The sequence below is a fragment of the Juglans regia genome, chromosome 4, assembly GCF_001411555.2.
Source record: "Juglans regia cultivar Chandler chromosome 4, Walnut 2.0, whole genome shotgun sequence".
NCBI classification, from domain to species: domain Eukaryota; kingdom Viridiplantae; phylum Streptophyta; class Magnoliopsida; order Fagales; family Juglandaceae; genus Juglans; species Juglans regia.
Genome location: NC_049904.1, coordinates 10,343,951 through 10,416,039, shown reverse-complemented (window position 1 = coordinate 10,416,039; position 72,089 = coordinate 10,343,951). Strand labels below are relative to the sequence as shown.

The following is a 72,089-nucleotide window of genomic DNA, read 5'->3' as shown; positions in this document are numbered from 1 at the left end:
ACGATCACATTATTTTTCACTCATTGTGTACAATCTCTCTAACATATTAATCAGTTTACTTGGCTCCCTCTCCAGCTAAATAAGCTAATAGTGGATACGTGTTGGAAATTATGTAGCAATTTGTACAGCCATGTACAGACTCTTGAGAAAAAAGATAAAACTAAATATAGCTTTTCACCATTGCATTCACAATAAAATTCGTAACATCTTATCGAAAGGTTGACCCATGATCAGTCTAGGTTTATGTTTGAGGAACATTAAACCGTACACATGACCATTAGAAATTTTTGCATTAACTAAAGCTCTAAGCTCAAGATAAGAACACAAAGACTACACAATGATTTATTGAAGGGGAAAACACAGCTTGTACTTTCTAACCAATACATGTTCTGTAGCAAGCACCATAAAGCATCAAAATCAGTACATTGTATCATAATGTGACACAATATGTTAGGAACCTAACGGGGTAGAGTTCGCAGATATGCAACGACTGAAATGAGCAGTTGAAGTGAATTGTTGAATATGAAATGATGTTGTGCAGGATTGAAGGAGTACCGCTCATTGGCAGGCTGGAGGACAACATTGTGCATATTTGAATCGGCAAAGTCTTGTTGTGTTTTTTAAGTAACTGTGTCTTAAATGCAGTGTTTTAGCATTTGCATTTTTATTGTATCTTTAGGGTCAATTTAGTAATATGTTTGTTTGTTTGTTAGTGTTAGAAAGGGGAATATGTTCTGGGGTGGGGGAAGACACAGAATTCTGAAAATTATTACAAATGTATTGACTGTTTGGGAGGATTTGGATTTTGCCTCGAACAATCCAGTGACTATCAATTTCAATTACTGTTTAAATTCTTTTCATCATCATCTTGTTAATTCATCATTCTCCATTTATCCATCGCCATCCATACAATCCGCAGCAAGGTGCTTAACAATTGGTATCGAGAGCCACCAATTCTTCATGGACGGGTAAGATTCAACAAATAGCAAATAAATTTACAGGAAAAGATTTTGGACAAGTTGCTGGGGATGAGAGAAATACTCGACCGAATGCAGGTAAATTGTAAGAGAATGCAGCAAAATTGCATGGGGATGCAGCAGACTCTCTTGGAGTGGCAAGACGAACAAGACTGGGCTCCTACGGATTCAACTGAAGAAAAACCAAATTCGGTATTGCACAAAGAAAAAAAATGATGTCCAATTGAAGGGGAAAATGTTCCATTTCTCTCTATTTGCAGTAGCCTTGAAGCCACGAGAAGATTCCGCCGCGGTCAACCTAGTAGAGAAATCGCAAAACCAGAACCGATTTCTGACTTTGTGGAAGAGTCTTCAAGATCAATCCTCGAGCGACATCACCTACGAAATAAACCATCGTGGTCTTCCACAGGTCTATCTTCGTAAAGGATCCCAGTCTCAATTCAAAAGCGGAACCTGGGATGGTGTTCAATTCGATGGGGATGCTCTGCTTCAAGAAAAACCGGTCGTCGAACACACCTTCGTTCAGTTGCAAGATTGAGTAAGTGGGAAGCAGAAGAGAGTAAGAGATGGTGATGAATTGTTCTCTAGGTGCGCGTTGGCATGCACAGGAGAGAGGGAATTTGATCCCAATGGTGGCAAATTTCAGGATCTCTGTCCCTCACCATCCTCGTTTGCCCCTGACCGCCAACTACTCTACAATCCTCTATCATTCTCCAAAAAATCCATTTTCCGAAATCGATTTCCCCATCCATTCTCAGAAGTTGTCGAATATTTTTTTTCATTCCTTCAACTCTCAAGCATAGAAGAAGACCACAAAAATCCATGGCCACGACGCCACTAACTCGGTGTTTCAAGTGGGTCTTCCTCTTGCCTTCCTTGATCTTAGCCATCCCAACACACCCGGCAACATACCAGGTCGAGGATCCTCGTTTCCCTGGGATTTTTGAGTCCGATCGATGTTACATAGATAAAAATCTCGTTGTCCTCTGTGCTATGTGTGGTCTCAGATATGGGTAGTTTGGAGGCCCTCAGTGTAAAGCAATGCAAGATTTTCGAGGACATTTCTTTGGTCCTCCATTTGAACTGAATCTAGAATATTTTGGGCTTGAGTGATTTTTCTGTAAGGAGGGTTGGGTCCCTCGATGAACCCGTAGCAAAATACTTGTCGCTCATTTGAGCTTTTCTTCAAACATCTGCTATGCTTTCCTTTTAATTCCTCATCGTAGCTTCCTCTCAACTATTGCAATTCTTGAATACAAACATTCAACACAACAGCTTCTACATTCCTTGCATTTCCTTATTACAACCATTAATACAATAGAGTTCTAACAAGTGGTATCTGAATCTGGAATTTGAAGAGGCCGACGATGTTGTCTTCTCAGGTTGTGGTCTTTGGAGCGTCTTCCTCACTCGTTACTATATGCGTGGGGGCCAGCATCATTCAGAACCCTATGGGAAAGATATGGCTGACACAGAAACAGAGAGGTCTGGTGATGAAGATGATTTTGAAGATAGTTTTATTGACACTCAGATAAAAACAGAAATCTATAAGCAGGGATTTCGAAAGACTACAAGAGCTAGGATTGAGAAGGCAGATGGAGAATGCTTGACATTTGACCAGCTGGGTCTCAGAGCTCCTCTCGAGCAGAGCACGGCATCACAATCGACGAGTACAAAGCGTGCGACCATGGTGTTGCCGTATCAGACCCCAAGGTTGAGAGAACATTACCTTATTGGGAAGAAGCTGGGCCAAGGTCAATTTGGGACCACCTACCTCTGTACCCACAAGTCCACGGATGGCCTGTGAGTCTGTCCCCAAGAGAAAACTCCAATGCAAGGAAGACTACGACGATGTTTGCAGGGAGATTCAGATCATGCACCACCTCTCTAAGCACCCACATGTGGTACGGATCGAAGGACTTATGAGGACTCGGTGTTCGTTCACTTGGTTATGGAGTTGTGCGCTTGGGGGAGTTGTTCGATAGGATTGTGCAGAAAGGGCATTACAGTGAGAGAGAGAGATGGTGAAGCTCATTCCCCAACAATCCAGCAGGCTCATTCCCCATAATTTGGTCTTATGTGCAGACTACAAGCCCTTGAAGGCTCTTGGACATCCTTACCAGATTCAAGATTTAAGGAGCTGTGAGTATGAAGAGTATGAAATTCTTGTATATACACTTGATAGGCTGCTGGAACTTGTTAAGTTTAAGGCCATTAGTATAGCTAGTGTTTCTTTGTTGGTAGTTGAGTGGCAGAAATCTCTTTTAAATGTTGGTGGATAAAATGGATGACGGGGAGAACAAGGCACCTCAATTGTTTGATATATTGTCACTTAAGGCTGTTTTTTAGTGGTATGGGATAAAACTACTAAAATCCGGTGGCTATCAATTGATAAAAGGACGTTGCTTGTGGCCCTTTGATAGAGGAAGGGAAAAAGAAATTGTGGAAATGTGGAATGCCATGTTCACTTTTGTCCTTCTCAACAATTGAGACAAAAGTTTTATTGCTGTAGGTGATGTTATTGGTATTAAAAGAAAGAGGAGTTGCGGGCTCATATTGTTGTTGCATAGAACTTGCCCGAAGATCACTCTCATCAAAACCTTGAGAAAATACTTGCTGTGTTTGAAAATACTTGAGAAAATAATTAGGGTAAGAAAAGGCATGGCAAGCTTCTTGAAGTTGTTGCTGTCGTGGAAAATATCAATGGAAATAGTATGGAAGCTGTTCAACAATTGCATCCTTGCTCTGAACCTCGAGAACAAGATTCTTAAGGGGAGGATAATGTTAGGAACCTAACGGGGTGGAGTTCGAAGATAGGCAGAGGCTGAAATGAGCAGTTGAAGTGAACTGCTGAAGATGAAATGGTGTCGTGCAGGATTGAAGGAATACGCCGTATTGGCAGGTTGGAGGATGACGTTGTGCAGATCTGAAACGACAAAGTCTAGTTGTATTTTTTTAAGTATCTGTGTCTTAAATGCAGTGTTTTAGCATTTGCATTTCTATTGTATCTGTAGGGCCAGTATGTTTGTTAGTTTGTTGATGTCAGAAAAGGGAATATGTACTGGGGTGGGGAAAGACGTGGAGCATTCTGGAAATTATTACAAATGTATTGACTGTTTGAGAGGATTTGGGTTTTGCCTCGAATGACCTAGTGACTATCAATTTCAATTACAGTTTAAATTCCTTTCATCATCTTCCTGTTAAATTCATCATTCTCCATTTATCCATCGTCATCCATACACTCTGCAACAAGGTGCTTAACACAATCTTAACCGTCAAACCTTAAAGGAGAGTAGTATTTAATAGGTGGCAATAGATATGAATTGAAAATGCAAGTTTTGACTAGAGGGTGAAGTGTAATTTATTCTTCGTCAAACCAATGCATGAAGCCAATTGAAATGTCAGGTTTCGTCATATTTTTAGAGAAGCTAATATGGTCGCATATTTTCTAGCAAAGCAAGGGACTCAAGGACATAATGATGAATTTTGTGGCGTGAATTCTGTACAAGGAACTATTCTGGGAATTATTTGTATCGACAAACTTGAGATTCCTTATCTTAGACAATAATGGCTTTGGGTTGTTGGTGGGGGTGTCTGGTCTGGTTCAGGGTTTTTTGGCACCTGAGTTTTATTGGTTCTTTTATTTTTTTATTGTAACTACTCAGGTGCTCTTTGTCATTGTTTTATTTATACGGTATTCTTCTGCCATAAGTGAGAGTTTTTGAATAAAATTAGGAAGGGATCACTCTCGAACATGTGATCTCGACTCTTCATTCAAAAAAGCTCGCTAATTATTCGTGTAGTAGAAAGAAATAAACCATTAGGATCAAGTCTGGTGCATTTTACATATTTTATATTCGTACCAATTACATTTTCATCTTCTGTAAGCGGTATAGTGTTCCATACTATCTTTTGCAACAAGCCAGCATACCAACGAATCACTGAAAAGAACAATATTCTTTAAATATCTTTTGCAGTAAAACAGTTGCAGGAACTCACTCACTCATTAGCTTTTATGCTACCTTTCTGATTCTTTCAGTAAGAAATTCAAGGCCAGCAAAGCTGCCCCAATGGCAGGCTCTACCTGATGGGTCAAATTATTTGTGTTAAAGAAAATCTTGGAAGAAAAAGAAACAGCATGCAACAATTACCTAGTTTTAGGCATCCACAAGGTCCACAAGATAAAAATGCGTCTATTGTACAGTTTTACTTTTTTGTGAAAACTACTACAGACTAGTAAGATCATAAATCTACTCCAGATTTGCAGTGCCAACAACAAACTAGCAGTTTATTCTGTTCTAAAACTCCTCAAACTTTATTGAGAAATTACAAAATTAGATAGTGAAATGCTCCCTCATACCCCTTTTAAAAAAATTGTCCTCCCATCAAGCTTGGGTTCAAAATTTAACCAATACACTGGTGTGAGATACCACCAAAACAACGATAGACTCATAGCAAGGAATGATGACGATGATATTGAAAAACAGTAGGGTGGAGGGAACCCCTCCCCCATCCTAGGGTATTAGAATAGGAAATTTTTAAATTTCAAAACATAAAATTGTAATACTTCTAAGGAGGATATTTTAGTCCTGGCTTATGTCATCTTTCGTGGTCGAAGGGTTGTCCAACCACCCTCGTGATATTTTTTAAAAGGAAGGTATCCCTAATTTTATTAAAAATTCTTATTTATGGATGAGGAAAACCGTAGTTAAGAAAAAAACTTTGGGGCACAAAAATCCCAAAACCAATCTTTAAAATGTAATAAGAGAAATATCCAACATACACCAACTAAAAGTTCTATAACTATACAGAAAACTGTAAGTACTAATTAAAGCAATGAATTCAACCAAAACTAACGAAATAGAAATATCAAGAAACTAGCTTATCAAATCAGTGTCTAGACCAAAATTATGGCGCCCACAGATTCCGCTTGGGATTGGACGGACATCTGAAGCGTCGGGACATGCAACACAAGGTTACCTGGCCCCGTTCATAACATATAAGATGCAATGTTCCTAACATGCATCTAGTATTATACAATATTCGCAGCGGATACTTTTTTTTTAAGCAATATTATGCACCAAACTTATGATATCCCAAATACTTACAACATACTTCATACATAAAGACATATTAAATAACTGAGATCACAACACTAATCCAAAATGGTTGTGAACAAAAGAGTGTTGGAGATTGAACTCCACAAAATACAAGTAGTAACCTAAGGCAACTACATCTAAATCACACCTTCGCTTAGTAGATCGTTTCCAGTTGGTTGTTTCCCCGTTCTCCTTCAGATCCTGTAACACGATCTACCATTCGAGGGGAATGGTAGTTGAGACTACCACAGTGAGATTTGATTACAAATCTCAACAAGTTAACAAAAAAACCTTCACACAGGTTAATGATGCATGCATGACAATAAATGCATGAATGCACAATTAAAGTTAATAGTAAACATAACATAACCTAACATAACATGGCATGAAATAATAGGCATCACACGACTTGACATAACATGACATGAAATAATAAGCATAACGTGACTTGACATAACATGGCATGAGCTGACATAACTTGAACTAAAACTGAAACTTAGCTTGACGTGACATAAACTTGAAACTTGACATGAACGTAAACTTGAACATAACATAACGTGAAACATGACTTGAACGTGAAATTCATGAACTTGAAATCTTTTTTAGTAGACTTAATTAAAAAGTGACCATACTAGTGCTACACGGGTCCCCTTGAGCCCTGTGTCCCTACCGATTACTGCATCACAACACAGGTGTCTATACCAGCTATGAGTGTGTTAATACGTACTCCACAATTATTGTGGCTCCACGAATTCTATGTGTCACAATTATTGTGTCTCACGTAGTGTATGCTCCACAATTGTTGTGGCTCCATGACTTATTTGTTTGTGTCACACTTGCTGTGGACACATGTAACATAAAGTGTGGCTCAATCGGCGTTAGTGCCTGGTGCGCTCAGGTGACCAGTTAGTTAGGCTCCGTTCGCAACCTGTTGATTGTACTTCGTCAACCCAGAGAATTTCACACCTATTTAGACACTCCAGTATGAACAAATGAGTTCCACTAGAATATTACTCCATCCTAGCGCTTAGGGTTGTGATTGACATGAATAACTTAACAAGACTATTCTCGAGGTACACAAATTGTATCGAGATGGGATGACATGAATACGAAAAGACAGAAGTCCTGACATAGCGTAACGTAGCATGAACGTAAGATGACAACATGACATATGTCGAGACATAAATGAAACAGACAACATTTCATAACATGACATGCATGTAATAGACAAAATTTCGTAACATGGAAGAACATGTAATAGACAATATTTCATAACATGGCATAACATGTGACATTGAATATTACGTGACATGACATACATGTAATAAATGGCATACGTAATGTGACATACTTGCAACAGATAGTAACATGAGATAGAATATATTATGTAATTTCGTGACAGAATAATTCGTGTGAGAGATAAACATGGGATGACATAGCATGGCATGGCATATAAAACAACATACAAACATAAATTGTAGTTCTCTTACCCAATACACATACATAGTAACCTGATAGTAAGTTAAGAGCTAACTTACCTCGATAGTCGCGTTCTACGAGAATAAGCACGAAACACGAGGAACTGTAATAAGGTATTCTAAAAGTCAGAAATTAAATACTAACAATTAGAAATGTGAAAAGAGGCAACTTAGAGCAAAATTACCATTTTACCCTCTACATGTGGGAAAATGACCATTTTACCCATGACTTAAGAATTTCACATCCTAACTCTAAAAATTACCAAAATTTACATTCCTCATAAAAATTTTGTCCTAAACTCAAATATCAACTCAGAAAAAATTAGAACCATTCACAACTATGGAAAACTCACTATGGTCGAAACCTACATAGGCCATTTCTTTTGAAATGGTTCAATTCTTTCAAAATTCAAAACTTATGATTAAACCAAAATTTTGTAACAAAAATCTTCCTATCCTAAGTTTAAAAACACACTTAAAAAATCCATTAAAAAAAATCTAATCATCAACACCAAACTTTTTGTAAAAAGACCCAAATTTTTTAACAAAAGTAAACCTTTAAATCATAAGTTTTGACCTTAATAAAAACATATCCAAGAATTCCAAAAAAAATCAAATCTTACTTCTAACATATTCATAACATCATCCTAAGAACAACCATGCTTTAAATCATCAAACAAAGTCACCAAAAATCACAAAATAACACTTGGAGTTCTTGGTTTTTAAACTTAGTCCAAAACAAAAACTTTCTCTCAACTAACTTTGATCAATCTCTTGATCCATGGCTTAAAGACATGTGATCTTCAAAATAAAATATCACATGGTTTAAAAATGTGTCCTAAAGAAGATCCAACCATCAAACTTAAAATCACATGGCTAAAATTCAACAAACCATGGATCTAACTCAAAAACATCAAATGTTAGGCCAAACCGAAATCCTCTTGCATAGAAAATCATATCTTTAAAACTAATACTAAATATCTTCAAAATAACATCCTAACATGTATATAAGAGGCTTAGGATCATCATATACAAATATCAAAGCCTTTCGAATAAGATCAAACCACGAAATATTCCAACTTTCACAAAACAAAAACTGTTTTTCCAGTTCCAGTTTTCAAGTTTCTAAATCTAAGGAAAACTATCATCAAAAGCTTTATCCATGCAACAAGACCTCAATGAACATTCATAAACACATGCTAACAACACTCCATAAAATGTTCGGACCAAGATATGTCCATTAGCTTGGTCAAAACTTCCAAAACATAACATACTCTCCAGTTTCATGCCTAGAATGACCTTTCCATGGTTAAAAATATTTTTGACCGAACAAATAGGCATTGAATGAGACTAATAAGATATCCACGGAAATGAAACTCAAAGACGAACAACGTATGTGAAGGAAACATCGTGCGAAAATACTTACAAAGGGTCGAAAATGGCCACGCAAAAAGACCCAGAAATCTGCCTGAGAGAGCTCTTTTGGGTTTTGTCTCTAAGAACGGGTGAAGAAGTGATAAAATGTAATGAAATGTGCCTTGCACGACTTTAGACTCCGGGAGGGGGAAGATTTGGGCTTGAATGACCCTTGATTGGAGTTGCCTATATGACATAAAGTGGAGAATAGTGAGAAGAATGGACTGCCTGCAGCAGCTGTGAGAGATGGAGGTTGATGGAGTGGATTTCTCATTCACATCAATGCACTATTGGGTGCAGCCAATGGCAGTGGATGGTCTGCCATGTGGGGGAGGAAACTTCTCCAAGAATCTTTGCCAAGGTGGCCAATTTCGTGGGCCTTGGTGGGCCCCAACCAAGTGGGCTTCAATTTAGGGTTTAAAGGGGGTTTGGTTAAGGTTTGAAATGCTATCAAGCCCAAAATCAATTTTTATTGGCCCAATCAAATTTCCAAGGTTTAAAAGGTTGGATTATGATGTCATAACAAGGATTTGATTAATTAATAGCATGTGGAAGTAATTTAATCAAGTGATTAAACACAATGCTAGAAATCGGGTTAGAAAGGGTTTGAAGGCCAACTTTAGGGTTTGGGAAACCGTTTAGGGTTTTGGTTTCAATCAAGCATTTGGGGTTTCAATTGGGTTCCAACCATTTAGGGTTATTCTAGGATTGAAACCTATTTTGGTCTGGCACAATTTGGTTGAACAGATGAAACAAAGTTTTGCTAAGGTGGCATGATCTCACACCTTGATTTCCTTCACAAATCTATCTAATGGTTCCTTTTTGTGTCAAGTGTCTAATACCATTCACTATGTGTGGCTAAGATCTTATCAAGTGTCCAAATAAAACTTCTCTAACCTAATTTGGACATTCCATACTGTAATTTTAAAAACACTGCACTAGGTGCGCAAAATGAAGTTACTATTCACTCCAAAAAATGCATAAGAAATTTAGTACTGAAAAATTCTAAATATTCATATTAACCTATAGTGAAAATCGTTTACCGAAATTCAACCCCGAAGTGCTCCTAAAAATAATTTCACAATTTCCAACAGACGTTTTGTCCGGAATTATGAAAATAGGCTATTGTGCCATAAAATCCTAAATAATCCACTGAATCTAATGGCGTAGACCATAATGCATTCTAACACTTCTAACTACCTCAAATAATTAAACTCATAACTATAGCACCATATTGAGTGATAATACTGATTATGATGACAGACTAAAACCAAAACGATTGGTCGATTCGTAAAAACTTATGGGGTTTTCACGAGGTTTCTAAGGTCAATAGAAATTCTACTAGTGAATTTATAGTAGGCTATTACATAAATAAACTCGTGTAGCCCAACCTATATCCGCAAGGCCTTTTTAGGAAGATGAGAGACAAAAAAATATGTAACAGAAACACTATAAGCCCCTACTTTAGTTAGACAATCAGCCACAAAGGTACTTTCCCAGTAAGAATATTGAAGAGAAAATTATAGAACTTTTTGAAAAGAAATTACGACTTCATCCCACATTTTGAATTCAAAAACTAGTGGACAAGTATAGTTGAATCTCATTCAAATATTACTCTCAAAGACTCTCAATTGTAAACAATAGAGCAGAGCTTCCCTTCTCTACATATCTATTAGTGTAATCTCCCAAATAAAGTGAGAAAGCAAAAAATGATGTCACACGAGTAAGATATTGTAACAGCCCGCTAGAAATTCATTAGTGGAATTTCTATTGACTTTAGGAATCTCGTGAAAACTCCATAAGTTTTTACAAATCGACCAATTGCATAGATTTTAGTCTGTCAGCATAGTCAGTGTTATCACTCACTATGATTCTAGAAATATGAGTTTTATTTATTTGAGGTGGTTAGAAGTGTCAGATGCATTATGGTCTACGCTACCAGACTCAGTGGATTATTTAGGATTTTATGGTGCAATAGCCTATTTTCATAACTCCAGACGAAACGTCTGTTGGAAATTGTGAAATTATTTTTAGGGGCACTTCGAAGTTGAATTTTGGTAAAATATTTTCACTGTAGGTTAATATGAATATTTAGGAATTTTTAGTGTTAAGTTTATGATTCACTTTTTCGGAGTGAATAGTAATCTCGGTAAGCGCACCAATTGCAGTGTTTCAAAATCACAGTGTGAAATGTCCAAATTAGATTAGAGAAATTTTATTTGGACACTTGGCAAGATCTTAGCCACACTTAGTGAATAATATTATACACTTGCCACCATGAGGAGCGTTTGATGGATTTGAAGGAATCAAGCTGTAAAATCATGCCACCTAAGCAAAACTTTGTGTCATCTGCTCAACCAAATTGTGCTAGACCAAAGAGGGTTTCCATCCTTGTAAAATCCTAAATGGTGGGAGTCCAATTGAAAGCCCAAAAGCATGGTTGAAATCGGAACTCTAAACGGTTTTTCCCAAACCGTTTTCCTCAAACGCTAAAGTTGGCTTCTAAACCCTTTCTAATATGATTTCTAGTATTGTGTTTAATCATTTGATTAAATCACTTCCACATGCTATTAATCCTTCAAATTTGTGTTAGAATATCATTATCCAACCTTGTTAACCTTAAAAAATTGATTGGGCCAAGTGATATTGGATTTGGGCTTGATAGCAACTCAAACCCTCTTTAAACCCCAAAATTTAGGCACATTCGGTTTAGGCACACTAAGGCTCACGAAATTGACCACATTAGCATTGCTTCATGGCTAAGTTTTGTACCCCCACTTGGCTGGCTAGATCTTTACAAGAAGGGCCTTGAAGGTTCTTGAAATACAAAGCTAAAGGGCCACCTCACTCTTTCACTCTTACACTCCACCTTGAGAAAAGATCTTGGACTGATTTTTATGAGAAGAAAAGGCCAACCCTCAACCTTTCCTTCAGTCCTATCACTATCCATAACTTGTGTAAGAGGCTCTCCAGTCCACTTTCCACGAAAAGCAACTCTACTTTACACTTTTCCTCCATAGAACACAAAAGACACTCTCGGACAGTTTTTTGTACCTCTTTTGAATGCCTGTTTTGAAGCTTTTTTAAGTGTTTCCTCACAACGTTTCCTCATGAAAGTTGTTTCTTTTCAAGTCTAGTTTATGTGGATAGCTTATTCGTTCCATTTGGAGATCATTTGACTGGTCCAAAGTTGTTTAGACCCCAGAAAGGTCATTCTGGGCGATAAACTGGAGAGTGTGTTATATTTTGGAGTTTTTGACCAAGCTAATGAATAGATCTTGGTCCGAAATTTTTATAGAGTATTGTTAACATTTGTATATGATTATTGGTTGATGATTTGTTGCATGATTAAAAGTTTTGGAGAAATATTTTATTAGATCTAGAAACTTAGAAACTGGAAGAGGAAAAACAGTTTCTGTTTTGAGAAAGTTTAAATCTTTTTTGGTTTAATCTTATTCCAATGACTTTGATATTTTTATTGGAAGATCCTAAGCCTCTTATATACATGTTAGAATGTTATTTTGAAGATATTTGATGTTAGTTTCGAAGATATGAAATTTTATGCATTGAGATATTTGGTTAGGCCAAAGTGATGATGTTCTTGGCTAAATTTATGTTTTGGGTGATGATTAACCATGTGATCTTGAGTTTGAAAATTTGAATCTGTTTTAGGACACCTTTTTAAACCATGTGATGTTTTGGTTTGAATATCACTTCTTTAAAAGTCATGGATCAAGAGGTTGATCAAAACAAGTTAGAAACAAAAATCTGTTTTGAACTTAGAAGAGAAACCAAAAAGTTCAAGTATGGTTTTAGTGATTTTGATGACTTTTGTTCATAATTCAAAACATGATTATTCTTAAGAATATGTTATGAATATAGTAGAAGAAAAATTTTGGTTTAATCATGAGTTTTGAAATTTGAAAGAATTACAATAAAATCAAGGGAAATAGCCTTGTAAGTTTCCGCCCTATAGAGTTTTAATGTTTGTGTTTAGTTTTAATTTTTTCTGAATTGATATTTGAGTTTAGCACAAAATTTACATAAGATATGTAAATTTTGGTGATTTTTGGAGTTAGGATACAAAATCCTTAAGTTAGGGGTAAAATGGTAATTTTACTCTAAGTTGATATTTCTCCATATTCTTAATTGTTAGTGATTGAGTTCTAATTTTTAGAAGTCACTACTTTCAGTTTCTCATGATCGCACTTGAGTTTTGTCTCGAAGCGCGAAGATCGAGGTAAGTTAGGTTTTAACTTACTTTCAGTTTAATGTGTATGAGTGATAAGTAAGGGAACTAAAGTGTATGTATGCATGTTATCATATGTGTAATGCCAAGTCATTACATATTTATCTGTTACACAGAATTTATTCTGTCATGAATTATTCATCTTTTACACAAGATATTATGTCACGTATTGCTATACATTGCTATACATTGCAAGTATGTCATGTTAAGTTAAGTATGCCATCTGTTACATGTATTTCATATCACGTAATATTCACTGTCATATGTTACGCCATGTTAAGAAATGTTGTTTGTTATATGGTATGCCATGTTACGAAATGTTGCATGTTACATGTATGCCATGTTATGAAATGTTCTCTGTTACAATTATGTCTCGAAGTATGTCATGTCTGTCGTTTTACGTTCATGTCACGTTATTCTACGTCAAGACTTCTGTCTTTTATGTCACGTTCATGTTACATCACGTTACGAAATGTCATGTATGCCAGTTAAGTCATTCATGTCAATCACGACCCTAAGCGCTAGGATGTGGTAATATCCTAGTGGAACTCTTTTGTTCATGCTGGAGTGTCTAAATAGGTGTGAAATTCCCTGGGTTGACGAAGTACAGTAACAGGTTGCGAATGAGGCCTAATTAGCTGGTCACCGGAGCGCGCCAGACACTAACGCCGATGGTGCCACACATTATGTTACGTGTGTCCACAGCAAGTATGGCACAAACAAATAAGTCATGGGGCCACAACAACTGTGGAGCATACACTACGTGAGACACAGCAATTGTGACACGTAGAATACGTGGGGCCACAACAACTGTGGAGTACGTATTAACGCACTCACAGCTGGTATAGAAACCTGTGATGTGATGCGGTAATCGGCAAGGACACACAGCTCAAGGGGACCTGTGTAGCACCCATATGGTCACTTTAATGATTAAGTCTATTGAATAAGATTCTAAGTTCATGCATTTCACGTTCAAGTCATGTTTCACATTATGTTATGTTTAAGTTTACGTTCACGCAATCATGGTAATCCCATGAGACAAGAATATGTTTCAAGTTCATGTTATGTTATGTTCACGTTTACATTATGTTCAAAGTTCACATTTATGTTATGTTATGTTCAAGTCCATGTTATGTTCCAAATTCACGTTCATGCTATGTTTCAAGTCCATGTTATGTTTCAAATCATGTTCATGCTAAGCTTCAGTTTCAGTTTAAGTTATGCCAGTTATGTTATGTTGTATGTCAAGTTATACTATGATTACTTATGATTTGATTATGCATTCATGCTTTTACTGCCATGCATGCATCATTAACCTGTGTGGAAGTTTCCTGTTAACTTGCTGAAATTTGTAATCAAATCTCACTGTGGTAGTCCCAACTACCATTCCCCCCGAATGGTAGATTTTGTTATAGGATCTGAAGGAGAATAGAGAATCGACCAACTGGAAATGATCAAATAAACAATGGTGTGACGTAGATGGTAGTACAGTAGTTACCTCATTACTACTTGTATTTGTGGTGTTCAATCTCCAACAATCTTTTGATCACAACCATTTTGGACTAGTGTTGTGATCTCAGTTGTTTAATACGTCATTATGTATGAAGTATGTTTTAAGTATTTGAGATATTTCGGTTTGGTACATAACCGCTGCGAATATTGCATAATGCTAGATGCATGTTAGGAATATTGCATCTTATATGTCATGAACGGGAGTAGGTAACCTTGTGTTGCATGTCTCGACGCTTCAAATGTTCGTCCGATCCCAAGCGGAATTTCGGGGTGTCACAGATATCATGTTTCCTGCTACCATGTTCAAAGTTTTTCTTACGAACCCTCATTCCACGAACCAATCTTGCTCATATAATGAGGATAAATTGTGGCTATCATTAAACTATTATAAGGTTTTATTATTTATATATGCAGTACTGAGTTAAGGACTCATTTGCAATGTGCATTTTACATTTCGACTTAACATCAACATCAAGAAATTAGTGGCATGAAATGAAGTGGATATTAGAAACTAATCTCAATCAATTTGGATTAGATTTGTGTTAGCCAAAGTACCATTAGTTTGTTAATTTTGACATTTCTTTAGGCGTGGAGCAAAATTTTCCTCCAATCATTTGGGTTGGAAGACCTTTCTCCAACCCAATAGATAATGCATTTGACTTGTCAAAATGAATATTTTCCGCATTGAGAAAGAATCTACTTCTGATGACATTAGCCAATTAGTTGTAAAGTAGATGATTTTCGTGGACAGGAGTTGTCATTGGAGCTGGGTGGCAAAGCACAGTAGCATATGTTAACATAACTAATATGAACTCGTGGGAAAGGAATCTCTTGAACTCAATCAATTTGAACACTCATTCAAGAAAGTCAAAAATCAAGTCAAATGATGGAGAATCTAGACCCGTTGAGAACTCTCGTTTCAAGAACGTAGATTATATTAAAATCTAGACCCATTGAAGAACCTGTTTCAAGAATGCAGATTACAGTGAGGAACACCACAAAGGTTGTGATTTACCTCTGATAAGTTCAAAAGTTCAATCAAGAATAAGAGGAGTAAACTCAACGCACAATGAAAATTCAATAGTCTAAAGAGCACTTGTGTTGGACCGCTACAAGGTATTTAAATACCTAAACCCCAATTAACCCTAGGCCAAAACAAAGCCTCTTTTACCCAAAATGCCCCTAGATGAATAGTGTCACGGCCACAGTTACGCGGCTACAGTAACTCTTGAAACCCTAGTTCAACAAAATAAAACATATGTGGGCCAAACATCCTCAAGACCGATTATTCTAGACTAACTCCTATAACTAATAAAATAAATCATTTAAATGATTTAAACAAATTGAAAGCCTTCAATAACAATAGGCTCAAACAAAAGTCATGTCTTCCACAGCTTGTATCAAGTGGATCAAAACTGGTGGTGTTCCGTTTGGCTCTACAACCGCGAAAGTATAACCTCTGCAAACACAAGTCCAGACGTAACAAAACACCCATTAGCCTTAAAAAATGAACTCTTCGCAGCATCCTGATTAGAACCAGCACCACCACCTTGCCCTGCCATCCCAGACGAAGGCCTAGCCACAGGCCGGCGGCCAGCACCATCAACATAACCCTAATCACCTCTCCAAACTAGAGAGAAAATAATATCCCCTCCACATCAGCACTTTTTACACAATGAAGTTAAGATTGTTAACTAGTTGCTCTTCTATACTTTCTTGTTTTGCTGTAAAGATGGTGAATTTTATTGCTCTTATTAATAATGGTAACAAGGTTATGGTTTATGAAACCAACGAGAACTCCCTTTCAAGAGGCAACATTACCAAAGATTTGTCACTATTTTTCATCATTATGGCAAGATTGATCGAATATATTCGACCTTATTGTTTTCAGATGAAACCCCATAAGTGTACGAGAGATCATTCGAATGGAATTGAATGAGATATATATTTTTTTTTTCTTTGTTACAGTTCTTATCTTTGTTATGTAGACAACGTCTAAGCAAAGAAATCATGAAATTGAAACTAGTCATGTAGCCCTATATATATTTCTGATCAACTCGAGTAATGCCAAGGACAAACACCAAAAGTAGAAGTCTTGCGTAAGCCTTTTATAAAAAAATGGAGGATCCCACAAAAAATAAAATTTTCATACTTTTTCATAGGGGTCCTTTTTTTTTATATAAAAGGTTTGCACAAAGTTTATAAATTTGAAGCTTGTATATATCATTCATTATTCTTTCTCTGCTCTCTCTCTCTTTTGCAGTGACTCTCCCTCTCTTTCTGTAATGATTGCAGGGCTCTCCGCACCTCATTATATATATATATATATCCCCTTATATCTTAAAAGTGGCTATAAGATCTACAGTAATGAACAGTGGTTCAATGGATTCAACGGCATCGTCCTCTTCTATCGTTCATTTCCTTTCATTTCAGTCACATTTTTACATCTCAATTGAATGTTAAACGTCTGGTTATCTTCGACAGTCCAAAATATCTAGCCTTCATAAAAGAGATGGAATGCAAGATACTTTCTGTTTTTTTTTTTTTTTTTGGCCACAAAATAGCCACAAAATGACCACAAATTCACGACACAAAATCCAGCAAAATCACCACACAAGATGTATAAAAATACAACAAAAAATAAAAAATAAAAATAAAAATAAATAAGAACAGCCTACGGGTTTCGGCCTGTTGCGTGGTGAGAGAGAGAGGTCTGTGGGGGAGGAGATCTGCGTGGGGAAGGTCGCCGGTGACTGGGCTTGGTGGTGGCTAAGTAACGGTGGCCGGCGGCGCTGAGAGGAGCCGAGAAGAAGAGAGATCGAGAGAGAGAGAGGGGCGTCACTCGAGCTTCAGTCGTACGAAGCTGTGGCTGCAACTTCAGATGAAAGCTCGCAGTCGCATGCGCCCCTCTCGCTCTAACAAACACGAGGCTCAAGCCGAGAGAAAGTTGGAAACTTTGAAGGAAGTGAGCGCCAGAAGTGAGAGAGAGAGTCGGGTGCAAATATATTGGGAAGTTTTAACTGCGATTTAACCACGGTTACAAAATTTGGTTGACTGGGACCTTAAACAATTGTGTGTGGGGTCCACTCTCACTTTTGGAGTTTTTAATTTTTAATTGCTAATTCATTTAATATGGTGTTTATTACTTATTAGAGTAAATAGGGATCCTCTTCCCCAAATGGCAATACACGACTACATTAGTAACGGTTGTTGCTGGCCATTCAATTTCCAGAAAAATAGTATAATTACTTTTTGAGTATTTTTAATATTAAACTGTTTAATATTGAAATAATTTATACAATTTTAAATGAACAAACTTTGAAGGTTACTCTTATATTTACAAATAAATTATATAAAAATAATTTTATAAATTGATATAATTTTATCTGATCCGTTAAATTTATTTTATAATAAAAATAATTTTATAAAATTACGTTAATTTATAAGATTATTTTAAATTTATTTTATAATAAAAATAATTTTAAAAAATTATGTTAATTTATAAGATTATTTTTATATTATACTTTTATGGTTAGAATATTTTTTGTATCTAAAACATTACTCAACAAGATCACAGTGACCTTATCTTGTAACTGAACACCCATACCTTCATGCAGGCTGCTGACATTGATGAAGAAGAGCATCTCTGTGTATATGATATATACAGTGTCAGAAGAAGTTGTGCTTAGTTCCACGTCTCTGCTTCCTACTTCCCTTCCCCTTTGGAGGGTCAAAAAGTAGAAAGATGGAAAAAAAAAAAAAAAACTGTGAAAATTAAAGATTAAGGTAGTCCTACGCAGACAACAGGAGTAACGTACAAGTAATGACCCCTGCCCAGCCCAATCTTTTTTGACTCATATCTGCCAATGTCAGAAAAAGGTAAATGAATTAAGATGTACGTATTCATTTATTCAATGATAAATTATCTCGACTATATATAACAATAATAAACAGTATCACAATAATAAATAAGTTTTACTATACAACTTCTATCACATTTCACTTCTATATTTTTTTAAATATTTTAAATTTTTAATATTTTTTTTAAATTTTTTTTGAGTTTATTCTTTTTAAATTATTTCAAATTTTCTATTCATTATTCATATAATAAATATTTAATAAAAGAAAAAATAATAAAAATTAAAAATAATATGAAGTGTAGAGTGTTAAGAGGTTGTAAAAATTTTTTTATAATAAATACTACTAACCAGTATAAACAGTAATTAACAGTGCTACAGTATGTGATACAGTAATAAATAGTACTAAACATTACTCGTGAACAATAATAAACAATTACAGTAATAAACAATTCTAAACAGTAAAATAAATGATAGAATTTTATTAAATATTTTAAAAAAATTAAAATCATGTAAATAATTAGAGTTTTTAATATAATTTAAATCTCATAATATTTTTAATTAACTAAAATCATTTTATCTAAATGATTTTCTACCATTATAATATCTTTAGAATTTTCAAAATAGAAGAGATTTACTTTAATAATGAAAAATGTGAGAATAATATAGAAATAAAATATTCTGAATTTTTTCAGTGCTCCTTGGGTCATTGAATATTATGGTTGAATTTTACACAATTCATATATTTTGCTAAGAAAATTATTGTTAAAATATATAAAATCTTTTAATTTTCATATTATTCAAATTACTGTAACGCTTTGTTATCATTATAATACTTGTTAAAATTTATTTTTCTTTTCCTATGCATTAAATTATTAACTAATTAATTTTTTTTTAAAAATATATTATTTTTTCACATCATATTATTTTTTAAATACATTATTTTTAATTAAACAAATGGGCAAACGTGCTAGCACGTCATATACTGCTAGTATATATATATATATATATATATACCTTGGTTGAATTCCAATAAAGATAATGATAAAGTTACTACTAATTGTTAACTTGTATAAAACTATGTAAAAAAATCTTATAATATATTTGACTACAAAAAGAAAAACTCGATTGAGATGGCTTAGATGCATATATGGCATATCTATTTGATAGAAAAGCGATGAGGAGAGAGCTTTTTGAAGACTCTCACACACAATCTCTCCCTTTAATATATATAGAATCTATGTTCTCCGGCCCATTCTCTCTCTCTCTCTCTCTCTCTCTCTCTCTCTCTCTCTGAGCTTGGTGCGTGAAGTGGGAAGCCATTGTTGGAGCAGAAGAACACCTAAGTTGACCCATTGGTCCAAGCTCTCAGAGAAGTATTATACATATATAAGACCAAGTAAGTAAAGTTTATCCATACTTTAAACTCAACCATTCCTATTTAGATTTGGTGTTATGTGGGAATTCAACTATCCACCATACATGTTTTTGCTCAATATATGTGACACATAATATTATACGCCATTAGAAAGAAAATTAATTAGTAATGTTGCAGTCTACAGGTCTTGTCATATCCCCAAAAAAAATCCCAACACCTCATCAGCCTTGCTTTTCTTGACAAAAGACAAAACCCAAAATACGTACATAGCGCCCAAACACAGTGATAATTTTAAGAAGATGATGATCGACGTTACCTTTTCATTCTAATTAATAATTAAGGCCAAATAGTGTCACAAAAACTTGACAGTACCTGAAGATGATGCATGCTATACACGATATATAGGACATGATTGGAGTTTATATATCATGTCTCGGTATTTTCTTGTTAATTTTTTAGATTATTGACAAGCTTCGTCACTTCAATATATGAGTAGAATGAGAGTATAATATATAACATTTTTTGGAAAAATACCCCTGCTTGCATTCTGTTTTGTCTTCCATCTCATAAAAAAGAAAAAGAAAAAACTACTGGTTCCTGGAACATGGTAGCTAGTTCTGTAAACACAAGGTGATTATGCATAGGACTTGGGATATAGTATAGAAACTTTAGTATGCATATGAATACAAGGATGTACATCTTTATTATTATGGTTGTTTATTCTTATCTGCGCGCTATGAATGTAGAATATTTCAGTTGAGTTTATTCCCAACTATCCTGTCAAGGGTCTCGATCCAGTCATCTGCAGTCCTAAAACATGAAAATATTATATGTTGGAACAAAGGGGCTGCAAAACAGACAATAGTGAGAGAAAGTTTGCTTCAAGGCGCGTTACAATGTCGCTTTCCTTAAGACAATATTCGCCCCCACCAATAACGGTATGCACACGGGTTACAAGCAAATTTGCCTCCAAGATACAATGAAGCCCAGAACAAGTCTGTTTGTCTAACTGCATTATGCACACACGAAATTAGACCCCGAATACCCTCAGATTTTGCTATTCAACCAAGAAAATTAGAAATCTGTTTTCTCGAGAACAAACAGATTCTAACAAGTTCTAATAATATGAAGAAGTGAAGAACTTGGGAGAGAGAGAGAGAGAGAATTCGAAATTCTATTCTGTTTTTCTCAAATGGCAGGCCAAATGGTCTATTTATAGATGACCAAAGGTTGTGAACGAAAAGTTATAACTCTTCGTATTTCTGAAAACTGTTCAGAACCAGTACATATATTATGTCTGTTGCCAAATGACACAACAGTTGGACTTAGTCCAATGGTTGCCTTGCTTCCACTTGAACTGGATGGCACCAGTTCGAATCATGAGACGCACACTTTCGGAGTTTTATTTTCATTTTCCCAAGCATTGCAGCACCTCGCTGCATGTGCCTCGCGCGCGCCCCTTGAACCCCAAACATTGCAGTGCTTCACGCATGCACCCCTTGGTGCTGACAGCACGCCTCTTGGAGAGGCTTCTAAATAAATCCACAAAAACCCTTCCTTTGGAAGAGGCGTGGATCGAACCCAGTCCATGGGTTTACATGGGAAGCATCAATACCACTAAACCAGTTAAAGGCTTATGGTTGCAAACAAAAACACAATAATATAGCCATTATAAGTTTCCATAACTTCTCTCTTTCCAAACTAATTCACAACTTCCAAAAATAAATCCCCAAAATATTATTAATAATAAATATTATATATATACTATTTTGAAAATATTTCCAACAATCCCCCACCATTTTCAAAATACATCTTGATTAGAATAGGAAAACTTATACATAAATGAAGGTGTCTTTTGGACTTGAACCTTCACATAGTGAAAATACATCAAAGCTAACCAGAATGGCATAGTAGACAATGCTTTGAACTAGCGATTCTATACGATTAGCCGGATATATCTCACATATAAATTTTCTTCTCTTTGGGTAGTTCATAAAAGCCGACACGTGGATTGGCCTTGTGTCTATATCCTGGTTTCATGAGCGCTCTAGTGACAAAGCCTTAATTCGCATAGGAGGCGGCACCACCCCCGACACTCATATAGGTAGACTTATCAAAAGTGTCCTGTAACTAAACACTTTAACATAACCATGTTATAAATCTATTAAGAGCTTATTGCTCAACCTCTCCTTTTCATTACAGTACCAAGCACTTCAAACTTTGGGATGATTAAATTAGTTTTAAAACTAATTTAAATATTACAGTGCTTGCAAATCACGAACATATAATGTACTTTGCTCATTGAACTCAAGTCTTGATATGTTCAAGAGTTGAGTCGAGTTTCCATTATTGGTGATTTTATTGTATTGGCTTTAAACCCATCCCCTTTGATGTCTTCCACATCAAATCCCTTGCAAGTCCTTTAGTTAATGGATCTGCCAAATTTTGACAAGATCTCACAAAATCAATTGTAATTACTCCATCTGTGAGTAATTGCCTTACATAGCTATGTCTTAATCCAATATGCCTAGACTTGCCATTATATATATGGCTATAGGCCCGCGACAGTGTAGCCTGACTGTCACAATGCAAAGATATTGGTGGCATTGGTTTTGGCCAAATAGAAATCTCTATTAATAAGTTTCTCAGCCACTCTGCCTCTTTGCTACAAGAAGCCAATGCTATAAACTCTGCTGCCATGGTAGAGTCAGTTATGCATGTTTGCTTCTTTGATCCCCAGGAGATTGCTCCTCCACCAAGGGTGAATATCCACCCACTGGTTGACTTGTGATCATCATGCTCAGTTATCCAACTGGCATCTGTGTATCCTTCTACTACTGAAGGAAATCCGCTGTACTCAATACCATAATTTATGGTATTTTTCAAATATTTGAAAATTCTTTGTACAGCTATCCAATGAATATGACTAGGGTTACTAGTATACCTACTAAGTTTGCCTACTGCAAATGCAATATCAGGTCTAGTACATGTCATAGCATACATTAGACAACCAATAACTCTAGCATATTCAAGTTGATCCACTGCTCTCCTAGTATTAGGATACAATTTAAAATTTGAATCAAAAGGTGTAGCCATGGGTTTGCAATCAAAGTAATTAAACTTTTTTAATATTTTCTCAATATAATGTGATTGGGTTAGAGTTATACCATTATCATTTATTATAATTCTAATACCCAAAATCACATTTGCAATACCCAAATCCTTCATATCGAAATTTGATGACAAAAATTTCTTAGTACTTTCAATGCTCATATTATCAGTGCCAAAAATCAACATGTCATCCACATATAAGCATATTATAACACCTTTATTCCCATTGAACTTGCTGTAGACACATTTATCAGATTCATGTATCCTAAAACCATTTTTCACTACAGCTTTATCAAACTTTTCGTGCCATTGTTTTGGTGCTTGTTTAAGTCCATAAAGTGACTTAACCAATTTACAAACTTTATGTTCTTGGCCAAGCATGACAAACCCCTCGGGTTGTTCCATGTAAATTTCTTCTTCTAACTCACCATTCAAGAAGGCAGTCTTAACATCCATTTGATGGATTTCAAACTTGTAGATGGCTGCTAAGGCAATCAAAGTTCTGATAGTAGCAATCCTAGCAACTGGTGCGTAGGTATCAAAATAATCTAACCCTGCCTTCTGGGTAAAACCCTTTGCTACTAGTCTTGCCTTAAACTTTTCAATTGTTCCATCTACTTTCAGTTTCCTTTTAAAAATCCATTTGCAACCAATAGGTGTCGAACCAGGGGGTAAATCTACTAATTTCCAAGTATTATTACCCATGATTGAATCCATTTCATCATTAATAGCTTCTTTCCAAAAAGCTACATCCTGAGACTTCATAGCCTCTTCATACGTCATAGGATCATTCTCAACATTGTGTGTAATCATGATTTGGTTACAAGATGAATCTCTTGTACCATCTACCAAGTACACAACAAAATCTGGTCCAAATGACTTTTCAGTTCTTACTCGTTTACTCCTTCTTGGTTCAAATGGTTCACCAGATTCACCATTATTTTCAAGTGATCTGTCTAATTCCACTATTTTATCATTAAAAAGTGGAATTTCACTGAATCTATTTTCAAAAAATTCAGCATCCCTGGATTCAATCACTGTATTGACATCAACAGAACCGTTAGGTTCCACAACTAGGAATCTATAGCCAACACTGTGATGTGCATAACCTAAGAAAATGCACTCAATGGCTTTTTGTCCTAACTTCTTTATCTTAGGTTCAGGTAATCTAACTATGGCTCGACAACCCCAAACTTTAAAATGATTTAAGTTTGGTTTTCTTTTCTTCCATAATTCATATGGAGAAACTTTAGTTTTCTTGTGGGGTATTCTATTCAAAATATAGCATGCTGTCAGCATAGCTTCTCCCCAAAAACTTTTGTTTAAACCAGAATTAGTAAGCATGGCATTAACCATTTCTACTAAAGTTCTGTTTTTCCTTTCTGCTACTCCATTTTGTTGTGGAGTGTAAGCCATAGTAGTTTCATGAATAATGCCTACAGATTCACAATAAGCAGGAAAGTGATATTCACCTCCTCTATCGGATCTAAGACATTTTATCTTGACATCACATTGATTTTCTGCTTCATTTTTATATGCCTTAAAATTATCCAAAACTTGGTCCTTTGAATGCATCAAATAAACATAGCAATATCTAGAGAAATCATCTATAAAAGTCACAAAATATTTTTTACCTCCTCTAGTAGGCGTGCTATGCATGTCACATACATCACTGTGTATTAATTGCAATAAAGATGAAGTTCTTTCTACTTTAGAAAAAGATTTTCTTGTAATTTTTGTTTGCATGCATATTCTACATTTATCTATCATATCTTTAGCATATTTAGGAATTAAACTTAAATTAACCATGTCATCAAGCTTTCTAGCATGAACATGTCCTAAACGACAATGCCATAAAGAATATGAATCAATCATATAAACAGAAACATTCACTTTATTATTAATATTGAGTTTGAACATGCCTTCACTCAGATATCCCTTCCCCACAAAATTACCCCCTTTGGTCAGAACAAATTTATCTGACTCAAAGATTAATTTAAACCCATACTTATTCAGAAGACTACCAGATACAAGATTTTTCCTAACTTCTGGTACATGATATACATCCCTGAGAGTAAGCACTTTTCCAGATGTGAACTCCAAATCTATTGTGCCTTTGCCTTTAACTGTAGCAGTGGATGAATTTCCCATGTAGATAACGCATCCATCTTCTTCCGACTCATACTTTTTAAACAAACTCTTGTCTTTGCAAACATGTCTTGTTGCTCCTGAGTCAATCCACCAAGAGTTGTCTCCTTCGAGAATATTGACCTCAGAAATCATGGCCATAAAATTCTCTTTGGAGTCAGAGTTTTGTTGTTTCTTTTTAAGGAAACGACAATCTCTTTTGTAATGGCCTGGCTTTCCACAATGAAAGCAATTTACACTCAGTTTCTTCTGATTTTTGTCTTGGAAGTAACTTTGTTTTCTTCCAAAGTTATTCTTTCTCTTCCGATTTTCATATCCAGATTGCTTGGGTTGTCCAATTTTGTGAGTCTTCCCTTCCTCTACCATATGCATATTGGAGGTCAAAGAGTCACGCTCTTCTTTACCATCTCTGAGCCTTATTTCCTCTTCTATACGAAGATGTTGGCTTAGATCTTCCAGAGACATTTCCTCATTTCTATGCTTTAGACTTCTTTTATAGTCTTTCCATGATGGAGGAAGTTTATCGATAATGGATGAAACCGATATAGAATCATCCATCTTCATATTGTGTTGAGTGAATTGATCAAGAATATGCATAATTTCATTGAATTGTTCAACAATAGGCCTAGAGTCTACCATTTTATAACTGAAAAATTTGGTAGCCAGAAATTTCTTACTTGTCGCATCTTCTAAGAGATACTTAGCCTCAAGTGCGTCCCAAAGATCCTTGGCGGTTGCTTTGTTCTGGTACGCGTCGAACAATGTGTCAGACATTGCATTGCAGATGTGACCCTTGCAGATGTAGTCGTCTTGTTCCCACTTGACTCTTGCCCGACTTTGAGCAATTGTCTCGTCTTCATTTGCAGATGGCCTAGGAGTGGTTAGAACATACACCACTTTTAGACTGGCCAGGAGAAAGTGCATCTTCTTTTGCCAGCGTCGAAAATTGGCTCCATCAAAACGTTCAAGTTTGACAAAGTCCGCAGCAAACTCTCTCAAACTATGTGCCATTAGTAATGAAATATTGTCTTAAGATTGTTGGAACAAAGGGGCTGCAAAACAGACAATAGTGAGAGAAAGTTTGCTTCAAGGCGCGTTACAATGTCGCTTTCCTTAAGACAATATTCGCCCCCACCAATAACGGTATGCACACGGGTTACAAGCAAATTTGCCTCCAAGATACAATGAAGCCCAGAACAAGTCTGTTTGTCTAACTGCGTTATGCACACACGAAATTAGACCCCGAATACCCTCAGATTTTGCTATTCAACCAAGAAAATTAGAAATCTGTTTTCTCAAGAACAAACAGATTCTAACAAGTTCTAATAATATGAAGAAGTGAAGAACTTGGGAGAGAGAGAGAGAGAATTCGAAATTCTATTCTGTTTTTCTCAAATGGCAGGCCAAAGGGTCTATTTATAGATGACCAAAGGTTGTGAACGAAAAGTTATAACTCTTCGTATTTCTGAAAACTGTTCAGAACCAGTACATATATTATGTCTGTTGCCAAATGACACAACAGTTGGACTTAGTCCAATGGTTGCCTTGCTTCCACTTGAACTGGATGGCACCAGTTCGAATCATGAGACGCACACTTTCGGAGTTTTATTTTCATTTTCCCAAGCATTGCAGCACCTCGCTGCATGTGCCTCGCGCGCGCCCCTTGAACCCCAAACATTGCAGTGCTTCACGCATGCACCCCTTGGTGCTGACACCACGCCTCTTGGAGAGGCTTCTAAATAAATCCACAAAAACCCTTCCTTTGGAAGAGGCGTGGATCGAACCCAGTCCATGGGTTTACATGGGAAGCATCAATACCACTAAACCAGTTAAAGGCTTATGGTTGCAAACAAAAACACAATAATATAGCCATTATAAGTTTCCATAACTTCTCTCTTTCCAAACTAATTCACAACTTCCAAAAATAAATCCCCAAAATATTATTAATAATAAATATTATATATATACTATTTTGAAAATATTTCCAACATTATAAACCCCTAAAACTAATTGGAGGAAGAAAATTAACAAACCCAAACACAGTTATACATTTTTTTTTTTTGAATTATTGGGATGCGTGGAAATTGTATTTCAATTGACAAAGTTTTTCATGAAAATTGAGATAAATGATTTGATCAAAGTTTCATGTGTGAGATTAAAATTTGTATTGGTACTGTTTATATAGTATCTGAATTTTCTTCTAAAAAATCCTAAAATGTTTCAAACCACATATTAAAAACTAGTGGACCAAAGTTGGTGCCAATAATATAATTCCTGTTTTCTAATTATTCTGCTGCATGCCTCAAAGAACAGCCAGTGTCAGATTCCATTATATTAATGATTCGAACAAAAAACATGAAAAGTAGGCCTTTTGAAGAATAAAGCGAATAATAAAAAGCTGATAAAAGAATAAAGCAAGCAAATTATGATTTATCTCCTGCATCAATATCTTATTTACTTGCTTATTCTAAACCCTAGCTGTACAGCGAGATGCAATTTTCTTTTGTTCTTTTTAACGAATAACTACGTAATGATACTGTCTTTGAGTTTTACACCATTAACGTTTTACTCTCCAAAGCTCCATTTAAATGTTACGTTGAGTTGAATTGTGAATAATAATATTTTATAAATTTTATTAAGATGGATTTAACTTTTTTAAATTAAGATGAATTTAATCTTTTAAATTAAAATGTATGAAGTATGTTGAGATAGCCGTTTAACTTTTTTATAAAAAATTATAAATTTTATTAATAATTAATTTGAAATGAATTGAGTTTGATTTGATAACCAAATATATCCTCAAAATATTTACTTTCGTGGTTTTGGTACCCATGATGTTTATAATTTTGTCACATTTTCTTTTTTTTTAACCTGACCTGACGTGACGTCCAGTCATGTGGTTAAAAAATATCAAGAAAAAATTAAAATTATTTAAAAAATAAATTAAATATTTTTAAAAATAAAATATCCAATTATTGAATTTTAAAATATTAACTGTGCAAAACACCACCTGAGTTGCACGCTCAGCCGCATTGTCTGGCCGGTTCTTCAACCTAGGTCCCCCGGCAACTAGCTCCTGTTTGGATTAAAAACTCATTTCAACTTATTTCATTTTATCATTACAATTTTTTTAAATTTTTACATAAAATATAATAAACAATTCAACTTTTTCAAATCTCAAAACAATAATAATATTCTAATAATATCTTATTCTACTATTTATAAAATATCTCAACTCATCTCTAAATCTAAACGGGACTAAATGAAAAATTTTACTCATCATCTTTATACCACATATCACACATAATTTTTTTTAAATTTTGTTCTCTTTCTAAATGTGTAGTGTATGAACGATGAATAGAAAAAAATCAATTAGTTTAGGAAGAATTAAAAATAAATAAAAAAATGTAATATGTGGAGATGATGAATAGGAAAGTTGGTCCTAAATTGCAACCCAAGCAGTTGGTTGCAAAATCCAAGTTGTGCTTTATAAAGTATTTTATTGCTTGAAAATATTTCACTTGATATCTTTTAAGAGATTCATATAATTTCGGTTATGTACTATTTCATTTTTACAGGATTATAACAATTAGAAGATGGATGAGAGACTACTTGGATCGGAACCTAAAGATAATAGCAATCTGGCATGGAGAATTTGGGTGGAAACGAGAAGAATATGGAAGATAGCATTTCCTTCCATGCTAGCTAGGGTAACTCAATTTGGAATGTTTGTGGTGACACAGGCATTTATCGGACATCTTGGTGAAGTTGAGCTTGCAGCTTATGCACTCATACAAATCATTACTGTGAGATTTGCAAATGGGATATTGGTAACAATCTCTCTCTCTCTCTCTTCCTTTTTTTTTTGTTAAAACTGCATCAATCACTAGATTTTCATATATTTGCACAAAAACTTTGCAAGTTTTCAAAATTTAACAATTAAATCTTTGGATTTGGAGTCTGTTGAAATTAAGTACTCCTCCATTCAAGCTTTTTAAATATATTAATAGAACAATTGTCATGTATCAACAATTAGAATGACATATGACACAGAAATAACATGTTAATATATACACACATATTTAGAGCATAAGTACTCTGCATGTACATATAATGTTGTCTTAGATCAATATATAATGTGCGAAGTTTGAATTTTCAAAATCATCAGGGGGATGAATTTTCAAAATACTTTTTATACCTTCCAATTATCAGAGCCAGGGTTGGTTTTGCACTTTGCATCACAAACTACTAATTAAAACTGACGCATTGTGCAATCAAATTACTAAAATCCGATAATTTGCATCCTCGATTTATTGTGATTCAGCTATCAAGACTGTGCCACGTTGTTTATTATTTTATCCATATTAGCAGTCAATTGAGTTGATGACAGTGCAAAGTATTAAGTTTTATGTGGTGAGTTTTTGTAAAGGTAAGGAATTTGTTTTTTACTTTTATTTTTTTAATTAATTAATTAATTAATTATATATATATATATCTCTCTCTCTCTCTCTCTCAAACACTCCATGTGCTTATCTAAAATAAGATTCATTACTTGTGCTTTTTTTTAGTATATAGAAATAACCTATTGTGCAATGACTGGCTTTCTAACAAAGAAGGTGTGGAGTAGGTAGATGGGAGTTTTAACAAGGACTTATGAGCCAAAAGAGTTATTTTTCAAGACAACAAGAACATGGAACAAACTTCAACTTAAACAAAGTAAATATAAAAGAAGTTTGGCCAAAGATTCCTAAAAGTAAAACATGCAGCTGATCAGGGAATGTCAAGCTCTAATACTTCTAATTATCTTCAATATAATTTTGATGGGGCAGGTGGGAATGTCAAGTGCAACTGAGACTCTGTGTGGGCAAGCGTTTGGAGCAAGGCAATACCACATGATGGGAATCTATTTGCAAAGGTCATGGATCATTAATATTACTGCTGCAACAATATTGATCCCTATTTTCATCTTCTCAACACCAATTTTCAAGCTACTTGGAGAGAATGAAGATGTAGCAGAAGTTGCTGGATACATTTCTTTGTGGTTCATTCCAGTTCTCTGCTATTTTCCCTTCACCTTTAGTATCCAAAAGTATTTGCAGACACAGCTCAAAAACACAGTTGTCGGGTGGCTATCTGCTCTCACATTTGCTCTTCATGTTCTCTTGTCATGGATTTTTGTGAGCAAACTACACTTTGGAATTCCTGGTGCAATGGGTGCCATGATTATATCTTATGCCTTAGTGTTGATTGGATTGTTCGTGTATGTCTTTGGAGGTTGGTGTTCCAACACATGGAGAGGTTTCACATCAGCTGCCTTCCGTGATTTATTACCTGTAGTGAAGCTCTCAATATCCTCAGGCGTGATGCTTTGGTAAGTCCATTTCCTTCACCAAATTAGTTTCTAGCTAGCCTTTATTGTTGATATAATCTGGTTACTAAAAGCAGCTAGATTTATTCGTGTGTGTGTGTGTGTAGACATATTAAGTTCATTTAGATTATAAAGATAAAAGAATGATGAACGTATGTGATCATGAAGACCTAATTGGGTGATTAAGCTGACCTGACCAATTATACCCCTACCTCCACCAGTCAACATAAGCTTTCTGATTCAAGATTGTTGTGGAAAGAACAAGCAAAAAATGAGTTGTAGACAAGCTGGTTTTGATGTAGGCATGTTGATGGAGGTCCTCATGTGGTTTGATCAGTTGTAAAATTGCACCATATGTTGTAAGTAATGAAATTATTGAAATCATTGTGCTAGTGACAGTAAGGAAATCCTGAGTTAATTGTGCATGCCAATGGCATTACTTAGCCAGGGGAAAGTCTAATTCTAAGAGGGAGCCCATTACTCTTCTATAATTCCATCACACTACTACTCTTCTGATCACTGACCCTTTGACAATCCCAATAGCTTAGAGCTGTGGTACAATGCTGTTTTAGTCTTACTCGCTGGATACATGAAGAACTCTACGGTTGCAATATCTGCCTTTTCAATCTGGTAAGACTACATCATTCTTATTTATTTTTCTTAATGGATTTTGGTCTAAAATCTCCTAAGTTGATCTGACCTTGCCAGCCTCAATATCATTGCTTGGGAATTTATGGTCTTCCTTGGCTTCCTAACTGCTGCTAGGTATTTATTTTTATTACCCATATTCCTTGTTCGATGATTGGTGTATATAAACTTATCTCATGATCTTCTTTGCATAGCGTTCGGGTTTCAAATGAATTAGGGAGAGGAGATGCTAAAGCTGCAAGATTTTCCATTAAAGTCATCACTAGTACTTCTATATGTCTTGGAGTATTCACATGGATTCTATGTTTAGTCTTCGGTCATAAAATCGCTTATATGTTCACAAGTGACGAAGACATTGCAGAATCTGTTTCAGATTTATCTATCCTGCTCAGTATCTCTGTCTTAGTCAACAGTATACAGCCAGTGCTCTCAGGCATGTATCTGATTTTGTAGTCTGATGGTGGTGAAAGGTCACACTCAATAACTTCTGTTTTGCAGGCATAGCTGTTGGTGCTGGTCAGCAAAGTGTAGTTGCATATGTTAACATAGGTTGTTACTTTCTCATCGGGGTGCCAGCAGGAGTCTTTCTTGGATATTTGGTCCATCTAGGAATAAAAGTGAGCTTTTTTCTTTAAAACTTGAATATTAGATTCATTTATCAAGCAAAAATTTACATAAGCACTTTTCATTTTTTTTTAATGAAAATTAAGCTTGTTTCCTTCAATGCCTTTTTATCTCATATTTTACCTCAGCATAAACCATAACTGTTTCATGAGAATATAGATGCTTTTGTGTGTAGACATTGAATGCACAACATGCAAGGAAATCCTAGTTCAGTATACCCTTCATAGGACTATGGCAATATTCAGTGCCATTTTCAATATATCCATGGAGGAAGATATGCCCTAGTTCTTAATTTTCCTTAAAAAAAATTTCCAGGGAATATGGATCGGAATGATCATTGGCGTTGTAGCACAGTCACTCGTGCTCGGCTACATTACTTTCAAGACAGATTGGAATGAACAGGTAAATCAAATGATTTTGAGTTTTGCTTGGTTCAAAATCGGGAGGTGTTGGTTTCTAATTATACAAATATCAATGAAATGATGATTCAATTCAATGCTTGTCCTAATTAATCCCTTTACATACAGGTTAAGAAAGCATCTGAACGACTGAATAGGTGGCTCTTGAATCCTTCCGACGAATCCAGGGGAGGTTCTGCCTAGGAAAGACGCGATGGAAGAATTCCTCAATGTTGTGCTTGATGGCAACCACCAGCTTGGTCAATAACTAAATAAGATTGAACGAACCAAATTTGAGGTTCTAGGCAATAAAGAACCTTTTGGAAGAAAAACTTCTCTTTCCAAATGTACCTTTTAAATTTTGTATATTGCCTTTGTTCTTTCTAACATGAGTATTAATTATCGGATGTCGTACAATAACCTTACAAGAAAGTTATGCAACTAAAGATTAAGTTCAATGAAACTAAAGAATCAAACATAGATCAGAGACTTTTATAGGTGGGTGCTATTTAACATTGTAATATAAGATTGGCCAAACACTAGAATGGCATTTCAAAGAGCACAATTTTTGGTGTAGTTTCAGAGATATGGACACAACTCTTATGTTACAATATCTGCAGAGAACAGGAAAAAAAAAAAAAAAAGGGAAGAGTTGACAGACTAATATAAGTAAGTGTGTAGATTATCTTCTCAAGAGGTTGTATGCTGGTAAATCTCTCACGCCGAATACATCTTCAAGTGCAAGCTCGCGCTCTAACTGGGTTCTTGTTGACTTAAGAACATCCTGAAAATATACAAAACCGAAAAAATAGTAAGAATCAAAATAATAAACAGCCAATGGCAGACTTCGTTAGGCAAATACCGAACAAACATCGTTTCAATACAAAGCTTGGGTTAAATCATGGACAGGATATGACTTTGTTAAAATTATTTACATTAAAATCCATATAGGAAGCACGCTTTGCAAGCCATTGAGCATCCAACATTTGAAACGCTACACAATAGAGGTTATCAAATGCCATTTCATCCTCCCCAAGCAATTCTAGAAAGCGAATTCCTGCCAATGAAGTCGGTTTTCCTGCAAAATAAAATTATATAGAAAAACGACATTCTCTGTAAATAAAACCTCAGAATTTACAATGACCAAGAAAAGGTGAATATGTGTGAGTTAGGTAAAACATTTTTCAAAAGAAACTAACTTTTGGCGAAAATTAATGATTTTCAATTATTTGATTGAGATCTTAGAAAAGACATTGAAAAGGTTTTCAAATTCTAGTTGGTAGCAGAAACTTTCCATGAACATACACACAAGGAAATCACCACATCCTGCAACACCCAGAAAGAAAACCGTCATTATGATTTGGAGGGGGGGCTGCGGCGAGGGGGGGGGGAATGAGTAGTTCGGAAGGGTGGGTGTGGATGATGGGGCGGGCAGAGGGAAGAAAGCTTCAGAACCTGGGAATTCTGTGTCATTTCTGCATTAGCCTAAAATTCGCTTTCCCTTGACAAACATTTTTAAACTAAACTAAAAACCAGAAAATGTGGAAAATATTCTTTTTTTTAGAAAAAAAAATAAACATTTTAGTCTGAAACAAACAGTCAATTATAAGATGGGAAGTCTGGCATTAGATGCAACAAAAAGACAAATGACACTCTCCACCAGAGAGTCTTCTGATGTAGAGCTTTATCGTTAATCATTCATTGGAGTGGGAATAGTTTTCAGCATCTGGTTATTGATGAGAGGATTGCAACTGACACCGAGTATTCTTCCTTTCAGAAATCCAAATTACCTGATTGAAGATCCAACATTTGAGCCAACAAGAAAGAAATATTGATCCCAGCAACAGCAAAAGGATATTCCCACTCAGCTCTAGTTCCATCTTGTTTGTGCAATAATCTCTGAAATGATTCCTGCAATAAGATAATATCATGAAACATTTTCAGTTAACCCCCCTCTCCACGTGTTTTATTCAATAAGCATATCCGGTATTTTAATGTACATATGAATTTATCAACACTGTCCACTATGCTCCGGAAATACTGCAATGGATAGAGGAAAACATTCTAATGGAGACACACAAGCAATGATAGTAAAATTCCAGTTAAAAGCAAAACTGAATGAACAGAGAGTTTCCAAACTCCGAAAGAAAGTGAATTCCCATTCTTGGTCTCAACTTTGCAAATGCTCAAAAAATCTGGAATAGAGAGAAGATCAAAACAATTCTGAAACAATAGTAAATAAGGATAGAATACTAAAAGAAATACTTCCTTAATATTAGCACACTTACCTTTCAGCAAAACTCAACCTAACAGTTTTTTCTCTATTTTCACTGGCTTGAATCCCTCAAGTAATGCCAATTTAGCCCAAGAGAAGAAAATGGTAGATACACCTTACACCAACCACTATACCACATCACAAGGCACAAGTTCCAATCTGTCTCTCAGCCAATCCATACGAAGTAGCATTGAGACCTACCTCAATAGAACAGGAAGGACAGCAAATGCCACATGTGAAATAATGCAAATGAAATAGAGTTACTGCTAGGGTCATGAAAACTAAAAGTGCACTCCAAATTAGGAAGATCTGACTGCTTCTAGGTCCTAAAAAAGCATCATCATGGGATTAAATTCCTTCAGAGAAAGAAAAGGGGTAAATAGTTTTTCTGAATGATAAACTTCCCAATTGCTTTAATCTCTATGAGAAACCATGGCATCGCTCCCTTAAGTATCTAATGCTAGACAAAAGTAAACGACACTACAATTGAGAGGAGAATTGCCATTGAATTATCTTCCTAAATCATCTATATAAATAAAAAAAGTCTTCCTAAATCATAAACTGACTCATCATTGCTTTCTTCCCCCCCCCAACACCACACGCGCAGTACGGGGCCATGACGAGCCAGTGGCTTCACTTCTTTACCGTTTAATGCTAAATAGGCATAATTATCATCAAAGATTTTGAAGCATTACAATCTATTTTCAGCTACATGGTACATGGACTGGGGAGGTTTGATTCTTCTATTCAGCATACTCTGATCTGCCATTATCAAAAATAGAAGCGGCAATTTCCTACTTCGGATGGTGTTTCTATAAAATCTAAATGCCTTGCCTAAGCTCGCCAGAAAAATCTAAGCACTATCTCAAAGGTAAAGATCATTCCCTTCTGGAACAATCTATCTCTTACACATTCTGAAATATGCTTTCGGCTCTTCGGTTTTAGTCACCAGATAAACATTTTTTATTGATATGTAAGCACCAGAAAAACAGAGACACTGATAAGATTGAGTCGCCAAATAAAAGATATTCTTGTAGTCACAGATGAATTTTCTCCTGGGCCTGTGCTTTGAGAGGGTGCTCCTCTTCTGAGGATGGCCTTCACTGTGATGAAAATCTATGCAACTTTCCTTTCAGTGGTGATCATGTGAAATGCAAGAACTTCATTGAGTTTGTCATATTTCCAAAATGGTTTTCTTTTAATAGGAAAATACAACTCATGAACTCATATAGGATTAAACGCATCCCCTCACTTTCCACCTGTTATTTTACGGGAGATGTCATTTGGTCCAAAGACAGTAGGCAGGATTCTGACACTACTCACAGTTCCAACTTCAACAAGATTTAAAGTTATGTAAATATGGAACAAACAAAACATCAATTTTTTTTTTTTTTTTTTGTTAGATCGACTATAAAATGCACAACTATGCAATAGCTAAATTCTTAGATGTCTTTATCGTGAATTCACAACTTGAAAATTTTGCCATATGTAAAAGGTGAAAGAACCTAAAGCACTTCCGCAATTGCCCTAACATAAGTGTGCCTTAGGGATTCAAGAACCTATAGCACTTCCGCAATTGCCCTAACATAAGTGTGCCTTAGGGATTCTTGATCGGCAAAAGAGCTATTTTTCCTCAGACTAACAATTTTGTTTACAAGTAATCAAGATTTTTTCATTGAGGAAAACAATAGGCATAGGAAAATGACGGAACAACCGGTATGCAACATGTTTACAACTTGCTGAAGTAGCATGCCTAGTCAATGATGCCACATCAGCTAGAATCAGACCAAAAATAAAAATAAAAATCCAAAACGAGCCTGTGAGGTCTGACCCAGACAATTCTCTCTCTGTCTCTCTCTGTCTCACACACACACACACTCTCTCACGACAGCCACTGCCGCTCTGCTGCTAGCCATCTAAGCTCGTCGTCTCTCTCTCCCTCCCACCCTCTCTCTCTTACTCTCTAATCTCAAGGTGTTTGTGGTTGACAGGAGCGCTTAGGGGTGAAAACCGACCCCTTCGGCGGGGTTTTTGGAAAACACCGTTGACCGATGAGAGAAAAAGGGGTGGAGCAACCGACCGTAACCAGTCAATGGAGAGTGCTAAAACTGGCCGATGTAGTTTCGGCTAGTTGCCGTTGGTTCATCTGCGTGAACATCGGTACAATCAACAAATGTCTCAACACTCAACAATATAGATTCAAGTATTCAACAACAAACATCAACTATACACTATATAGATCCAAACAATAAACATCAAGTTGATGTCATCAACTATCCCATGAGAGAGAGAGAGAGACGAAAGGGAGATGAGAGACCTAAGAGGCTGAGATAGAGGCTCTGAGAGCCCGAGAGGGAGAGGGAGATGGGATCACCGCATCGGAGAGGAGATGGCATTGCCGCATCAGAGAGGGAGATGGCATCACTGCATTGGAGAGGGAGGTTGGGGGGGTGGCTACCGCTGGGGAGAATCTAAGAGAGGGAAAAAAAAAAAAATTTTAAAGGATGTATGAGGAAGAAGGGCTCGTAGGCGTCTTTTACCCTAATTCAAAACGGCGCCGAGCCAAACAGCATTGTTGCATTTATATTTTTTTTTACAACCTGCGTCCCCAAAACGATGTCGTTTCACTCATTTAAGTGAAACAACGTCGTTTCATATACATATATTTGAAGAAAAAAGAAATATAGCTGACGTCGACCAGCTTAGCGGTTTTTCCCTAGGTCGAACCGTGACCGAATTGGCCGATGTCGGGTTTTGCTTAATTCCTGCTTTCGGCCGACCAATTCTCTGCCAGTTTCAATCAATTTCGTGCTCCAACGGCCGGTCTGAGTCAGTGCCGGTCGATTTTCACGGTTCCTGTACAGCCCTAGCACTATTGCTCTGGCAGTTGTGGCTTCGCCACGTCGAGGTGAGCTCAAGATCTCTCTCCCTCTCCCTCTCCCACGGTGTTTGTTGTGACAGGACATATCGCCGCTTGGCCATCATATCCAGGTGAGCTCAAAATCTCACAGAAGCGCCATTGCTTTACACCGTTGCTGTCACTCGCGACTCTACCACATCCAGGCGAGCTTGCCGTCTCTCTCCTTCCCTCCCTCAATCTCCCTCTCTCACTCATGGGTTGAGGGTTCTTTGGCACGTCTGTCCATCGCTTACCCTGAACCAAATCCGCCAAAGCGCAGGTTGCTACTCCATCATCACGCCCCCATTTCCAAGTCTCTCCCTCTTGAAATCCATTCAGATCTATGATTATGATGGGCATACTAGTGTAGTGATTTATAGGGATTTTCTATATTGCCGTTACCAACAACTATAAGAAACTTTTCCACCCTACCCATGAAGTGTCAAAAACATTTAGATTATTCAGAAGAATATAATGGGTACATCATTTTAATGGCACTAAGATGGCATTTAAAAGGATATTTATGTCACTCACAACTTACATGCTGAAGCTATTTAAAATCCCGTAGATTACAGCTAGTTCCTATGCAAAAATGGCATTTTTATTCTATTCCACATACCAATCTCTCTTAAACCCTTTATTTTTTTAACTTTCACATGTTTTCATGCATGACTATATTATATCCAAGTCTCCATTTAATCATTAGATATTTGCATACATTAGGTCATGTTCATGTGCATTGCACTTTCTAGTTCTAAGTTGGACTTATTTCAAACTTCTCCATGCATGTGTAGTGCATTTCATTTTCTTGTTATGGTTAATGCATTGTTAGACTACATTGCATATTTTTTTTAGAGAATAACTTCAGAATGGTCGGTCTAATAAACCTCAAATAGTAGCCCTCCAATGGGCTGTTGAGAAATAGACTCCCCATTTTAATTCTCATGTGCCTGCACCCTAAGTGAAACCCCACAGCCCCCTCCCCACTCTCCCCCATCTCCCATCCTCTCGCATGAAACTCACCCCCCTCTCCACCCATTCCTCTCCAAGATGGACATCGTGACCCTCCTCACTTGATCGAAAATGCCGCCGCCGACCCTACGTGAAACCCCACACCCCACAGCCCCCTCTCCCCCCGTCTCCCATCCTCTCGCATGAAATCCACTGAAGAGAAAATAACTCCCAGACCCCCCATTCCCTTACTCTGCGTTAAATCCTAATTCTTCAAATAGATAACGAGTTGTTTCTGCCAAAAGAAAAAACTTCTCTTTAACATCTATAGTTCTAGCTGAATATGAACCAAAACAAATAGACAAAAAACTAAAAAGTGAAAAATGAAGGAACTGTTAAGAAAAAAAGAAGGGAAAATAAACAATTCAAATTCCCAGGTAATTGTCGACAAAAGTATTAGCGGGTCTCAGAAAATCCACGCAAAGAAATGAACTTGCAGCCTTTGAACGATGCATTTCAGTCAAAAAGAGGCTTATTTTAATCTGAAAAGAGATTTGTTCCAACAGAAGCAGTGCTTCCTTGAGTTCCCCCATAAAATATGGCTTACCATTGGATGCTTCCTCCAAGTCAGAGGGGATTTGGAATGTTGTCATTGAAAAGGTGGAGCATTGGCTACTTAGAAGAGGTTATACTTGTCTAAAAGGGATAGGATCACTCTAATCAAGAGTACCCTCTCTAACCTACCTACATATTTCATGTCCTTGTTTCCATTCCCTACAAAGGTTGCCAACCATATTGAGAAGCTTCAACAAATTTCTTGTGGAGTGGGATGGGGGACAAGTTCAAATTCCATCTGGTGAATTGGCAAACTATTTGCACACCAATATCTGGGGCTGGATTGGGGATCCACAACTTCATGAAGTTCAACCAAGCCCTTTTGGGGAAATGGATGTGGTAGTACCAACAAGAAGGGGGCCCTATGGAAGACAATTATAGGTTCAAAGTTTGGGGAAGCTTGGGGAGGATGGTGTTCGAATGAAGTTCGTAAACCACATAGGGGGGTGGGGGGGTTTGTGGAAATACATTAGAAGAGAATGGGAGACTTTCCTAAGACATGCACGTATTGAAGTGGGAGATGGTTCTCGTGTCAAATTTTAGCATGACAAATGGTGTAGTGATCAAAGCCTCAAAGACATACTCCCAGCCATAATTGAGCTTCTATGGGGGGGCAAAGGATCTTTTAGTAGCTGATCTCTTGGCCTTTTCTAATGACTTCCCCTCAGTGGAACATAGATTTCATCAAAGTCGCACAAGATTGGGAGTTAGAGGTTATCATAGAGTTCTTTGCTCTTTTGTATTCTGCAAAAGTGACCAAGGGAACCACATACAAGAATAGCTGGAGCCCCTCCAAGAAAGGTAGATTCACAGTCAGATTGTTCTACCAAGTTCTAATTAGTCAAGGCATGAATATTATCTATTAAGGAATATATGGAAGACAAAAGCTCTGCTAAAAGAGCTTTTTTTGTATAGACAACCTCCTTAGGCAAGATTCTTACCATAGACAATTTGAGGAAACATCGGGTAATGGTGTTGGATTGATGTTACATGTGTAAAGAGAATGGGGAATCCGTAGATCTCCTACTTCTACATTGTGAGGTGGCCCAGACCATGTGGGATGGTTTTTTGTGGGAATGGGAATATCATGGGTCATGCCTCGAAGGCTAGTGGATTTTCTAGCAAGCTGAAGAGGCCTCCATGGCAATCCTCAAGTGGCAGCAATCTGGAAGATGGCCCCTATATGTATGTGTTGATGCATTTGGAGGCCGAGAGATGATAGAAGTTTTGAGGATCATGAGTGGACAATGGATGAGCTCAAGGTTTCCTTTCTTAAAACCTTGTTCTTATGGGCAGGGGTCATTGCTCACCCCACCGCATTTCAAAAGTGTATTTTTTTCATTTTTATTTAAATTTTTAGAATCAATTGGTTTTTAATTTTTTCAAATGTTCAATAATTTCGGATTTTTTTTTTAATAAGTAATATAATTTCGGAATTTTAAAGCTTATTTTTTAACTTTATGATAAATTATAACAATTTGGATGAAGTGTAATAAGTATGACTGGTTTCAACTTTCGATTCATCCACGCGTCGTATTTTCCATGTGACAAAATACCACATTAAGATATTAGACAGAAGGAGTAAATCATCCAAAAGGATGAAATAAATGCTATGTTATATTAGACATGTCATATTTCGTATGTCTCTCTTTGAAGTGTCCTTGCCTATGTGGCACATACAAATACTTATTGATGCAGCAAATCGTCTTATGGAGAAACCCTTGCAAAGACGAGCATGAATGAGATAAAACTCATAAAAGCAATGGAACTAAACAGGATAGGATATAGTACAAACTTAATCAACCAAAAGGATGAAATAAAACCATGAAAGTATATTGATTTGACAGAAGGTAACTGCAGCAGCATTATAGCCAATTACAATGACATTCAGATTAATGGAAGACCGGAAGTAGTGCTTAGATAGAGAGATAATAAACAAACCGGGTACTTCTGGGCAAAAAAGATCAGGTTCTCCAGTGATATAAAACCTCCACCCCTGAAAATAGAGAGGAAAACTTCAGTGTAAGGTATATATAAGATTCACAAAAGAAATCAGAACAAGCTCGGTTCTAAAATTCGGCCCTGTTATATCTCTGCTATGTACCTAAAATCTGTTGAAGGGTCAGGACCTTGCCAACCCATTTCCTTCCAAAGCTCTGATTTAAGAGATGGGAGCTCCCTATTAGGAAAAGCCAGCCTCCACAACAATTTCAGTGCATCCTGAAACCCAAATATTCAGTTTCTAATTTAGATATATAAAAATGACAATCATATTGAAAGAAACATCTTTTCTCTATCAAGTGTACAACTTTTAATAGTATTCAAACGCCATTTTCAATATGTATAAAAAATTATAGTAGATTAAAAACTCTGAAAGTGTGCAAAGATGTCTCTAAAAAAATAACACAAAGTCAAACATTACGTTTAGAATTGTTAAGAATACAATATAATATAACTTAGGTAATCCAATTTATCTTCGCTCCAAAAAACGCATGAAATAGATAACAGTCCATTAGTAGAGGCATAATCATGCAGAAACCATCAAAATTAATGGTTCTCTATTGCAATAATTTTCTGGACAAGTGGGATGATCAGCCCCTATTTTTCTGGCCAAGTGCGATGCCCAATCTTGGTTAATGGTACTCACATGGGTTTCTTCGGCAGTTTGCAAGGTCTACAACAAGGGGGGGCCCCTTATCCCTAAATAATAGATACTCATCTCTCATCTTCAAAGATCACACAACCTGAACACTCCTACCAAAATAAACTTCCCTCATCACCTTATCTTAGTCCAAATACATATTTCACTCACACAACCTTTACGCACATTAAAATGAAATAAAAAATGTACACTCAGATCCCTCAGTTCACACCACGCCTACTTCCCCTTAGTTTTCTCCTTGTAACTTCATCGTAGTTAAGACTTTTTGCACTTTTCTTCCTACTTACCAATAGTAGTTCCACAGTTATTATCTTATCAAACCAGCTCTGACCCACGTTATATTTTCCCTACCGACTGACTGTCACTCACACCCACAAGTCTCAGTTTGTGAAAAAGAGAACTCTGCCAACCATTTCAAAATAGAGGATCAAACAAATTGCCCATTGTCATGCAAGTCTTGGCACCACCGTAAGACCCAGTTCACCTTGCCTCACGTTTTGGGCTGCCACAACACTTCGGAAACCACCACAACAACCACCAGGTAAGCCACAACGTTGTTGCCTTCATCTCTCTCTCTCTCTCTCTTATATTCCTCAAAAAAACATAAATCTCATGACCAAGATACCACGCCAAAAGATAGAAATCACGAAGGAGCCATTGCCAGGCACCATCATCACATCAAAAACCATTGCAAGCACCACAGAAAGAGCTGAACACTTCACCAACGAAACCGCCAACTACCCACTGCCAAAAACCACCGAAACTATGAGGAAGCCCGTGTGTTCGAACCCAAGACGCCTAGCTGTTCCATCCAAAAGACAACCGTAACCCCCCATTGTGCCAAAAACCATCGTACGATTATAGAAACCGCGGGCCAACCCTTTTTGGTCATCCTCACCCCACCTTAGTAAGCCATTGATGTCCATTCCTTTCTCTCTGTATTCCATCATTTTCTCTCTATTACTACAAAACACTCTGACTCTAATTCATTCTCATTTTTCTGCCACCTTGGACAGTCACCAGCAGCAGACGAATCACCATTACCCCTCCTCTCCAGAAAGCACGAAGCTCCACCGCCACAACCTCCTCCTCTATTTGGCTGCATGTAAGATTATGTTCCCTACTTAAAATAAACTTAGATGCTAACCTCCTATACATGGGGCTTGAAACCACACGTGAAGCCAAAAGAAATTCCTTAGGAAATTACGTTTATACCCCTACCAGTAACTGATAACATAGTATTATAGTGTTGTTCCGTGAACTATGTGTAATTTCATTAATCTATTGAGTCTAATTTTTATTAAATGAATGTTTTGAGTATGAAATTCTATCTATGGTTTATAAATTTAAAATGTACATATGATTCGGGTACTTTTAGAAATGTAAGGACAAGCTTGAGGAGTGAGATAAGATAAGAATTTTGTGAATAGTAGTAAAATAGTTTGTGAATAGTAGTGAGATAGTTTGAGTTAGGGCTGGTTTGGTTATACAATACCAAACCATTTCATCTCATATAATCATTACAATTTTTCCAAACTCCCACACAAAATATAATATACAATTCAATTTTTTCAAATCCCAAAACAAAAATAGTATAAAAAAATTTATATTATAACAATATTTTATTCAACTTTCAACAAAACATCTCATCTCATCTCATCTGAACTATGTAAGCAAACGAGACCTTAATGTTTTATGGGATTTTGGAAAATGAGAGAAAGAGTTGAATAAAAAATATTATAAAATTAAAATATTGTTAGAATATAATTTTTTAATATTATTTTTGTTTGAGGATTTGAAAATTTTGAATTGTTTTTTATTTTTATTTGAAAGTTTGGAAAAGTTGTAATAATTAGTTTGAAAAAGTTGTAATAATTAGTTTGAAAGTATTTGTATTTGAGTGATGTTTGGGAAGGAGATAGAATGAGATGAGAATTTTGGAATGAAAACTTTTTCCAAACAAGCCCTTAATATATATATTTTTTTTATAGGTAATAAGAGATTTTATTCCAAGGAAACAAGCCCTTAATATATCAAGTATTATAGCTATGAACTCAATTGTTATCAAAATTAAATAATTATTTCTAATCACAAAATAATTTGTTTTTTGAAACTTAGTATATGTTAAGTATGTAGAATAGTACACGCTTTATTAGAGACTAAGTGATGATGCCGTATTCTATATAGGTGATGAGCTACACAATTAAATTATTGGATTAATGCTATGAGGTAAGTAGCATGACCAAACACTTCTTAGTATCGTAAACTAGTTCTTTAAATTATAGTAGGACGAATTGGCAAGCCAGGCTTAGATAGAGGACCATGGTATTAATACAGTCTATGTGACCAATTTAATTAGTTTGCTTCAGATTTAAGTTAGCCTTTTATTTTATTATTCTTCGGCATTGAAACTCAGATTATGTTTTATTTTTAAGACTTAGTTTATATAAGAACACTTTTATGAAATAATGAGATGTTTTATGAATTATGCGAGTCTCTTACCTGGCTTCAGTTACAAAAGCGTGACATCCCTAGCCTACGGGAAGGGGTGCTACAGTTCCAATTATACCATTGACTAGTTCTTGGAGTATAGGCCTAGATGTAGCTTGGACCTCCCTTGGGGCGTTACATTGTCCAAAGAACTGATTTACAACAAAGGATGAAACTCAAGTTTTATCATTGAAACCAAGGGGTTTCCAAGAAAAGAACCCCTGTTCTTGCTGGAAATTCCAGCAAGCACGTCCACAATGAAAGATTGAGTTTCAAGGAATATTAGACACCTTTTGTCAAGGACAAACAGCACTAGAGATACCCTCAAACATGTGACACTCAATCTGCCCATTAGTTTAAAAGATGAAAGTTTAGATGGAAATTGAGATGATGATGAACATGTGATTACATTTTTTTATAAGTAAAATTTATTAATGTCAATAGGCGTAGCCAAGTACATTGGATGTATACAAGAGAAAACACCTAGTTGGGACATGTGAGTATATAGATGCTTATTGATGTAATTATGGATTGTTTGCATAAGGCTAAGAGGTAAGTAATTATGGTCATACCCCTCTTGTTATTTATGTAAAAAAAAGATTCTTTTTGCAGGTTATACACTATGTACATGCTTCAAGGATGATTATATGATGTATAAGCTTGTTCATTGGTAGCCCATGTTATATGCGCCCTTTTACCATGGCATGATGAATGCAAAATGAGAATGTAAGTGTGTTTCTACTTGCCATGATATATGTATAAAATTATCATTTGCCATGACATATGTATAAAATTATCATCTGCTAAATGAATGAAAGATAAGAAAGGAAGGGAAAAAGGAAATGATAAGATAAGGAAAAGAAAGAGAATGATCGTACATATTTCAGAATTGGCCATGACTGAGGTTTCACGGTACCGGGGGTAAGAGGCAGATTGTAATGCTGAGAATGACTCACTAGGGATGCATCTTATGATGCCCATCCTTGACAAGGATTTCTAGCCCTTACACACACAAGGATAATAGTGCGTTAGCCATCGACAGATTTAAGGGAACTATGTGTATACATGAGGTTTCAACTAAATGCTCTTTTATAATTGAAAATCTATCTTATTACACTGTTTACTATATGATGTATTTGCTTACTGAATATTCGACTAATTTGTGTTCGCGTGTTACCCATCATGGCAAAAATGAAGTTGCAAGACAAGACATGGCTCAAGCAGAAGAGATGGAATCCTTAACTATTTACAAGAATTTTAATTTATGTTTACATGAATATTATTAAGTATTTTGTGAATTAGTACAAGACTTGAAAAAATTAAGTTCTAGCTATGACTCTCTTTTGTTTTTATGGAGCTTTTTATAAATGGCTCATTTGAAAACCTTTTAATAGTAGCATGCCTAGCCCTAGAGGGAGGGGGTATTACATGTGAAGTGGGGAATGTGTGTTCACCGATGGCAAAAGGTGGGTTAGGAGTGAGAAACCTTTCTTTTTTTTTTTAACTGGGCTCTTGAAGGGTGCTCGTGGGCACGAAGGGTGGTAGCCCACACAGCAGTTGGTGTTCTCTTGAAATAAATAGGTTTCTCAGGGTCGATCTTTGGAAAGATATTAGAAGGTGTTGGGGGAGTTTTTTCACCTTACTAGATTTCTGGTGGGTGATGGGTCCATGATCCTGTTCTGACCTGAAGTGTGGTGTGGACATCAATCCTCGAAGGATACCTTCACAAAGTAAATCCAAAACGCACGTTTTATCATATAATTCTCCCAATTGGCATGTAAATTTTGGCAGAGAGACTAATGATTAGGAGGTGGATCTCCTCATCGTTTTCTAATCAATTGTATTTGAGTCAGGTGCGAAGCAATGGTGATGATAAAATGGTTTGGAGCCCATCTAGGAAAGGAGTGTACACTATGAAGTCTTTCTACAATATCCTATGTACTCATGATTACAAATCTATCCCTTGAAAGTATATTTGGAGGAACAAGGCTCCTCTTAGGGTGAATTTCTTTGTTTGGACAGCGACATTAGGATTCATATAGGTTAACGCAGGAAGAGGGCCATTGTAGTGATTATTTGGTCTTGCATGTACAAGAAGAATGGGAAACAATAGATAACCTGCTGCTGTGTGATGTTGCTAGTGCTTTATGGAACACAGTTTTTGGCCTTTTTTGAGATTAAGTGGATTATGCCCTGGGTAGTAGATCTCCTAGCCTGTTGGAAAGGACAGTTTAAGAGCCATCAATGTGTTTATTTCGTGAAAGATGACACCAGCTACCTCCTCCTTAATACTCTGTACTATTGGATAGTGGTCTACAATAGTGTAGATTCTTCTATTTCTACCTTTCATGAGTTTCCAGTACTTTTGCTTTTGCTAGTTAGGTGGATCTCTTGGTGTAACAAAATTACAACCACTTTCATTATTAGGAAAATTCTATCTTATTTGTCAAATAATAATGTGCAGCTCATGTATCTTGCTTACAGCAGAGTAGAAGATTATAACAAGTCGGTAATATCTGCAACATGAACCTGACACAATTTATTAACATCAGGACCCATGGGACTCATTTGGGTAAAGAAGAGTTTTATTGATGAGAGAAGTAAAAAATGATGAACATGTTCTAATGGTTGCATGCAAATTTTTGTATGATGATGCGGTATTATACCTACCTTCTTCTCTCACTTATTTGAATCAATAAATAACTCTTGACTTCTACAGCATAGCTTGAAGATTTCAACATTAAGATCCCAAAAGAAAATTGTGAACGTTCTTTTGGGGAGCTTAGGGCGTTCTTCCTTAGTACTTCAAACTTTTGGGCGAATAATTTTTTAAGGGATGGGAATGATTGTAATGTTTTGTTTTAGTTATTTTCTGTTTTAGCTTGTAAGTAGGTATTTCTCATTTGTATACATCCTGTGTACTTGGGCTATGTCTATTTACTTGGAATAAAATTTCTCTTATTAATTATAAAAAAAAAAATATCTCAAAAGAAAATAAAATTCGAACAAAAAGAATATGCGTAAAACAGGAAGAACCTACTTGGTGCTCCCCACGAGAACCATCAAAGGGGACTTCAAGCCTTTGCTGTAGATTTCTGAGTCTTTCTTCCTGAAAGGAAACAAAATTCAAACCATGAAAAAGAATCATATAGTACTATATTTAGTGAGAAATATTTATAAAAGACTAGGCCATGTTCGATTACCAAAAATGTTTGGAAATATTTGAGAATTTTGGGAATTTGTTTGAGATTAGGTTTTGGGAAAGGGGAGAGAAAATTTTGAATAAAACTATTTTTTTAAAATAAGTATTGTATTGGAATTTGTGAAAGTGGATAGATAAACTTCAAAAGTAGTTTGAATATAATTTTTTTATTTTGTTTTGGAGTTTGTAGAAGTTGTATTGATTTTTTTGTTTAAGTATTGATTAGGTAATGATTAAAAGAAAATTTGAGAATTTGAAATAGAAAAGTTTTTTTTATTTGAGTAATGTTTGGGAATGAAGTTATGAGAAAAGTTGAGAAATGCTAAAAAGATTTGGAAAACTTGGTTGCCAAACAAGGCCTTAATAAATGCTATGACTGTATAGCATTATGAGCAATCAATATTAATGATAAATGCTATAAAGACCAAACATTGCATGGTTATGCAGATCTTTGGTAACACCATTAAGTTGAGCATTTCACGAGGAAATGCCATCTACTGATAAGGCTTTTCAGAATCAATGAGATGTGAGAACTTTTATTGGAAATGCTCTAAGCATCGGCAAACACAGCGCATATAGAGCTGACAAATATTCATTTAATACACTGCTTTAAACCTAGCAGGAGAAGAAAGAAAATTTAAAAATAAAATATTAATAATGATAATGATAAAGACACTTTTGTTATCAAACCATAGAATATATTTCAATCAAAAAATCCTATCATTTGATTTCCTAATTCACATCTCCCATTGTTACTCTATGAGAATCATTTTTATGCATCAGTCTTTGGGCTTGACCTCAAGTGGTATACACGTGGAATGGGAGCAGGTAAATCTTACGTCTAAATGTTACCGAGCCAACCAATTTAAATATTAAACAAACAAAATAAAATCCATTCACTCCCTAAAGTGAGGGCTCTAATTTAATCTCAAGAATTTGAAAAAGTTTCGATTTCATTCCTAAACAACTTAACCGACCATAGAATCAGGCTTTGACTGCACCACCAAATTTGGCTAGGCTAGGCTAGTCTCAGCACAATTTTGTACATCCCAACCATTGGAAGCGCATATTCTCTACAGTGGTGTTTTGAATATTGTATTGTAAATTAGAATGTACTCTTTTCACTCTTTCCAATATGAAAGGATCCATTCAAGACTCATTTCCACATACACACTCCAACTTTCAAACTAAAATCTCATCGAGTAAGACCTCTCTCTTCAAACTGCAGACCAATCAATATTTTTAAGATTTTACATGAAAGATTAATTGTCTGTCAGAAAACTATTCATTAACAACTTTTTTTATAGTTAAAACTATTCCTTGACAACTTAAAATTATGGAGCTAAGATTCCATTAAAAAAATTACGGAGCTAAGCAATATTTTTAAAATTTTACAGGGCAGATTAATTGTCTGCAAAGCAACTCAAATATGCCTAAAGCACGTTCTTATAGTAAACCCCTAACTGGCAAAAAGTCACTCTTCAGACCAATTTGAGCTTCACCTAAAACTTCCTCAGAGGAAAAAATTAAGCACTCGCCACAATAGGAATTATACAAAAGAATGAACGTCATGGAAATTGAATATAATTGTTCCGTTACTGTCAAACATTTCAGAGCCTTCATACGCTGAAAGTATAATCAATTGCTATATAGTAAAATACATTGCATTATTGGACATACCTGCAAGGGACTAAGGGTGGGTGGAAGCAGTTTATTGCTTTGTCCTCTTTGGATGTTGGAAGAAAAAGCTAGAAGGCGTCCAATTAGAGACCCGGATCCAAGGACAATATTTGCTAAAGAGACGAAGATGTTCTAATCAACCACACTGATGATATATTATCAACATTTGGAATGCAGTTAAAGTATGCAAATAATAAGACATCTAGAGGCATACTTTATAATTTTAGTTGCAGTTAACTGCAAATGAAGTCAAATTATACCAAGGAACAGGCAGCATAATCACTGACACCCTTGTGCATGCTTCTGATCTATAGACATCATTGCATAACCTTTTACAACTTTTTTACCCTTCATTTTCATTATTTATAATTTTTGTATGCAATGAATAACATCTATATTAGCATATTTATAAGGGTACACCTAAAAACAAAGGTTCATTTACAAAATTGCTAAGCAAATCATCTGATCCATTACACATCTCACAAACGAGAAAACCAAGTTTTTTTTTTAATCGGTAAACAAAATTTTATTGACCATAGGAATTAGGGGTGGGCAGCAACGCCCCGCACCCCGCTGCCCCACCCCTACTGGGGGGGATCCCCCATTCACCAGATGCTAGGGGCAGGTGCCCCATCCACATCTAGCACCCCCAGCGGGGGCAGGAAGGCCTCAACCCCTGCCCCACCCCTGTATATAATATATAATTATATATACTTATAATAAAAAAATACCCCAGCCATCAAAACGGCATCGTTTTGCCATTGACAAAACGACACCATTTTGAGATGGGTTTTAATTCCCCCCCTCCCCCCCACCCTTCCCACGACCCCCATTTCTATTTTCTCATCTCTCTTTCTCTGACTCTCTCTCATCTCTATAACCTAAGTACCTCGGCGCCGCTCTATCTCCCTCCTACTCCGTGATTCCATCGCATGCCGAAGCACCGTCACCGTTGTTGCAGAAGGTAAGTGCCCCGTGCCCACGGCTCATCCCGATTAAGTTTATTTATTTAGTTTTTTTTTAAGTTATGGAATATGGATTATGGAGGATAGGATTAAATTGAGGAGTTGGAGGATGGGATTGTGAATTGTGCAGTGGAGGATTATTTGTGCATGTGTTTGTAGGCTACAAGATGGAGGAGCAACAAGCTGTTATCGAGGTCTCTTGTCTAGGCTATGAAGAACAATTTAGAGCCCTTCTCGTAGCTATTGAAGATGGCCGCTTGAAGTCAGCCACAAAGAGAGATAGGGAACTAAAAAGGCTTACTTGTTCTATTAATTATGATGTGAAGGAAGAGAGTGGTGGAAGGAATAGATCGAAAGGGAGGGGTACTCTTTGTTTCTATGAAGCCTAAGATCCTTTCTTGGAATGTGCGAGAGCTTAATAATCACAATAAACGCCTTCGTATTAAATCATTATTGCAGATGTGGAAGTTGACATGGTGTGTTTGCAGGAAACAAAGCTGTGGGTCATTGATAGAAGAATTTTTCAGAGCTTATGGGGGTGTTCGTATGTGGGCTGGTCTTACTTGGCCTCTTTGGGAGCCTCGGGTGGTGTGTTATTAATATGGGATAAAAGAGTAGTTGAGGCAGTTGAGTAGTATATTGGAGATTTTTCGGTAGCTTCTCTTTTCAAAAATGTCGTAGACGGGTGGGAGTGGGTATTTGTAGGCACTTATGGGCAAAATGCAGACAGGGACAGGAGTAGGCTATGGGAGGAGTTGGCGGGTGTTATTTGGGATGTGTCGTGGTGTATGGGAGGTGATTTTAACATACCCGTTTTCCTAGCAGGCACTCGGGGAATTATCGGAATTTTGTGGCTATGGAAGAATTCTTCGAGTTCATTTTTTATCTGCACCTCATGGATATACCCCTTGTTAGGGGTGAGTTCACTTGGTCAAATGGCCGGGTTTGGTCGAAGTTGGATCAATTCCTAGTCTCTCCTTCATGGGAAGCCCACTATCCAGAGTTATGTCAGAAGCAACTGGCCCGAGTCAGCTCAGATCACTTCCCTATTTTACTAGACTGTGGGGGCATTAACAGGGGTCATCGGTACTTCAAGTTTGAAAATATATGGCTAGCAGCGGATGGGTTCATAGAGTTGGTACGTGCTTGGTGGTCATCGTATCAATTTACTGGTACTCCTAGTTTCATTCTTGCAGGTAAGCTAAAGACATTGAAGCAAGACCTGAAGAAGTGGAACTTGGAAGCTTTTGGACACATTGACAATTAGAAGTCGACTCTCTTGGAGGAATTGTAGGAGTTAGAGGGAAGAGAATTATTGGGAGACATCTCAAAGGAGGTGTTAGTGAGAAAAGGTAAGGTTGTGGCTAATTTGGAGAGGGTACTGTTGTCGGAGGAGACTTCATGGCTATAAAAATCCAGGGTCCTTTCGTTGAAACAAGGTGATAAATGTACAAGATTCTTTCACAAAGTGGCTAATTCACATCGGCGTAGCAATGCTATTGAATCGTTACATTCAGGTACTCAAGCGTTTTCTTCTCCATCCGATCTAGAAAACCACATTGTGCATTATTGCAAGAATCTTCCCATAGAAATGGCTTGTTGGAGGTCGAAGCTTAATGATTTGTCGTTTGAGGCAATTGACTCGCAGAGTGCAAGTTGTTTGGACAGACCTTTTGATGAAGATGAAATTTATAAGGTCATTTTAGTTATGGCTAAGGACAAAATGCCGGGCCCAGACAGCCTTTCAATGGTTTATTTCAAACTTGTTGGGACATCGTGAAAGGTGATGTTATGCAGGTTTTTTGTGAATTCCAATCTTTTCAAAAGTTTGAAAAATCCCTTAATGCAACGTTTATTGCTCTCATCCCAAAGAAACATGAGGCTTCGGTTATTGAGGAGTTTCGCCCTATAAGCTTGGTTAGTAGTGTATACAAGATTATTTCAAAGGTTCTTGCTAACCGGTTAAGTCCTGTATTGGAACAAATTATTTTCAAGCCTCAGAATGCTTTCATTCATGGAAGACAAATTCTTGACTCGGTCCTTATTACAAATGAATGATTGGATCATAGATTGCAGGAGGGAGGTTCAGGTATCCTTTGCAAGCTAGATATGGAAAATGCTTATGATCACGTGAATTGGGAATTCCTTTTATACTTGCTTGGGAGGTGTGGTTTTGATAGTAGGTGGATCTCCTGGATGCAACATTGTATTTCCACTGCTCGGTTCTCGGTTCTAGTTAACGACACACTTGCTGGTTTTTTTTAGAGCTCACGGGGTTTGCGGCAAGGAGACCCTTTATCTCCTCTTTTGTTTGTTATAGTTATTGAGGCACTTAGTCAGATGGTGAAGGCCGTTGTTGGTGAAGGTTTCTTATCTGGATTCCAGGTGGGTAATGGCACTAATGGTTCTGCTATCATCTCACATCTATTATTTGCATATGATACCCTACACTTTTGTGAAGCGGATAATAGCCAGATCCAAACTTTATGAGCACTGTTACTATGTTTCAAAGCAATGTCGAGGCTCAAGGTGAATCTTGGTAAGTCCGAGATGGTTGCAGTGGGTGCGGTTCCACATATCACTAGGTTAGCGAGCCTTTTGGATTGTAAGGTGTCTTCTTTGCCAATGAAATATTTGGGCCTTCCGTTGGGAGCAATGTCGAAGGCTAGAGCTATATGGGATTGGGTGGTGGAGAAGATAGAGAAAAGGTCGGTTGGGTGGAAACGGGTGTACTTATCGAAAGGGGGTATTCTCACGCTTATCAAGAGTACCTTAGTTAATCTCCCCACTTATTTTCTATCTTTGTTTCCTATGCTTGCAAGGGTGGGTGGAGAATGAGATTGAGAAACTTTTCATGGCTTTCTTATGGGGGAGGAGAAGAAGTTCCACCTGATTAATTGGAAGACAGTTTGTTCCCCAATTGCAAATGGGGGCTTGCATGTGTGTAACTTGAGAACTTTTAATAAAGTTTTATTGGAAAAATGGTTATGAAGATATCACTTGGAGGGGGGTCATTGTGGAAGGAAATTATTGACTCTAGATACGGAGCTGCTTGGGGGGGTTGGTGCTCCAAAGATGTTTGGGGGGGGGCGCTATTGAAGTTTATAAGGAGGGGATGTCTAAGTTTTGAAAATCATATTCGTTTTGTGGCCGGAGAGGGTAATAGAATCAAATTTTGGAGGGATGTGTGGTGTGGAGATTTTGCTTTGGCTATAGCCTTTCCGGCTCTCTATCACATTGCAGCTAATAAGGAGGCTTCAATGGCAGATATGTGGTTATTTTCTCATAGTTCTCATAAGTGGAACATTCTCTTTAATAAGAATTTTCATGATTGGGAATTATCCATTGTAGCAGATTTTTTCAGATTTCTACACTCCATGGGGACTTCTATGACACAGAGAGAGAGAGATTGAAGTGGAGGTACAATGATCACAAGAAGTGTACAGTTAAGGCTACAAAATTTTGTCAACACAAGATCATGCTCCTTTCCCTTGGAAGAACATTTGGAGGTCTCGTGTGCCTTGTAAAATAGCCTTCTCCGTATGGACTGCCGCTCTTGGAAAGATTTTGACCACGAACAACTTGAGGAAGAAGGGATGTGTCGTGGGATTGGTGTTATATGTGCAAAAAGAATAGGGAATCAATGGATCACCTCTTATTGCACTGTGAGGTAACCAGGATATTGTGGGATGAGATCTTTCGAAGGGTTGGTGTTGCTTGGGTTATGCCAGCGAGGGTGGTGGATTTGTTGGGTTGTTGGAAGAAGATGCAAGGCTATCCTCAAGTGGCAGCAGTATGGAAGATGATTTCGTTGTGTATTATGTGGTGTATTTGGTTGGAAAGGAATGAACGTTGTTTTGAAGATAAGGAGTGCACAATGGCGAAGTTGCAGAATTTTTTTATTCACTCTATTGCTTTGGTTTTCAGCTATTGTATTAAATGGGAACAATGCTCATGATTTCTTGTCTTTAATTTATAGTTCTTAGAATATTTAGGTGCTCTTTGGTATATTTCCTGTGTACACGGGCTATGCCTATTTCATTCAAATCTATAATACATATCTTTTACTTATAAAAAAAAAAAAATTAATTTATGATTATTATAACCCAAGTCAAACAAATGGTAACGGAATCCTACATGCAATTCCATGATCAACTATACTTAATTTATGATAAACCACCCTGATTTAATAAATTTAAGAGAGATTGCAATAAAATAATAGAAATATGAGAGTTGTTTTCTATATTTTTATTTATTTATTTATTTATCATTATCATCATTATCTTTGGAGATCTTTTTATTTATTTATTTATTTATCATTATCATCATTATCTTTGGAGATCCAAAAAGTTCTTTGCACATCCAAAAAGTCCTTGTTAATCTTTTATATCTATGTTTTCTGTTTTGGGGTTTCGATATGGAAACCCCGATCTGTTTTGACTTTTGAGACGAGTGATTGTTGCATGGTTTTAATTGTTTGAACTTTTTTTTTTTTTTTGATAAGTAAAAAACTTTATTGCTCAAAGAATAGGCCTAGCCCAGTATATACAATAGGAAGCCCTAACTAAGAGGGCGCAAGAGAGACAAGAAAATCATGAAAGGTCATGCCATTGAAATCAACAGCAATAGCCCAAGTACAAAGAGTGCTATAAAATGATGCTAGCAATTCCTCTAGCGATCTCTCCTTGTCTTCAAACGTCCATGCATTACGTTCCTGCAACAGGCACCACATAATACACATTGGAATCATCTTCCAAACCGCTTTAATTTGATGCATACCTCCAATGTTTGGCCAACTAGCCAAAGCTGCCACCACATTTTCCGGCATAACCTGAACCAACTCTACTCTACTAAGCACCTCATTCCATATAGCCCTTGATGTCTCACAATGCAATAGAAGATGATCTACCGACTCTCCCCCACCCCTACACATGCAACACCACTCTACTATGGTAACCTTCCGCTTCCTCAAGTTGTCAGTAGTGAGTATCTTATGCAATCCACACAAAGAAGGCAGCTTTTGGGGGGCGCCTTATGTCTCCAAAGCCGTCTCCATGGAAACTGAATGTTGGGCTCTTGGGTGAGAACCTTATAAAATGACCGAACCGAAAAAGCACCTTTCCCGGCGGGTATCCACCATAAACCATCTTCTTGCTGATTGCTTGGCTTCACGGAATACAAGAGGCTATAAAAATCAGCAAAACTGCCCATATCCCAATCTTATGCTGCCCTACAAAAACTAATATTCCAGTGAATTTATTCACCCAATATCCCTATAACGTCTGCCATTAAAGCCTCTTTGACGCTAGCAATTTGTAAAAGTGAAGAAAAAAGGTCTTGTAAAGCATTATCACAACACCAACTATCGTTCTAGAATTTAATCCGAGAGCCATCGTCCATCTGCATATGAGAGTGTCGAAGGAAAACCCCACAACCTCTTCTAATGTGTTTCCACAAATCCACACCACAAGTTCCTCTTAACTTCTTTAGTGCTCCAACCCCCCCATAAGTCGCCATATTTGCACCCAATCATCCCTCGCCACAAGGCTTCCGATTCTTTACTATATCTCCACAACCATTTGCCAAGTAACGCCTGATTAAAGGTCCTCACTTAACCAGGTGAAATTTGAACTCCTCCCCCAAAACGCCCTACAAAAAGTCACATTGGAGTTTCTCAATTCTGCACGCCACACTTGCAGGTATAGGAAATAGTGAAAAGAAATAAGTAGGTAAGTTAGAAAGTGTACTCTTTATCAATGTGAGCCTACCACCTTTGCTCTATCTTCTCAATCATTGACTCCCATAAAGAGGGCGCCTTGCTCCTACCCCCAACGGAAGTCCCAAGTATGTCAAAGGGAGGAAGGCTATCTAACAACCCAACATACTAGCCAGTTGTCGTAAATTTGGCACCACTCCAATTGGCACCATTTCAGATTTGTCAAAATTCACTTTTAACCCAGAAACTGCTTCAAAGCACAACAACAAAGCCTTCAAAGCATGCACCTGATTTTGATCTAGCTCGCAAAATACAAGTGTATCCTCTGCAAACAATAGTGAGAGTCCACCATTGTCTTACTCCTTCAACAAAACCGTCAGATTTTAACCACATGTTTTCAAATTTAAAGTACCTTCGACCTCCTCGGAGGCCACCACAATCTAGCTGAATAGGCCAGTGATCCGAACCAATACGAGGCATGCGCTTTTGCCAAACATCTGGGAAGTGGCTTTCCCACTCTGGCGAAATTAAGAAGCGATCCAGCCGAGACCAAATCTGATTGTTAGCCCATGTGGCAGAGCCCCCAGCAAGAGGCAAATCTACCAAATTCAAATCACAGATGCATGCAGAGAATTCTATCATAGCTGGCCACCCTCTTCTATTTCCAGAAGACTCACTCGAAAATCTAGTGATGTTAAAATCTCCACCTATACAGCATGGGAGATTCCACCAACTGTGAACTCCGGCTAATTCTTCCCACAGCAATACTCTATCACTTTCTAAGTTTGGACCGTAGACACCTGCAAAAGCCCACACAAAATTATCTGCCACACTCTTGAAGGAGCAAGCTACCGAGTGCCTCCCTATGAATTCCTCCAATTTCTCCACCACTCGTTTATTCCACATCACCACTATTCCTCCTAACACCCCATTGGAAGCCATGTAAACCCAATCCACGTGAGCACAACTCCATAGGCTTCTCAAAATTCTCCTATTGATCAGCTTCAACTTGGTCTTTCTGTAAACAAATAATGTCTGCCTTCCACTCACGATGCAAGTTTCTTATCTGAAGGTGTTTGTTGGCCTCGTTGAGCCTGCAGACATTCCAGGACACAATTTTTTGTTTCATGGGGAAAATGCCAGCCCCTTCCCTTTCGACCTACCCCTACAGGAGCCACCCTCAGTGTTTAGCAACCACGTCAACCTTTTAAGCTCTTGCTGTTTTTTCGACCCAATCTTTCTATGTTTTCAATGCCCCACCTCAATGGTCGTGAGCAAGGCCATAAACTGGTCTTCGAAACCTTCGTACTCCAATCCCACAACTTTCTGAATTTCATTAACCTTACCCAATCTGAAACTCCAGAATGGATGGGGAACAAAATATTAAGAGGGATAGGTTCATCCTCCTTGCTATCCATCGGAGTACCTTGAGTTTCCTACACCATCGTAATATCAGCCATACCTATGCGTTCACTTAAGGTCTGATCATTTTCTTCATCAGAAGACACCCCTTCGATTATAGCAAAAAGTGACAAGCCTTCTACAAGGTCAGAAACCTCCCCATCCTTCTCAATGGCCTCGGGAAAATACTCTGAGGGGTTCATCAGAGACAGACACTCCTCCTTACCCTTCATTCGCACTGTCTGGCCCTCAGACAACGGAGATGACCCACCTACACGTGTCGCAGGGCTCTTTGCAAGATCAACCCCGGCATTCCAAGCACCCCCACACCTGCAGGCAGGCGTCGGAGAGTGCTATTGTCGTCATTGGCGAGGTCTATGTACCTACCGACAACTCCCCCTGGGACAGTGAGTCGCGCGGCGCAGTCACAGGAGGCTACGAACAAATGTACCAGTGGGAGAAGCCCTAGGGCTATCTTCGTGTGGACTCTGGGCCCTGGGCTATGGCCTTCAAACAATTAGTGAGCCGCAGGTTTAATCTTTCTTCTCGTCACACGACTGCAAAAGATATAAAGAAACAGTATATATCAAAGAAAGAGTTGTTGAGGGTTCAATTGTTGGGTCAAATGGTTTGCCTCACCACCGATACTTGGACATTGATCTAAAATTTTAATTATGTCTTTAATTGCGCATTTTGTTGATTGTGATTAGACATTACATAAAAAATTTTAAGGTTTTGTCAAATTTCCGATCACAAGGTTGAGATGATTGGAAGGGCCTTGAAGGCCGCAATAAAGGAGTGGGAGTTGGCACAAGTGGTGACCGTTACAATTGATAATACATCGTCTAGCAATGTTGCGTTAGGACATCTAAAGACCTATCTTAAAGAGGAAAATAAGATAATCATGGGTGGTGAGTGTTTGCATGTGAGATATGTTGCACATATTCTAAATCTAATTGTGACTGATAGTTTGAAAGATCTTGATGACTCAATTGCCCAAGTCAGAACTGTGATAAGATTTGTGAGATCTTCTCCTACTAGATTGGAAATTCGAGGTTGCTGTGAGGTCTGCGAGCATAAGATCCAAGAAGGGCCTCTGTACTGATGTTCCTACAAGATGGAACTCAACCTTCTTGATTTTGGAGACTGCCCAACAATATCAGACAGTCTTTACATTATTGGGTGATGAAGACATTCAATATGTCAGATATTTTGATGAGCACGTGAGATTGTGGAAGCCTATTGATGATGATTGGGAGGTGGTTGCTACTTTTGTTGATTATTTTAGGCTTTTATATGAGGTCACAACGAAGCTATCTGGTTCTTTGTACCCTACATCCCATCATTTCTGTCAGCAAATATGTAGGATAAGATAAAATTTAGATGACATGTGCGTAAGTGACCATATTAGGATGCAGGAGATGGCATGATGATGAGGGTGAAGTATGAAAAGTATTGGGGAGATTTCAGTAGGTCTAATATTTTGTTATATATGGTTGTTGTTCTTGACCCCCAATTTAAGATTGATGGCATGGTATACGGATTGGAAATTGCACACGAGAATGCATGGGCGGAGTTATATTCCAACACCTACACCTACCCTCCCGCCTCCTCTAGAAGCCGGAGTTGGGAAAAAGCGTAGGTTGGACTGGAGTGAAAGGTTAGAGCAGAACCCCATAGTCTGTAGAATGGTTGGACTGGGGTGAAAGGTTGGAGCAAAACCCCATAGTCCATCATTCTACAGAGGCTCAATCGAAAGTAGACAGATACTTGGCAGCGAACATTCAACCATTTGCACGAGACTTTGATATATTAGCTTGGTGGAAGAGCAACGCCGTAAAGTATCCCGTCCTTGGAGAGATATCCTGCAGTATTTTGGTCATCTCTATTAGCACTGTAGCCTCAGAGTCAGCCTTTAGCATCAGAGGGCGCATTCCGGAGTTCATTATCTGCTACCACTATGGAAGCATTATTTTGCACGCAGAATTGGATCAAGGTGACCCCAATTCATATCCCGGATGTTCTTGACTTTCAAGAGGCCGAGGAGGAGGAGGAGAGTGGTAATCAGCTTGTATCTAGACCATCTGGTAATCGTGAATTTTCTATTATTATTTTAATTTATTTATATTTATTTAATCGGTATTAATTTCAATTTTAATTGTTGTAGCAATACATGAGACAGCGTCTACGACTAGCTCTGCTGCAGTATGACTTCGTGTGTATTGGACTCACCATTGTCATCCGTCATTGGTTTGCACAGTTTATCCCTTAATTGTTTTTGTTATTTTTATTTTATATAACTTTTGGAATCTAATTATTTTGCATGTATTTTTTTTAGCTTTTATAATCTCAATGTCATATGCCGAATCCTAATCCTAACTTCCTAAGGACCCAATGATTACTCTGATCTTGATCTCAATCTCATCTTGGTTAGTACCTTTAGTGTTTGTAATTTTTACATTTCTAATATACGTTTTTATTTTTAATTTTTGTTTCATGTTTATAATTCTAATTTGTTTTCTTTTTAAATTATTAATGTTTCATGTTTTATGATCTCGATTCTCACAGTCTCACAGCAGTCAGCACAACTCACTTTTCCTATCACCATGGCCACCCCAAATTCTATTGAAGAATGAAATGTTACTATTTTGTTAATTTAGTTAATTGTGATGTTGCTACAATAGTACAATTTGTAATATTTTTAGATGAATTTGTAATTTTGTAATATTTTCCTCTTAATTATCATTGTAATATACTAATAGCTTAATTATGATTATTAGTTAATAATTGCAACTTAGTAGTATACTAGTATATAATTAATGGCCTTCTATTATTGTAAATTATTTTTTGTTATTTTTATTATTAAATTTTGTATTTTGTATTTTTTTAAATTAAAGTCTGGGCCCAAAATGGCCCAGAAACAATTTCTGGGCCATTTTGGGCCTAAAATCCTAATTGGGCCTGTGGCCCATGAATAGGGTACCCCGCCCCACACACCAGGGTCGGGTGCAGGGGTGAAAAACCCCAACCCCCCGCACATGCGAGGGCGGGGGGCGAGGGGCGAGGGGCGGGTAACACCATTAATAGGAACAAGCAAGAGCCCAAGTATAGGACAAATACAAGAGCAATGTATAAGCATGCTAGTTTAGTAACACAAGGAATTCATGAAAAGTCATGCCATAAAAAATAAATTAAAATCGACCAATGGAGTACAGTATAGAAAAAGAAACTTCTAAGCTCATCCATTGACCGCTCTTGATCTTCAAAACTTCTTCAATTCCTCTCCCTCCAAATACACCACCAAGTATCCATTACAAATCTCACCCACTCCATGTGAGTTATTCTTTTTCCTCGATGAAGGAATGGAGTGTTACACGCTGAGATTGGCTAACTAAAGTGCACCAAAGTTTATCAAGAGATATCGATATCTTCCACATGAATAGAGTTAGGATCTTTGTGATTGTCAAGCCTCACACATGAGGTGTAATTGTGCATAGCCTGCCCAAGAGATAAAATGAAGATGTTTTAGTGTGATTTTTACAATGTTTTCCCCAAAAATTCTCTCAATTGCCTCTACTATTCTACCAATAGGTCAGTCAATACTGGTAATGGAAGAAGAATAAACCCTAGTCATTAATTTCTGGTTCACTAACCCCCAAGGGTTGGCTCAAGTGGTAAGAGCCATGGTCTTGGTGGTATGCTCTCTCCTGGTCCAAGGTTCAAACCCTTGGGCGCAAAAACTTTATAGGGGTCATCGAACTAGAGGAGTTTTTCCTTGAATTACCCAAGTTGTACTTCCGGAAAACTTCTTGTCAAGGGCCTATGCACCCCGGGATTAGTTGGGACTTTATTCCAAACACTCGGCTCCAATAAAATAAAAAATCTAGTTGAATGAGCTCAATAGTAGCCTCTTACTCGAAGTCAGCCATTAAGGGGAATGATAGGCAGACAAAAGATTGCACATTGCAGTCTAAGCATGCTTGCTTTGCATGCCAACACAACACAATTAGAATTTTCTTCGTACACTAGCCCTATAACAGAGTCAAACCCAACCACACTTGCTAAGTCTAAAGTAGAGCAAAATTTTTGGTCTGGTCTGCCTCCCCACCTTTTCCGACCACACCAAATATTTTTATATGAAAAGTATTTTATCGCAATTTTTACATTTTCAAAAATAGAAGGAGCGTGTAACTTCATTTCTTGTGTGATGTATCTATTCATTGAGCATTCGACTCATATTTTTATGTTTTAATTATGCACATGCTACGAAGGATGGTTGAATCTAGAATTAGTAATTTTATTCAAAGGATGCTTTTAAGTAAGTGCTCATGGCATAGAAGAGCTCTTATGTTTGGTATGTTTCTGGGCATCTTAAGGTTGAGTTTGATGTAAATTTCTTTTATGGAGTTGTAACAACATGGTATGTTGTTTAAGCTTATTAATGATGGTGGCCTAGCTTTTTGGTTTTCATGATTTTTTAATCTTTGCACAACAGTTTGAACCATGTATAGACACTTAACTAGATTCAATATTTAAGTTCAGTGTAATATACTACTATAGCTATTTAGTACAATACATTTGATAGTCAATACATGGTTCATGACTAAAACTTGAACCTTTTTTTGCTGCTTTTTATAACATATCAAGTTCTTTACCAGCTCACCTTCATCTTCTTATAGCAAAATATATACATCAAATTATTGACAATTATACATTTGAACATCCTTGAAGCTAACTGCTAGTCGAAGCACCCAAAACCACAGTTAGTATGCAAAGGACAAGTTCTATAAATTTGACGATGATAGAATGTCAACTTAACCATAAGAGAACCTTATGCAAGCTATAGCCTAGAAATCTAATTATGTTTTATAGTCCCGAATTAGATTTCTTACGGTCCTGTCGCATAACTTTATTGAAAGCCCAGTTCACAATTCAATAACCCATGATAATCCCATTCATTGTTCTATAGGCTGTTCTATACTCAAAAGGTAAGCAAACAAATGAAGCTATCGAAGTGATCCCAGCAACAGAAAATATAAAGCAGTTTCCAATGAATTCATTTGATATTTCCTTATTTTTAATGAAACAACCATGCCCAACAACTCGGTTGCAATAAATTATTCACTGTAACACAAATCATACAAAGCAAGTCTTTCAGTGCAAAATGAACAAGAGCATGCCAAAAGTTCTCTTAGATATTTTATAATCCAATAGTAGAAGATGGATTTGAAAAAGGAGTTATTGGGATAAAATAAGCAGCAGAAATCAAGTATGATGAAAATTTATTGAAACATTGAGCTTTCCCATCAGCAATAAGGAAAAAGGGAAACAAAAATTCATGAGTTGACTTAAATCTTCCTGAATAGTAGGCCATGCATAGCCAACAAAGCCATCAATCAAGCAACCCAACCTATTTGACAAAATAGCATAATGAAAACACAAACCATTATTTTACCTACTACCAACACAAAAAAAATACCTAACCATTCTGCCCACTGTGCGATCAACTGAGAAAATAGAAGTGTCCAATGGAGATTTTCTTTCCTCCGTTCCTCATCCCGAAGATCTTCAAGCATGGATCCCTACAATAAAGCCAAAGATTGACCAACAAAAAGGTTAAAAGTATCCAAATAGCAGATTCGAACACTCAATTTCATAACACGTAACAATAAAAACAAGAATTCACCTCTGAATGCCCATCATCATGCTCAGAATTCCCTAGCAGAGGCTCGTCCAAACCATCCAACCCTGAGGTCTCCAAATGCTCTTGCCTTTTTCCATCGACATCCCCGTGAAGAAGTCTTCTCCTCAAAGTTCTTGACGTCATCAATATTTTTTATATTTTAGCTACATATAAAACACAATTAATTTTGAGGGTCCAGAGAGCTTTAAACATCGTCAACACAAAAGCATATTCAAACCAAATCATGCCATCTTACAGCTTTTCATTCACATAAATGTTTTCTTTTTTCCTTTTCCTCGGTATCTATTGACTTAATATCCCTTTATTTTCTGAACTTTAACGTGTCCTTAAACTGAAAGCCAACTAGCCCATAGAAACCAGCTCTTGCTTCATAACAACGATATGATATAAACAATCAATGTGAGCATAAGACGAAAACCAGCCGAATAGCAGTATACAATTAATCAATCGAACAACTATCAAAAGAGAAAAACCTCACATAGCTATTTGAAAGAGAACCCAGATCCTAGTCAAAGCATTTTCAAATCTTGCACGGAAACGGAATCAACCGAAATAAAACTATCTAAGGGGTCGAATGCTTTCGGGGCGAGCTCACCCCAAAAAGAGGGACTTAGGATCCTATCTTTCAATTCCAGGAAGAAAACAAAATCGAATGAAATGAATAAGAAGAAGAAAAGGGTTTAAAGGTATCTTACCTGGACTTTGAGAAATGCAAAATCAAAGTCAGTGCTTGGTTTTTCTCCTCCCTTCTCTGTTTTTTTCCACTTTTTGCGAGGGTTCCTTTTCTTAATAATGAAGTAAATGGGTATCACATTAAAGAAACGAAAGAATTGCCAGAAAGAAACTGAAGTTGTTCACAGAGAGAATCCTCCTCCTTCCCTCCTAGGGGGATCAGGAAACTCTCGTTCTGAGGTAGTTTTTTTTTTTTTTTTCCCTTTTTGTTTCTGTTTTTTTTTTTTTTTATTTCAGAATATAAACCCAGCTAACTTTTCTTCCGATTACGGTTTCGGCTGCACGTGACTGGCATATCTCACCGCCTTTTATTTGGGAGTATTGCTACAGAATAGTCACTGTAACTGTACATAAATTATACACACTGTGGCTGTTTTTTACACTGTTTTAATCTCGTCCCATACTGGCCGGTACGGCCGATATTTTCTATACCGGCTGCTGGGCGGGTACAGGTACTATAGACGTTTCGTACCGACCTAAATGCTAGCCGTACCGGTCTCAATTTCGGCCTTCAATTTTTTTTTTCATATTTCAAACTACAACCTTATTTTTTTATCCTCAATTCAGACTAGGCTATTTATAATTTATATATATATATATATATTTATATATAATTTATTCATATATAGACTATTATTTTAGAATATAATTTATATATATTTATATATATAATTTATTCATATATCGACTATCTCGAAACGGTGCTGATATCGAAATATTTCATTACAGTATCTTGACCGGTACAGCTTCCGGTACGGTATTCAAAACATTGGATTTTCTGATCTTTTGGTTTTTTTTTTTTTAGGTGCGAAACGCAATAGATTTTCTGGCTTCTACCCCTCTCTCTTCCTCTCTCTCTCCTCAAATCTCTCTCTCATCAAATCTCTCTCTCATCGTCTCTCTCCTCGACTCTCTCTCTCATCGTCTCTCTCTAAGTCCAGTAGTAATTTCGAAATTGAGATATATGTAGTTTGGATAATGCCACGTAGGGTATGCAAAAGTGGCTACTCCCAATAGTGATTGCTTCCAATATTTTTCCTTTATCTTATCTGTCTCTGATAGTTGGAGCATTCTTAATGAATTCTTCATCCTATCCTTTAAAATATATTATAAAAATTTATTTTTTCTATTTTATATATTGACTTTAACAATATACCATATATTAACTTATATGTTTTTTCTTCATATCATTTAAATATTATACTTTTTATTCATTTCAAATATTTTCTTTAACTACCAATGATATTCTCATATATTTTGATATTTACAATATCTCTCTATATACGATGTCATATAATTATGCCATATTTTAAATTAATTCAAAATTATAAACTAAACCAAAATATAAATTAATATTATTGTTTTTACAAAATGAAATAGATAGTATTAAAAAACTCAAAACCATCGACCACTAAAATCATTTCATGCTTGGTCTATTGTTCAGTTTGACATTTTGACCAGCATCTCTTGTGTGCAAGGGTTTGAATGTGAATAAAGAGAGTTAAGAAATGGAAAACTCAGCATGGAGGTATGAGAAATTAATTAAAAATGTTTACAATGATGAATAGTGGCCTCTACATCTAGAGATTTCCTGTAGTAGAATGTAAAAGTATCTTTCAAATAGAAGATTCAATGGAGGATACTTTTGTGAGCATTTCTTTATATTTTGAAGAAAAATATATTATAAAGATCCATTGAGAGTGCGCTCACATATCACTATCATAGTCAATGATGATATATATCATTTTTTATAATTTTATTTTAAATGGAAGATAATTATCTAAATTTAAATTTTAAATAAAAAAGTTATATTTTTAATTAAAATTTTAAAAAAATATTAAAAAAATATTAAAAAAAACCATCATTATTCATCTATGGTTAGTGTGGATCAAAATCTTTTTAAAGCAAAACAAAAACACGTGACAGTTTTGATTCATTCGTTTCAATAAATTACAAGAAATAAAAACATTCCCACAATAGTTTCTATTATAGTTAGAATATTAAGGACCTAAATTTCCTCTTCTTTCTATTCCACTCCAAGAGAGTTTCTAAATTTTCTCATCTCAAAATGATTATCCTTTCACATTAAAGCATTGTCATTCTCTTCTTCTATTTTTTTCTTACAACAAAATTAAATTAGATTATGAAGTGAGAATATGTCATTAACCCACATCTCTCTTTCAGTAACATTAAGTTCTTGGCCTACCAAGTCTCTATCAAGTGGTAAAAAAAATACAATTATAACCATGTTGTAAAAATGTTTTCTCAAATTACCAAAGCTCATGAAGAAGTCCTAGCTGAGCAAAGAAGATTTTAAGCATAATTAGCATCAATTACCAGTAAAAATGAATTAAAACAATTAGCTGAGTCAATATCACAGATTTCAGATTATCTCCAACACAACAGGCCTCTCCATCACAACAAACTAGATTATCTCCAACTCAGCAAGCCTCTCCTTCCCATGTCTCTTCTTTTCAACCAGTCCATTTTATTCAAGATTCTCAAGAACAAATAAACTTTCGGTCAAAGGAAGCATCATTACTAACTTTCACTATTTCACCCACTTGGACAAAAGGCTCCAGCAATTATCTTCACCGACCCATGAAGACAAATAACTTTAAGCGTCCATGATCACATTATTGTACGAAGTCACTATTTAGATGTTTATAAAATGAGAATTTGTAAATGAAGGAAGACATTCAGAAAAGAAAACTATAATCCTATGCCCTTTCCTTTTCTTCTCTTTTCGAAAATAATGTTTTATTTGTAATATCTCATATCTTCATGTATTTCGCCTGCACGATTGTAAATTAATCTCCTTGTAAGTACGTTTTCAATAAACTCAAGTTTGCTAATCAGTTTCTTTATTTCATATAACTTTCAATTATATTTGGCTGGTTTTACTGCCTATTAATTTAAGCTTCAATTCATGGTTTCAAAAAGGATTCTTGCCCCATTGTTCTAGGATAATGACTTGTTTAATAGTAACTTTATGGAAGACAATAATAGGAGGAGAAGGCAATAATTGGAGATGTAATGCCAATCTGGTGGGAGAAAAGCATCAAGTAATTTCTAGGGCTCAAGTTAAATGTTGAATTTCATATTCAATTGGGAAGATTGGGTTACAATGTGATTTAATAATAATTGAAGATGTAGAAGGTTATGAAAGAAGTGGAGGACTGATGATTTGAGGATGAGAGGAAGAAGAAGAGACAGCTTTTGAATAAGTTGATTATTTTGAAAAAGATAATGGTGAGAATTGGTTGTAAGATGCCCTTACTGGTGGGGGTAATGTCTCCAATACCATGTACAATTTTGAAATTGCAGAATGGCCTTGTGAAGGATAAGGAGGAGATAGTGGCTTAGCACAGGAGGAATTGGATTTTATTCTGGATTTTGAAGATGACATGATTTTTACTGTAAGAATTATTGGAAAAGAAAATTAGGAAGAGAATTAGATTCTCCTTTAATATGTTCAACGCCAAAATAAAAAATACTTAATATAGCTTGCTATCAAGCAAATATTTGTTTTGAAGTCAAACTTTTCACATCTTTAATTAAAACTGGCTTGCTTGACTTACAATCAATTCTAAGTAAAAATTTTTGATTTAACAAATCATCTTAAAATTTTGAAATACATAATACAATAGATAAAGTCTTTTTTTTAATGGTACTATAATTTTTCTGAGCAAGATTCCAACATCCTAAATGAAAGCGAATAATTTGTTCAGGGTTAGAAGATCATCTTTGTTTCAAGATTCCTCTATGGCCGTGGTCAAAAGCATTTGTCTTAACTATTTTAAAAGTGTGAGGAGAAGGAAATCCTAAACACGGAAATTGCTTAACATGTGACTTAATTTGTTTATAATATTTGCATGTTTCTCTATCCACAGAGGTGGATTTTTCTTTAATATTTTAAACAGATGTTTACATAATGTTCTGAAAGATTGATAGAAATGTAACGCCTCGTCCCCGAGGGTCCGGAGAGTTAACTCATATTATTTGATAATCAACTCCAACATTGCTAATACTCTTCCAAAAGCTTCAAATCAAACGTAAACACTTAATTTAATTAACCACACATACTCGTATATAAAATCCTCAATACAGTAACCCCAAAAATTACCAACTTCTCTACATGTCACTTAAACTCACATTTCAACAATATAATTATAAAAAATTACCAATACTTATCGAAAACTTTCTATTATTAACCATTATTCTTAAGTCATCTCACCCAATTCTTCATAGTCTTGATCCTCAGCTGAAATATCCAAAATTCATCTGAATGTCATTTCAGAATGTCATGCCAAAAGTTTTCAGAAATCACACCATATCAGAGTACAGAACATCTTTAGAACATAACAGAGTTTTCAGAAATCACATCATATCAGAGTACAGAACATCTTCACATCATATCAGAGTACAGAACATCTTCAGAACAAAACAGAGTTTTCAGAAATCACGTCATATCAGAGTACAGAATATCTTCAGAACAGAATAGAGTTTTCAGAAATCACAAAACATAATTTTTATGCACAAACTTTCATACTCGCTCTCTTTTGCACAGTTCAAATGCAAAATGCAAAATAGCTCATGTCTACACCAGTCATGCCAGAAAATACTTTATTCTTAAACAGAATCTCATGAGTAATGCAGAACAAATAACTAAGGTAATTCAAATATCTTTTCATAACAAAACATGCATATTTTCAAAAATCAACCTCATCACATTTTATTTTTATGCAAATCTAGCATAGGAACCCCGCTTACCTAGACAACTACTTTTCAGAATTTTCCTAAAAAATGTCAAGTCGACTATAAATCGTCACCTATGAAAATAATCACATAATTTCCATAAGTTTTTAATCAATCATGAATTTCGATATTTAAGCCTAAGCTTCTAAAATAACCTATTTTAATTCCTCAAAACTTAAAACTCTCATAATTCCAAAATATATCATCATTTCTTAAAAATCACCAATATCCACCATAACCAACGTCAAACTCAAAACACCAATATTTAAATCCGAAATAGCCAACAAATCTCATAGCATAGACCAATCACACAAACAACTCCATCATCCAATCCAACCGACCCCCTTACTCCACAGACTCAGTCCGACACAACCAACCAATTCACAGTAAATATGAGTTAGCGCGAAAATACATTTAAATCTCAAAAGTTCTATGGAAAAATACTTACAATGCTATAATAAAATTTTTGAAAGATCATGGAGGTGCTAGAAGTGGAGGGATAGTAACGGAATAGTGCAAAATGCACTGTGGCCGTAGGTCTCAAAAACTCACTTTTGAACGGGGACAAACCAAAACCTGAGATTGATAAGGAATGACTTAGGGATGTCAGTGAAGCCAATGGTGGTGGTGGTTGGCTGTGGGTGGTGGCGTAGAGGGTGGTTGAAGACTAAAAATGTCCAAAATGGAAATATTGATGAATGGGTTTCACCGGTGGCAGATCGGGGTTGAGGATGGGTGCATTAGGTTGCTAGGAGGTTGAGGATGAAGTGGTGAAGAAATGGTGGCCGGAGGTGGCGCGACGACAGCGCTAGAGCGAAGAAAACGTTGCGGCTTCATGTTGTGCGTGGAGGAGAACGCCGGCGAGTGAGGAGCTGAAAACCGGAGGGGGAGGTCGCCGGAGGGTGAGGAAGGTCGTGAGCTCGGTGGTGTTGCCGGACGAAGGCGCACGGCGGCGGGCTGGGGAGGAGAAGAAAAAACACACGGGTGAGGGAGAGAGAGGCTCGTGCGCGCGAGAGGAAGCAGGGGTTCCAGAAGAAAAAGAAAGAAGACAAAGAGGAAAGAGAAAAAGAAAGGAAAAAGAAAAATGAAGGAAAATAAATGAGGTATAATTCTCACAATTTGGGTCACAAAATGATCCAACGAAAATTATTTCAAAACAATAAATTTAAATAAAATAATTAAATCCAACAACACAAGAATTTTAAAACCCACAAACAACTAATTTAAATTAAGAGAAATTTAAATGCAAAACAAAAATTAATATTAATAAAGCATAACAAAATAATTTTCACAACTTAAAAAGAATCATAAAATAAACCAACAAGAAATCCAATAAATTTTAAAACAAGAGAACTAATATTTAAATTAATTAAAATAATCATTCAGTTAAAATACATTAAAATACGGGGTGTCACAAGAAATCTGTAACATAATTAAGACTTCCAAGAAACCTTTGAATTAGTTTCCCTTTTAGCAAGCGTCTCATCTCATTACTCCCTCAGGAGGGGCACGTTTATTCATTAGGCAACCCTTCTCATGTTTCTCCCATGGCCGGCCCTCCATGAGATAAGTGAGCCAGATACTCATTTTTTGTAACGTCCCGTTCCCGGAGGTTTGGAGAGTAATCTCTTGTAACCTAAATCCAACTTCCATGACGTATTTAAATACTCCAATATTCTCAAAAAGTACAAATCCATTTATTCAATCCAAAATATATATTCCTCTATTAGGACACCAAAAAATACCTCAATGAGATAATTAAAAAAAACTCCATAAATATTTAGAAATATCTAGGACTCCAAATATCAAATAACATAAAATCATAAACCTATTAAATACGACTCTCCAATAAACTTGTACCCTCTGGCACTTATTTATCTATGATCTTCAAACCTTACTCTTGACTTCCAATTGATGCATCAAAATTATCTGAAAAATATTGTGAAGATAAGAGGTGAGTTATCAACAACTCAGTAAGCAGAGAACATATACTAGTATGTAAACATGAGCATTTTCACATTTCATAATGCAAAACAAGATATTTACTTCCAGAATGCAAAAACAGAAACATTTACTTTTAGAATGCAAATAACAAAACATGTTACAAAAATATCAGAGTGAAACTTTTAGAAAAACATTCTTATTCCAAAAATCCTTTGGCATATCAAAAACTGAGACCTCATCTTCATCAATCAGAGCATCACATTGGAATAGATACCATGTTTAACCCCCCGTGGTAGGGTTATAAACCACCATTATAACCTGTGGAAGGGCCGTATCCGCTATTATAACCCGTGGTTAGGCTGTATATCATGTTTAACCCCTGTGGTAGGGTTATAAACCACCATTATAACCCGTGGAAGGGTCGTATCCACTATTATCACCCGTAGTTGGGCCGTATACCATGTTTAACTCCCGTGGTAGGGTTATAAACTACCATTATAACCCGTGGAAGGGCTGTATCTACTATTATAACCCGTGGTTGGGCCGTATACCACTATTATTATCGTGGTTGGGCCGTATCCACTATTATCAACGGTTGTTGGGCCTTATCCGAACATATCAGAACCATCGGAATCAGACTTTAATCAAAATACAGAATCAAAATCTCATGCCAAGGTTTTCAGATGCCACATCATATCAAAACCAAATATTGAATAACTTCAGATAATTTCACATGTTCGAAATAAACAAAATCAAACATCTTCATTTATTCACAATAAAAAACTTTTAGATTTTCATATTCGCTCTTTTTGTATGATCAGAAACAGAATGCACAAATTAGCTCATGTTTACATCAGTCATGTCAGAAAACACTTTCTCTTATACAGCTTTCATGCATATGCAGAACACATATATGAGGTTGTTTTCTGATTACTTTTCAAAACAAACATGCATATTTTCAAAAGCAACCTCGTTTCATTTTATTTTATGCAAAGTTTAGTATAGGAACCCTACTTAACTAAACTTCCTAGCTTTTTTCAAAATTTCCTAAAAAAATGCCAAACAAATATTAATCGTCACCTATAACACAATCACGTAATTTTCATAAATTTCTAATCAAACACGTATTCCAATATTTAAGCCTAAGATGCTAAAATAACCTATTTTAATTCCTCAAAATCCTAAATTCACGTAATCCTAAAATATCATCACATTTCTAAATATCATCGATATCAAATAATACTTCCGACTTATACATTAATATAATAATTAATTAGATCCAACAAAAATGAATATCATTTAACAAAAACCTTTATTTTAATATAGTTCAATATAGAAATTGGTATCTTTGGAATATAATCCAATTAAACACAGTTTAATTTAAATAAAATACCATCTGCACAAAATATAAAATTTTGAGACTTAAAACAAAGTCTATAAAAATATAACCCTGCCATGAAGTTTTACTAAGGATAAAAATGTAATTAAAACTCTTGATAGTGTTATAATTGGAAAGGCAAAATTGTAAAAACACTTAAAATGAGTATGAGCTTTGCTATGTATAAACTATAAACTATAAACCATAAACAAAGCCTTGATGGCATTTTCGTAATTACAAGGAGATCAAGAGTTATTAGAAACAAGCTAAAATTACGTAACAGGGCCATGCATATCGAAAGTTATGTGCAGTGATGGCTTGGGTGGAAGTCTACGGTGGCACAGTTGGGGGCGGTTGTAGGTCACGTGCGGGAAGAGAGAGAAGGTTAGAGAGATAAACACGGTGAGAACGAGAGAGAGAGAGAGAGAGAGAGAGAGAGAGACGAAGTGTAACG

General features: G+C 36.3%; 2 protein-coding genes across 2 annotated transcripts; one reads left to right on the top strand and one right to left on the bottom strand.

Annotated features, from left to right (window-relative positions):
* The first annotated feature begins 28,821 nt into the window (after positions 1–28,821).
* Positions 28,822–32,919, top strand: LOC108992576 (protein DETOXIFICATION 24-like). Its single transcript, XM_035689449.1, has 8 exons — positions 28,822–29,055; positions 30,055–30,596; positions 31,137–31,223; positions 31,302–31,358; positions 31,436–31,674; positions 31,740–31,858; positions 32,181–32,267; positions 32,393–32,919. The coding sequence occupies exons 1-8, from the start codon at positions 28,822–28,824 to the stop codon at positions 32,465–32,467; spliced, it is 1,440 nt and encodes a 479-aa protein (XP_035545342.1). The 3' UTR covers positions 32,468–32,919.
* Positions 32,712–63,763, bottom strand: LOC108992577 (ELMO domain-containing protein B). The gene is made up of 10 exons (XM_018967164.2): positions 63,519–63,763; positions 62,806–62,966; positions 62,599–62,701; positions 49,038–49,150; positions 47,196–47,264; positions 41,108–41,223; positions 40,945–40,999; positions 34,054–34,174; positions 33,199–33,341; positions 32,712–33,047 (listed from the first exon to the last, which is right to left on the bottom strand). Exons 2-10 carry the CDS (start codon positions 62,944–62,946, stop codon positions 32,946–32,948), a joined length of 963 nt encoding a protein of 320 aa, XP_018822709.1. The 5' UTR covers positions 62,947–62,966; positions 63,519–63,763; the 3' UTR covers positions 32,712–32,945.
* Between the last annotated feature and the right edge of the window lie 8,326 nt (positions 63,764–72,089).

What these genes read in the sequence shown, in the direction of transcription:
- LOC108992576 (XM_035689449.1), top strand. Translation starts at nt 28,822, where the DNA reads ATGGATGAGAGACTACTTGGATCGGAACCTAAAGATAATAGCAATCTG. An exon ending in GGCTTCCTAACTGCTGCTAG is followed by an intron (nt 31,359 to 31,435) that starts GTATTTATTTTT and finishes TTCTTTGCATAG; the next exon opens with CGTTCGGGTTTCAAATGAAT. An exon ending in TGGTCCATCTAGGAATAAAA is followed by an intron (nt 31,859 to 32,180) that starts GTGAGCTTTTTT and finishes AAAAATTTCCAG; the next exon opens with GGAATATGGATCGGAATGAT.
- LOC108992577 (XM_018967164.2), bottom strand. Translation starts at nt 62,946, where the DNA reads ATGACGTCAAGAACTTTGAGGAGAAGACTTCTTCACGGGGATGTCGAT. An exon ending in GTTCTCGTGGGGAGCACCAA is followed by an intron (nt 41,224 to 47,195) that starts GTAGGTTCTTCC and finishes TTTGGGTTTCAG; the next exon opens with GATGCACTGAAATTGTTGTG. An exon ending in GACCCTTCAACAGATTTTAG is followed by an intron (nt 41,000 to 41,107) that starts GTACATAGCAGA and finishes CTCTATTTTCAG; the next exon opens with GGGTGGAGGTTTTATATCAC.